The following is a 72,089-nucleotide window of genomic DNA, read 5'->3' as shown; positions in this document are numbered from 1 at the left end:
GAAAGTTAGAGCACATCTTCTCTAGGAGAGATTATTAATATGTCAACTCCTCTTCCCTGCCGAGTAGAGAAGTCATCCATATAAATTTCCCAAGTCCCGTATAATTCCTGGTCAAGAACTTCTATTAGAAAATCTGCCAGGTCATGAGCTTTAATGACTATCCACGATTGATATTAGATATCATATTCATTGGGCTTTGTAGTCTATTTGATCAATATCATAGAGGTTTGGGGATTAGTTAGCACCTTGCTCAAACCACTATTGGTAAAAATTATAATCATGTGAAAGAGGAAGTGCAACCTTAGTCAACAGGTAGTAAGTGCCAATTCGAAAGTTAATTTTTCCAAATTAGTGTATATGCTTTCGACATCCTTCAATAAGTGACCTAAAAAAATATACAGAGTAATATATACCATCTTCCTATCAAAGCAGGACGACAACTACTCCCTCAGATGTTGATAGATATACCCATAGCATTTTTCCTACTACTGGTTTAGAGAGTAAGGGTAATCAGGATAAATATTCTTCAATTCAGCAAAACCTTTATTGCATTTTGCATCCCATTCAAATTTGGAGGCTTTCCTCAATATCTGGAAAAAGGGAAGACTCTGATCAGCCGAGCGAGAGATGAATCGCAAAAGTGTTGTAATGCGTCCGATCAATTGTTGTACTTCATTAAAATCATTGGGAGGGGCATGTTTTGGAGTGTCTGGATCTTCTCAGGATTTACCTCAATTGCTCATTCGGTCACAATGTATCTAATATTTTTTTCGCTTTTGATCTCAAATAAGCATTTATAGGGTTGAGTCTAAGTCTGCATGACTGGAGCATATGACATGTCTCCTCGACATTTGAGATCAAGGCCTTAGATTGGACAGGCATGGTTAAAATATAATCAACATGCACCTTAATGTTTCTCTCAATTTGATGCTTATTGGAGAAATAACCTTATAAAATTTTCTAGGAATTTTAAAAAAAATATTAGGATTTAAACGAAGCCTGTATGACACATTTAAGGGGATGAATCAATTAGGCTTGAGAAAGTCTCTTGATTAACTTGATTAATCCAAGTGGATTTAATTAAACTTAGGTATAAAAGCAAGACCTAAGTTTATTCGCCCTTTCTCCCGATTCTTCGTCGCTGACTCATCTTTTCTCCTCTTGATCCTTCGTTGCCACCACTTGATCACCAACATTGGCTGCTTTAGCACCGACGGTCAAAGCACAACATGAAGATCAGCCGACGACGCAGTAGTCATCAACCGACATGAGAACCACAGAGCCTTCTCTTTTGACACCTCCCCACCCGCACTAGCGAGTGTGTACTCCCTTGCCGGACACTCATCGACCGACCACAACCATTAACATCGCACCCCTTACCTCCCTCGATACTGTCACCTAGTGGCATCTCTACCATGACCGCGCGACCTCTTAGTCGTGACTACATCTACGCAACGACGACCACCTTTCTTCAGCACAAGCGAGAAGTTTCATCTCCTTATCGCCATCTTCCCATGGGGCATGCCCTAGTTGTAGATCCACTACCAGTGCCTCACAACACAGTCAATCCCTCTTCTCCCTTGACATTGGTCTGAGTAGAAGGCTTGCTGTGCGACCTCCCAGTTGTTGCGGCCCTTTTTAATCATTGCTTCTTCTGATGAGCTACTACCGCTAGTTCTCCATCGCCCATCGATCCGCTGTTGGAGCAATGATTGACCACTGAGGGCAGGGAGCTCCACTTCCCCACTACTTGATCCGAGTTCTTCATTGAACAGCTGGGATTCTGAACTTGGGTAAGATGTGTTTGGAATTATGTTGATTCTAGGTTGGTTAACAATTAATTGGGATTATGATTAGTATGTTTGATTAAAGGGGACAACAATTTTATCTTCTTCGACAGTGAGTTATTCCAGTTGTGAGTCATTGGTTGAGCCATCAACTCCGGTGAGCGGTTGACATTGATCTATGTTTAGTTTAAACTATTGGATTATGGAATGATTAGGGTTATTTAATGCAATGTAGAATATGATCGATGATTAATGGATTGTAGAATATGATTGGAAATATTAAAGGATTTATGAATGAGAGTAATTGAAGTTAATCATTAATTAAAATTAATTAATGATCATTCGATTAGGGTTTCCCCTAATTGGGTTGGGTTTTCGATTTAGCTAAGTGTTGCGTATGTGATTAGCTAAATTGTACATTATGCTATTTACATGACTCTGATTTTCGAGATGAGTGTTTCGATGTGGGATTGTTTAACACGATCGACAGATAAAGGTAGGTACTTCTTACCTTAATTCTTTAGTTCTTTGGCCTTAGTGCATGGGCTATATTTGGATAGTAATTGTATTTACCTTGACTCCACTCATATTTATCCTGAGCTTGATACTTACCTGCTTGATCTTTAAGATGATCGGATTAATGTTTATACAATCTCTCGTTGCCATCCATGATATTTAGCAGATACTAGATACCATGTTTACTTGTTTTGATTGCTGCTTATTCATGTACCTTATTGAGCATGCTGGTTTTATTGTAGCATAGCTGATTGTTATTTATATATGTGATGACTATTGCATCTTGCTCATCATGTCATTACATGCATGCCAACGACAAATTCTCCCTTGTGGTAGAGAGAGTCGCTGACCACAACCGCACACTCGCCCACTCATGGGTAGTGGTAGCTGGAGTACATATCGCTCGTCCTGTTGTGCTCCTACTCGGTCACTCATGGGTAGTGATAGCTGAAGTTGCAAGCAGCAGAGACCTCCTTGCTATGTAGCTAGTTAGCTACTATGCAAACTATCCACTTGGTCACTTGAGAGTAGTGGCAGCTGAAGTGTTGTACAATTATCATTGTCCCGGTCTCTCGACCATACAGGGTCGTGGTGTAGAGGGGTAGGCGAAGGTAACCATTCGTACATACGCTTTTGATATTATGTTTGCTTATGTTGTTGTTCTTATTGTATCCATATAACATGATATGTTTACACATGTTTGAGATATATACCTATTGCATGTGCTTCGACTATGACTTACTTATTGGTAGTATGTATATACCTCATATGTTACCCTTGTAGTTATAAGTAGTATTATTAAAGATTCTCACTACACCTAACTATCTATTACTTGCTTAATATATGAGTTCAGCTATGGATATTATTATAATATCACTGTAAATCTTATTAGCGTTCCCTGTAGGACTCTATACCTTTGGATCTCTAGTTATATATTTGTTCATGCATTATCCATCTATTACCCGCTCAGTCATTAGCACTCACCACCTCGTGAACTGATTTTTCTTTTGCCAGGGATCAGGTAGAGGATTTATGGAGTCATCTGGAGATCCTGTCTGCCAACCCCATGTCACATCGAGCAGTTTCTTTTGTTATTGCTTCCTCTCACATTGCTGGTTTTGTTTTTATACTTGTAATATGTATCCTCTATGTGGATTTTTGGCTTGTGGTGTTCTTTTATTTGGTTATGCACTTGTTGTGCCAAGTCGGGTCGGCTCACAGTCAATTGTGTTATTTTGTATGTTTTGCTTATGTCTTCCACTGTGTTTTTAGTACAGTTGTGTGAGCTGCTTATTATACAACTACGTGGTTATGTTCTTTTTGTTCTAGTCGTGTGAGCTGTTGATAGCTTGTGAGGAGCCTTGTGGCATTGTATACATATTTCATTTGTCACTACTACATGGGAGGTTGTTGGACCGCTGGTGACCAGCAAGAGAAGGGTGAAATGCCTATTAATAAAAATAATACCCTGTTGGAGCAATCTAGGTGCCCTAAGTTTTGATGTTTGGGCAAAGGTTTAAGTTAGGTTTATTGTTGTATTTGATATGAATTGTGAGTGTACAGGATACAGGTACAACAAGGAAAGTCCAAGTGTGATCTTGGCAAATGAGGAAAGTCCAAGAATGAGTCTTGGCGGTGTAAGTCCAAGCATGTAGTCTTGGCAACGTAAGTCCAAGTGTGACTTGGCAATGGATGAAGTCCCGGAAGTGAGGAGCCTCTTGGCAAAGGAAGACCCGACAATATGGACAAGGCCGAAGGAAGCTCCAGAAGGCAAGACGTGAAGGATGGGGAGACATCCGAGGGACGCGAGGCTGATGGAGGAGGCTAGAAGGCTAGGTCTAGGTTGGTCGGGCGAGGACGAGTACTGAGTGATTGTACTTAGGTCAAAATTCTATGTGTTTTTAGGATTTACTGTAGCGACACTGTAGCAGTACTGTAGCGACACTATAGCAGTACTATTGCGATATGTAGCAGTACTATTGTGACACTGTAGCAGTACTGCTGTGACACTGTAGCAGTCGACTGGTTACTGTAGCAGTCGACCGGTACACTGTAGCAGTCGACTGGTAGCCGAACGTTGGGTAACGGTCGGCTTCACTTAAAGGACCAGTCGACTGGTGCATACACCAGTCGACTGGTAGCGGGAAAACAGCTTAGTGTTTTCCTCTCGAGCTCTATTTAATAGAGCTCGAGGTGCTTGGGCATGGTTGACGAAATAGACTTGGTTAAAGCCTATTAGAGTCTCCCAAGCCTTCGAGTGATCGGTGTGCTTGTATTCAAATGTTTGTGGCAAGGTTTCTCCACCAACAAGGAGCTTAAGCTAGCCGGAGGTTTTCCGGGGAATCATCCACCGACGGATCGGGATCGTCCACCTTACGGACAACCGTGGAGTAGGAGCTTTATCTCCGAACCACGTTAAATCAACGTGTTAGGTTTGCTTTCTCTTGTTAGTATTTGTTTTTGTATTTCCACTGTGAACTAACATTATAGGAAGCAATCGATTTGGGTGAGACGCTATTCACCCCCCTCTAGCGGGCGTCAAGGTCCCAACATACCCTTCCCGTTCTTTCAACTCTAATTAAAAGCAACAATAATAGTAAATTAAATTAACAACTATAAAGATGAGGCACAAGATTTATTTGGTTACAACCTAGGTGGTTGTTAATCTAAGGACAATGAAAAAACTCTAAATGATCTCCTTTAGTGAAGGCAGAGAAGCCTCTTATATTTGTTAATTACTCAAACAGTTGGCTAGGAAATAAATACTGGAGTTGATATTTATTTTCTAGGTCCATGGGTCTTTTTATAGCCCCTAGAAAATCTTATTTGAGGCTGGAAGGCGCCTCCAACAGGCTGGAAGGCACCTCTAGCGAGGCGCCAAAGGATGAAGCTTTATCCTTTGGCAACGACAATATTTATCTGGTCGAAGGCGCCTTCAAGTGGTTGAAGGCTCCCTCTATGGTGGGTTGAAGGCGCCTTCCCACTGAAAGGTGTGGAGGCCCCTTTAACTCCTTTGAGGGTGCCTCCAGTAGCTCCGCAACTCCCTTTTGGCTCTCTTACTGCTCTGATCGCTTGGATGATTTCGACTAACCAAAATAGGGCTCACCCGAACCCATTTTCTGGTCTTCTTCTCGACCAGATTTCCTCCTCCGCATCTCGTCCCTCGGACCGCCGCGCGCGCCCTTCTCATCCACCGATGTACTCTTCCGCAGCACCTCGCCCTTTGGATGCACTGAGTCTATCGACTCTCTTCCCGTGCCATCCTTCTCGCTAGCTGCGTTTTCCGCTCGACTTCCTGTGCTCCTAAGCTACTGCACACTTAGACACAGAGATCAAACACTAACAGGACCTAATCTAACTTGGTTGATCACATCAAAACTACCACGGGGTTCCAACAATCTCTCCCTTTTTGATGTGATTAAATCCAACTTAAGTTAGGGTAAACCATAAAAAGAAATAGCTTTAATATTTGTAAAAAAAAAAATTTGCAAGTCAAAAATTTTTCTAATTAAAAATTTGCATGTAAAAAATTTGCAAGTAAAAATTTTCTAAGCTTTGCAAGTACCCTCCCCCTAGACTTGTTATTCACTTCTCCCCCTTTTGATCAAATAAAAAAAAGGTTCATTAAAAAGTCTAAGGAAAAAATTTTAGAAAAATATTAAGGTGTAAGCCCAAAAATTTGAGTCAAAAGAAAATACTTTGAAAAATTTTCTAACTGTTAAAAAAATATAAGTGATGAAATAGTAAAAAAATTTCTAAATAATTTCTGATAGAATTTTTGACAAACATTGAAAGTATTAGTTAATTTAAATGTTTAACAGTTAGTTAATTAAACATTCATTTCATTAATTGACTTTCAGGTTGTGGCGAGACACTAGGCCTTTTTAGTTATTAGAGTAACAACTACTTTCTAGACAAAGTCTCTTAAAGAAATTAAATATTTATTTTTCACTTTGAAAGATCAAAAGAAAATTCAATTCAAATACGATTTTGGAACCCAATATAGGTTCCTTCCTACTAGATTAATTAAAAATTTGGGGGGGGGGTATAAAACTTTTGGAGATTTTTCTAAGTTGCCCACTGTAAAATCATAAATACTAGTTTAGCCTACTGATAGGTTTAACATTCCAATGATTATAGGTATTTGTGTATATAGAATTTTATTTGAGTAATTTTATTTTTCCTTTTAATTTTTTATTTTCTAACTTTAAACTATCAAATAATTCTAATGGGCATGCCTTGGCCAATTGTCTTTTCAAATCAGTATCTTCATTTTCTAATTTGCATAAATTTTTAGAAAATATTTTGATAAATTGGAAAGATTGTTCAGGTGAAAAAGCATGTACCTCACTTACCTCGTGAATTGACGCTCCCCCTTCATCGGATCTTTCCTCTGATAATCCTCCCCCTTCATCAATGCTCATTTCTGAGCTACTTTCATCTTCTTCTTGGCGGTCAGCCAGTAGAGCTAGTCTGGCGTAAGCTTCGATCTTGGACTTAGAGGACGATGATTCATCCTATGTGACTTTCAAATTATAGTGCTTTGGTCTGTTGCCCTTGCCATTCTCCTTTTTCTTTAATTTGGGGCAGTCATCCTTGATATGTCCTTCTTCATTGCAGTTATAACATCAGACATTCTCCTTTTTCTTTAAATTTATTAAATTGAATAAATTTATTAAATTTTTTTACCAATATTGTCGCTTTATTTGTGTTGATGGATGTTTCAGAGTCTGAATATGGTTTGCCCTTTTGATTGACTTTTAGTGCTATATTGTGGGTTGTCTTTTCTCCTTTGTTTTGTAAGTCTGCACATCTTGATTCGTGAAGTTCAAAAATAGAAAAAAAAAACTTTCTAATTAACTAACTTCGAGGTCTTTAGATATGTAAAATGAATCGAATATAGATGTCCACTCGAGTGTCCTAGTAAATGCGTTTAAAGTATACCTTAATGAATCTCGATTCGCTACCTTTTCTCTGAGATTTGCGAGTCTGGTGATGAGTTCTTTGATCCTCGAGTGCAGATGTGCAACTGTTTCGCTTTCTTCCATCCAGAGGTTCATTAGTTGGTTCCAGAGTAGGTCCCATCTCATGAGCTTTGCTTCGGAAGTTCCTTCATGTAGCTATAGGAACTTCTTCAAAAGTTCCTTTGCTGATTCGTAATCTCCGATCCGATTTACTTCCTAGGGTGGAAGTATGCTGAGTAGATGGAACTCAGCTCGTCTGTTTACTACGAAATATGCTTGCTTCTTCTTGGTCCATTGGTACTCTTCTTTTCCATTTCCTTAGGGGGTCTTTAGGAGCTACAAAACTACATTTAATTATTAATAAAATTTCAAAATTAGTTTTAAAAAATATCTCCATACGTTTCTTCCATGACACAAATTCTCCCACGAACTTCGGTGGGAAGATTGTAGGTCTGACCATTGTTTCAGTGCTTTAGTCGGCGGTTAGTCCTTCTGAGATGGTTGGGCTCTGATACCAATTGTTAGGTCGTTGGTGGCCGACAAGAGAGGGGTGAAATACCTATCAACAAAAACAACATCCTTCCTGTTCTTTCATCTTTAATTAAAAGCAACAATAATAGTAAATTAAATTAACAACTAAAAAGACAAGGCACAAGATTTACTTGGTTACAACGTAGGTGGTTATTAATCAAAGGATAACAAAAAAGCTATAAAAGATCTCCTTCGGTGAAGGTAGAGAAGCCTCTTACACTCGTTAAGTGCTCAGACAGTTGGCTAGCAAATGAATACTGGAGTTGATATTTATTTCCTAGGTCCAGGGGTCTTTTTATAACTCCTCGAAAATCTTATCTGGGGCTGGAAGGCGCTTCTAGCGAGGTGCCAAAGGATAAAGGTTTGTCCTTTGGCAACGATAATATTTGCCTGTTCGAAGGCGCCTTCCATGATGGGTTGAAAGTGCCTTCCCAGTTAAAGGTGCGGAGGAGCCTTTAACTCCTTTGAGAGCGCCTTCAGCAGCTCCGCAGCTCCCTTTTGGCTCTCTTGCTGCTCCGATCGCTTGGATGATTTCGGCCAACCGAAATAGGGTTCACCCAAACCTATTTTCTGGCCTTCTCCTCGAGCAGACTTTCTCCCCGACTTCTCGTCCCTCAGACTGCCGCACTCGTCCTTCTCATCCACCGGTGTACTCTTCCACAACACCTTATCCCTCGGATGCATCGAGCTCGTCGACTCTCTTCCCGTGCTATCCTTCTTGCTAGCTGCATCTTCTGCTCGACTTCCTATGCTCCTAAGCTCCTGCACACTTAGACACAGAGATCAAATACTAATAGGACCTAACCTGACTTGGGATACTTTTAATATGACTTTGGAAAAGCTAAATTTAAAGTCTAAGGGGAAAAATATGAAAGGTTAAGTTAAAAACTTTGGTTTTACAAACAAAATTCCTCTCTTTTTTTTCTTTTTTAATTAACAAGGGTTGAATAGAAAAAAATTCACAAAAAGTTGAGTCTTAGGCAAAATTTAAAAATTTGCATTTTGATAACTAGTTCATAGAAAATTTTCTAACAAAAAATTTTTTTTTTAAATTGTTTAGATTAAAGTTTCACAAAAAAATAACTTAAATAAATTTTAATAATCTGACTTTTTCTAATAGAAATTTGAACAAACAATTTAAAGCATTAGTTAAAAGCTTCACGGTAAGTTAATTAAATATTTATTTCAATAATTGATTTTCAGGTTGTGGCCAGGATTAGACCTTCTTGGTTATTGGAACAACAACCACTTTCTAGATAAAGCCTTTTAAAGAAATTAAATATTTAATTTTCTCTCTGAAGGCACATAGTTCAAAAAAAATAATCAATCTAAATATGATTTTGGAACCCACAATAGATTCCTTCCTACAGGATTAATCATGAATTTTTTAAGAATATATTTCTATGATATTTTCATAATTTGACCCTTATGATATTTAAGATACCAGTTAAGTCCTGAAAATTTTTTAAAATTAGAAGTAATAAAAGTTGAGCATGCATTACTTTTCAAATTTTCCATTTGCTTTTTCAATTTTCAATTTTTAATTTTACTTTGTCAAAATTTTCTAATCGATAAGAAATTTTTACTTTGTCGAAATTTTCTAATCGATAAGAACCAACTAAGGCTGATTTTAACTCCGTATTTTATTTTTTCTAACTTACAACAATTTTTCGATAATAGTTTTATAAACTGAAATGACTTGTCAGGAGAAAGAGACTGTACCTGACTTACCTTGTCGATCTTGCAATCTGAAGCTCCCCCTAAAGTGCTGCTTTCTTCTGATGTCACTCCTTCATCGATGCTCATTTTGGATGAGCTTGCTTCATCTTCATTTTCTTGGTGACATGTCATTGTGCGATTCCAGCATAGGCCTCAATTTATGATTCTGATGAGGTTGTTGATAGTTCTAGAGCTGAAAAATACATAAATACAAAACTATAAAACTCACAGTAATCTCCCATAGTAGATCTTGATCTTGGTTTTTCTTACAAAATGAAAAACTCACAGTGATGCTTGAAGAAAAAGATCGGAGAAGATATCGAAGAATAACATGCTGTCGGAAGAACGATTATGAACAAATTGGAAAGCTCTTCAAGATTCCACGAGCCAACTCTAATGGATGTTCTCCTCTTATAATCTTGTGCACACAGACAAACCTTGCACAGAGACCTTTCACATAGTCCATTTGACTCAAATTTCATTGGTGGTCCTACAGCCTCAAGACAACCATTTATTTCACAAGTATATCCTAAAGTTCTTTCGTCTATGCCTACTTGTGGTAAAACCCCAGAGTTTTCATCTACTGATTGGTATATTGACACTGGAGCAACTCATCATGTCACATCAGATTATAATATCCTTACAGGTGTAATGCCATATTATGGCTCAAATACGGTGCAAGTAAGCGATGGTTCAGGTTTACAAATTGCTAATCTTGGAAACACATATGTTCATTTATCTAATTGAACTTTTCACATGCGCAATGTCTTTCATGTTCCATCTATCACTAAAAATTTACTTTCTACACGTCAATTTTGTCTTGATAATAATGTCATTTTTGAGTTTCATCATAATCATTATTTTATAAAGGATAGAGGAACAAATACTATTGTGTTTTATGGGAGAATCAAAAATGGCCTCTATTGTCTTCAGAGTTCTTCAATCAAAGCTTTTGTTGGTGAATGCACAAATAAACCAGCTTGGCATGCTTGACTTGGTCATCCTTCCCTTCGTATTGTTCAATTAATCATCAATAGGTATGGTTTACCTACTTCTATTACCTCCTCTCCATCTCATGCATTCATGTAGGGTCTGCATGGAATCTAAAAGTCATAAGCTACCTTTCTCTTCATCCGATCATGTTTCTAATTTTTCACTTGAAATAATCCATTCTGATGTTTGGGGCCCTGCACTTATTTTGTCTAATCAAGGTTTCCAATATTATGTTACATTCATTGATCATTTTAGTAAATATACTTGGCTCTATCCTATGAGAAAGAAATCTGATTTATTTGATATATTCTGTAATTTTTAAATTCAAGTTGAACGATCTTTTAATCGTAAAATACTCCAAACCATGCTGAGAGAAAACATGACGATCTTTTATCAAGCTCTCCATCGTCATCTTGTCTCTTGTGAAATTGTTCATCGAGTTTCTTGTCCTCACACTCCAAAACAAAATGGCTCTGCTGAGAGAAAACATAGGCATATAGTTGAAACTGCCTTAGCTCTTCTTCATCATGCATCGGTTCCGCGTAAATTTTGGGATGAAGTTGTTAGCACTGCAGTATATCTCATAAATTGACTTCCTACTCCATTGCTCAATCATAAATGTCCTTTTGAAAAACTTTATAATCAAACCCCTTATTACACTTTTTTTTAAATTTTTGATTGCGCATGTTATCCATGGTTACGCCCCTATTCTAAACACAAACTTGACTCTCGTTCACTACAATGTATTTTCCTTGGTTATAGCAATTTGCACCATGGTTATCGTTGCTTGCATATACCAACAGGATGAATTTATATTTCACGACATGTTACTTTTGATAAGTCTATATTCCCATTTTCGGTAGTTTCTTCAATCTCTCCTCCAGATATAAGTGACACCTTCTTAATGTCACATAATATTATCAGAAGTGATGGCATCCTAGGTCCTGCTCCGGAGCTCTCTAATAACTCTCATATATCATCAGAATCACCTCAGGTTGCTTCTCTAGTCTTAGAAGCATCGTCGATCGAAGATAATATGCTCTCTGGTTCCTCGGATAATGCAAGTCCGTCATCTACATCACCATGTCAGCCTACTTCCTCATCGTCATCAACAAGTGATTCAGATGATAATGTCCTCGTCACATGCTTCCCATTTGTGATATTTATGAGCGTTGCCCACCAAATGCAACTCGATATCCCCTTCCACGAGACTAGTGGTCTCTTCAAAATCTATTGAACCAACCTGTTTTACACAAGCAAATAAGGATCCAAACTGGCGTAGTGCAATGGCTACAGAATTTGATGCACTTCTTCATAATAGAACATGGACTCTAGTTCCGCGCACTCCCTCAATGAATGTTGTGGGCTCTAAATGGGTATTCTATCTTAAGCATCAAGCTGATGGTTCTCTTGAAAGATACAAACCTCAACTTGTAGCTAAAGGATTTAGTCAACAACCAGGTATTGATTTTAATGACACTTTTAGCCCAGTCATCAAAATTACATGTGTCATACTATTATTATCAATAGTTGTTAGTTCTAATTGGCTTGTACGACAATTGGACATTTCAAATGCATTTCTCCATGGTCATCTTGAGGAAACTGTATTTATGGAGAAACCACCTGGGTTCATTCATCCACAATTTCCATCTCATGTTTGCCAACTCAAGAAATCCTTATATGGTCTTCGACAAGCTCCTCGTGCATGATTTCATCGACTATCTAATTGGTTACAAGCTCAAGGATTTTGTAGATCAAAGACTGATTCGTCTCTATTTCACAAATATAATAATGGAAATATGATATTTTTTCTTATTTATGTGGATGACATTCTGATAACCGACATTGATCACAAGGGTATCACAACTTTATTAAGTATTCTCAATCAAGAATTTCCTACTCGAGATTTGGGTATTGCTCATTTTTTTCTTGATATTGAGCTTATTCCACATGAGGATGACTATCTTCTCTCTTAGAGCAAATACATTACTGGACTTCTTCAAAGAGCCAAAATGGATGGAGCACGTCCAGTCTCTACACCAATTGCTATAAACAACACTCCAACTTCATCCTCTCCTGCTCTATCTGATCCACAGATTTATCAAAGTATTGTTGGGACCTTACAATATGTCACTATCACACGCCTGATATTACTTTTGCGGTAAATCATGCTTGTCAATTCATGCATGCTCCAACTGAACAAAATTGGGATAATGTAAAAAGAATACTTCGTTATCTCAAAGGTACTATTTTACATGGTCTTCTTTTATATCACCAATCGTCTCGAGATTTACATGCATATAATGATACCGATTGGGCAAGTTCTCCTGAAGATAGATACTCTACTAGTGGATATACAATATTTCTTGGACGAAATCTTATCTCATGGAATTCGAAAAAGCAACCTACGGTATCTCGTTCAAGCACTGAGGCAGAATATAAAGCTATAGCAAATACAACGTCAGAAATTATTTGACTTAAATCACTTCTCTCTGAACTTTATCTTGCATCAAATATTGCACCAAAAATTTGGTGTGATAATATTGGAGCAACATATCTTACAACAAATCCAATCTTTCATGCTCGTACAAAACATGTGGAAATTGATTTTCATTTTGTTCGTGAGCGTGTGAAAACTCAGCAGTTATCTGTCTCTTATATTTCTGCTGAAGATCAAATCGCTGACATCTTTACTAAGCCACTATCTAGACAATGTTTCAATAAGTTAGCAAGCAAACTCAACATTAGAGATCTCCCATTGAGTTTATCGGAGGGTAAAAGAGATAAAATAGAATTATCAAAATTGACTGGATCAAATTACCAAATCAAATCATATTAGTATTTGGATTATTCTAATAATTCTGTTATAATTATTCTCAGAATTATTTTTAGAATAATTCTATTATTTATTAATTAGTTAATTGACCAAGTACTTTTTGAACATTTTATATTGTATTGTTCTTAGGGAAAATATCAATGAACAATAGATTTTATTACTCTCATATTATTTCTTGCTCTCTCCCTATTTTCTTCTTATACGGATAATGCTCGACGCTCAGGTGCGGGCACCGGTGTTGGTGCAGGGGCGTCTTTCCTCTGGGCGGCTTGCGTCTCTTCAACATTGATATATTCGATCGATCGATCCAGCAGATGATTGAAATTGCTTGAGGTTTTCCTGACCAAAAAATTGAAGAAATCATTATTGACAAGCCCTTGGGAGAATGCGCTCATCAAGATCTCGGTAGTAGCGGAAGGAACGTCCATAGCCACTTAATTGAATTTTTTTAATATAAGACCTCAGTGACTCCTTAGGCCCCTGTTTCAATGAGAAAAAACTCAGAGGAGTCTTTTGATAGCATTGAATACTTCCAAAGTAGTGAACGAAAACCTTGCGAAAATCTTTGAAACGACGAATAGATTCAATAGGCAACCGCTTAAACCACCTTTGTACAGAACCACCAAAGGTGGTGAGGAACACCCGACACTTCACCTTATCGGTAAATTGGTGAAGGAGGGCAACATGCTCAAATTTGACAAGATGATCCTCATGGTCAATCGACCTTGAGTATTCCCCTATGACCAAGTTTTGATAATGCTTCGATAGCTTATTTTCTAACACCTTTGGAGCAAACGGGGTGTTAACTTCTTTAGGGGAGTCATATCATGCAAGAGCCTTTCCCCTTCGTATTTCTTATACAGGTGCTTCCTCATAGGATTCTCGGTGGGGTTCCTCTTCGTCTATATGCTCGAGCGGCGTGCGAAAAAGAGCTCGATGTCGGGGAGCCAGTGAGTGAGACACACATTCCAAATGAACTGGGCCTTCCTCCCTAGCCACTTTCTCCCTCTGATGAGCCATTATAGATGTAACTAGATTGGGTGGTGGCAGAGTACCACCGGTGGCTCCTTGTTGTTGTTGTTGCTGCTTCTACAGCGTCCTTTGGACGCTGGTGTTGATGAGTAGATCTAGTTCCCCTTGCGTCAAAGTAATGATAGTGAGTTTTCTAGCCTCTTCCATCTTCAATTCTTAGATTCAAGCAAAGATTCCCACAGACGGTGCCAAATTTGATCATATCTGAGACCTACAGGGATAATGCACTGGGCACGGTGGATGAATGATTCACTGTCCGAACACTTTCCTCTCCAAAAGAAGCTTCTCCTTTGATCTTGCACACAAGGAGACGATCTAATAAAATATCAGTGCCTTGAAATTAGGGGGGGTCCTTGGTGAAGATCCTCCGATGCTCAAGTCAGTCCTAGTTCGAGTGAATGAAGAACAATCAAAACGTCTGCATGAAAGTAAAGTTATAGATGTCAGTGAGCATACCTTCATTACGGAGAGGACTCCCCTATTATATACCACCTCGCATAACCTCCACAATCATGAGATGATGAAATGTGTTAGAGGTTGTTAGGTAAAAAAGAGTGTACAACCACAATCATCCAAGGAATCTTCTACTAACCCAGATGTACACCCTTTTTGTCATTTATAGTTTCTGTTATCACTGGAGTTACCTAAGGAATATGCTATTATAATTGGTCTGCTAATGGGAGATACGATGGTCTTGAAAAAGGTTCCATAAGGATATTCTCTGGCACATAATTATTATTATACTAGGTTGTTAAGATGTTGTCTGCTGAATATATCTCGATCGGTCATTAAGTCGGCCGCCCTATTGAGATGATACTATCAACTGAATATAATCAGGTTGGTCCTTAAGTCAACCACTTTGTTAGGATGATGTCATCTGCTGAGCATAACCCAATCGATACTTAAGCTGGTCGTCATATTAGGCTGATGTTATCTGTTGAGCATAACCCGGTCGGCCCTTAAGCTGACCGTCCTATTAGCCTGACGTTATATGTTGGGTATAACTTGGTTGGTCCTTAAGTCGGTTGTCCTATTAGGTTGATATTATCTGTTGAGCATAACCCGGCTAGTCCTTAAGTCAACCTTCCTGTTAGATTTTGTGCAGTCCTGAGACATTCATTTGAGAGTGATATAATGTCTTAGTCATGTTGAAAATCTGCTCAAGAAATAATATAGTCCCTTATACTCCTTAGAAGTTCTTCTGATATATGTTTTGCTGCAATCCCACCCGGGTGATAATATGAGGATAGGTACTATAGGCTCGGTCGTCCTTTTTTGGTCTGGGCTTATAATGGGCTACCGAGAGGCAGAACTATGTTCTAAGAAGTTCAATTGGTATATTGAGTTGAACTACATCATGTCATTGCTTGACCAGATTTTTATATAGTCGGGGTATGTATACTTATCCGACTCTAGGGCTGGACGGATGCTCATACACACTATTACTTATGATGGGTATGTTGTGGAGTAAGTCAGTCATCCCGTCTGATATGTAAGGTTGGCCGGCCTTAAGCTTGACCACCTTAAGATCTGGTTGCCCTTGAGACACTAGATTTCCTAGTTCACTCGGCTTAAGGGCTGAACACCTTTATCCGACTGAATTGTAACTCTATCTAGTGGGATCTAAGAAGCTTAGTACTGTGTGGTTTAATCAAAGCTAGATGAGAGGATTTCACTCTTTCTAGAGAGTGACTGTCATCTCATATTGACTTTGACCGTCCCATCGTCTAGACTTTGATCATCATGTTACATTATTATATATATATATATATATATATATATATATATATATATATAATAATTAGAATTATTATTATTAGAAAATAGAGATGGCGTTATCATCCTAGTGATCACTTGTTGGAAGAGGATAAAATTATAGGGAATATTTGTCATAGCGTAGCAGCTATTTACATATGGGAGGCTAGGCCTCCAGTGAAATATTTTGCACTTGCTGAGTATTGATTTCAAAATCTACTTAGAGCAACCATCTATATGTATACAAATCGTGTCAATCTATAAGGACTAGAATTATTTAGCAACCATCCATATAGATACAAATTATGTCAATTCATCATGACTAGAATTATTTATTATTGATACTTGATGACCAAATTTATTTAGGAGTTAAAAGAACGTTTTTAAGAAATATTATGAATTATTTTTTTATTTTAACAGAATAAAATTAAATTACCAAAAATAATAAACCTAATCTTACTCAAGCTATTGTATTGTGGATGTTATCGATTATTTTTTAAATAATTAATAGTTCCTTCCACTATTTAATGTAAAATAAATTATCTTCACTCGAATTCTAATAAAAAAAATAACATATAATCATGATATATAAACTTGCCTGATTTATTTTGGAGAATTGTAAATTTATTTCTATATTCATAATTGAAAGGTAGATATATATAATACTATTTTTATAAATTATATGAGTCATTTGCTTCTAATTATATGATTGATTATTTTATTTGTTACATTTTCTTTTAATTTTATCCCCTTTCTTCACTTTTCTTACCAATATATATATATTCATCTTACAACTAAATTAAACACAAAATATACATACAAATTTCTCTGTGGCTTCCTTAATTTTTATGATTATATCTTATAAAATAATATCCATTTCAAGTTAAACCTTATTATTATTTTTTTAGAATATTATTATTATCAGAGCAATAGAGGTGGAGATCCTAGCGATCCTTTTGGGATAACTTCACACTTCGAGGAAGGGGTAAAATTATAGGAGACATTTATCCCAGTATAATAGTCATTTACATATGGAAGGTCAGGTATCTAGTGAGTTATTTTACACTCGCTTAGTATTGACTTCAAAATCTATTAGAGTGCATTTGGTTCAAGTTATCATGTATAACCTTGGTTATGTGATTATCAAATAATCATATAACTAAGATTATGAGAAATAAAATATAACCAAATGTTGTTTGGTTTAACCTAGGTAATGTAACAAAAATTTATTTATTTGAAAATTTCAATAAATAACCTAGTGTAATATTTTATTATATTACTCTTAGTTATAAAACTAACGATATATATTATTATTATGATTATTATTATTATCATTATTATTATTATTATTATTTTAATTCTACGTCTTTTTTATTTTTTCTTTTATGATGTTTTTCTTTATTTTTATGTGTTTTTTTATTTTTTTATTTGTTTTATTTTCCTTTTTTAATTTTTTCCCCGTTTTTTATTTTTAATTTTTTTTTACTTTTTAAAAAAATTTTATGTTTTTTAATTTTTTTGTATTTTTTTATTTTTTTATATATTTTTTATGTTTTTAATTAATTTTTATGTTTTTTTATTTTTTTACACTTTTCCTATTTTTTATGTTTTTTAAAATTTTTTTTCCTATTTTTTTTTATTTTTAAATTTTTTAATGGTTTTTCTATTTTTTTATTTTTTTACATTTTTTTATTTTTTAAAAGTTTTTTTATCTTATATTATTATTTTTATTATTTTTTTATTTTGTCCTTTACATTTTTCTTTTTTATCATAGTTTTCTTTTATTCGAGGGTATTTTGGATAAAAAAAACTTCGTTAACCCCGGAATCAAGAAAAATCTCAATTTTTCGAGGTTTTCCGATTCCGGGTTGCATGTCCCTTTTACTGACGTGTCGAGCATGGAACATTACTTGGGAATCATCGATTACCTAAACCAAACAAGATTTCTGTTGATAACCTTTAATGAATAATCAAAATTATCAAGGATAATCTCGAATCAAACGCACCCTTAGAGTAATCATTTATATAGATACCAAATATAGATACCAACTATATCAACTAGTAACGACTAGAATTATTTATTATTGATACTTGATGACCAATTTATTTAAGAGATAATTAATATTATCTACAGTTTACTGATAAAAGAATATTTTTAAGAAATATTATGAATTAATTTATTTCATTGTTACTGAACAAAATCAAATTATCAAAAATAATGAACAGCTAATCTTACTAAACTATTATATTGTGGATGTTATTGATTAATTTTTAAATAATTAATAGTCCTTCCCACTATTTAAAGTAAAATAAATTATCTTCACTCGAATTCTAATAAAAAAATAACATATAATCATGATATATAAACTTGCCTGATTTATTTTGGAGAATTGTAAATTTATTTCTTTATATGACTATTCATAATTGAAAGGTATATATATAATATTATTTTTAAAAATTATATGAGCCATTTTCTCTTAATTATATGATTGATTATTTTATTTATTACATTTTCTTTTAAATTTATTCCCTTTCTTCACTTTTCTTACCAATATAAATATTCATCTTACACCCAAGTTAAACACAAAATTACATACAAATTGTAATGGAGAAATTAGCAGTACAATATGTCAAGAGTTATAATTCTCTGTGGTTTCCTTAATTTTTATGATTATATCTTATAGAATTTCATTTCAAGTTAAACCTTAAATAATTGTTTTTTTAGAATTATTATTATTCGAGCACTAGAGTGGAGACATCATCCTAGCAATCCTTTCTGGATAACTTCACACTTTCAGGAACGATAAAATTACAGGGGACATTTGTCCTAGTATAATAGTCATTTACATATGGAATGTCAGGCATCCAATAAGTCATTCATATAGATACCAACAGTATCAATCAGTATTAATACTTGACCAATTTATTTAAGAGATAATTAAATATTATCTACAGTAGCAGTGACAAAAGAATATTTTTAAGAAATATTATGAATTAATTTATTTTATTGTTACTAAACAAAATCAAATTACCAAAAATAATAAGCAGCTAATCTTACTAACGATTAATTTTTAAATAATTAATAGTCCTTCCCACTATTTAAAGTAAAATAAATTATCTTCACTCGAATTCTAATAAAAAAAACATATAATCATGATATATAAACTTGCCTGATTTAGTTTGAAGAATTGTAAATTTATTTCTTTATATGACTATTCATAATTGAAAGGTAGGTATATAATATTATTTTTAAAAATTATATGACTCATTTGCTCTTTAATTATATGATTGATTACTTTATTTGTTACATTTTCTTTTAAATTTATTCCCTTTCTTCACTTTTTTTTCCAATATAAATATTCATCTCACACCGAAGTTAAACACAAAATTTACATACAAATTATAAAACAGAAATTAGTAGTACACCATGTCAAGAGTTGTAATTCTCTGTGTCTTCCTTATTTTTACTACCTTGTGCATTACGAGTAAGTTAATATTATCTTTTATTTATTTTGTTTGTTCATGTTTACTAATATTATGAATTGCGAGAAAGTTAACATTTTCTTTTATTTATCATGTTTACTAATATTGATATTTATATATTTTTGTCTTAAATTGAAGATGTCTCCGATGCCATCAATTGCTGTTGGGATTATAGCCAATGGGGTGATAGTCCACGGACCGGTTGCAAGGGTGATGATGACAATCGTGCCTGCGACGCTTGGTGTGGAACCAAATGCAGAGGAGGAGGATGTTTAGTGCGAGGTCGACTTGAAGTGTGTCACTGTTTCTGTTGATCGTTTTATCAAGATTGAGAATAAATTATGTTATGCATTTTAAATGGTGAAATAAAGTTTATTTTTCATATAGTTCTTTTAATATTCTTAAATTATCTTAAAATCTTTAAAAATAATGAAATAAGATATATAATAAGGTGATATTTGGTTCTCTCCTAGGAATCAGAATAGAAATGGATATCATAGTATTGTGGAATGGGAATGGGTATGAGCTTGGGTATCATTTTTAAAAATAATGTTTTGTTAGTTGAATATTTTCAATCGGAATGAATCTAAATTTTCTTTTTTACCCTTAGGAAAAAATAAGAGAAAAAATTAAATAGAAGAGAAAGTTGAATGTGAGAGAAATATATGATGAGAAAGAAAGTGTGATGAGAGAGAAAGTGTGATGGGGAAAATGAAAAGAGCGAAAGTGTGATGAGAGAAAGTGAGGAGAGAGAGCGTGATAGGAGAGATTGAGAAGAGAAAAGTATGATAAGAGAGAAAGTGTGCTTATAGACAAAGAGTGATGGAAAAAAATAAAGAGAGAGAAAATGTGATGAGAGAAAATGAGAGATTGAGAAGAGAAAGTATGATGAGAAAATATGATGAGAGAGAAAATGTGATGGGAAAAAATGAAGAGAGGGAAAGTGTGACGAGAGAAAATGAGGAGAGGGAGTGCGATGGAAGAGAATGAAGAGAGAGAAAGTTTAATGAGAGAAAATATGGAGAGAGAGAGTCTAGTAAGAGAGATTAAGGAGAGAGAAAATATGATAAAAGAGAAAGTATGATGAAAAAATGAGGAGAGAATGAAGAGAGAGAAAATAATGAGAGAGAGTGTATGATGAGAGAGAATACAGAAAGAAAATGGTAGAGAATGTGCGACAAGTGAGAATGAGGAGAGGGAAAATATGTTGAGAGAGAAAGTGTGATGATAGAATAAGGAGAGAGAAAGTATAATGAAATAGAACAAGGAGAAAGAGTGAAATAAAAGAAAAATTGAACAAACATATTAAGGGTATTTTCGTCCAAAACTTAATTCTCATTCCATCAAAACCCAAGGGAGGGGGTGGGATTCATCTATACCCAAATTTTTGGGTTTCATTCTAAATCTTGATTCCATTCCCATTAACCAAACATAAAGTTTGGGAATAAATCCATTCCCTTATTCTTAAATCTCTAAACCAAATACCACCTAAATGTTGGTCATTTTATTCTCATTTTTATTATTTTGTATTATATGATTATTTGAGAGACTTGTTTTCATGATTTTTAAAAAGCATTTTATTATTTTTCTATATATCCATATATGTCAAATAATATAATATCTCTTCCATTGCCTTTATCTAATTTAATCAAATTTATTATTTAAAGAAGATTTAAATTTAAAAAACGATCTTAATTATAAATATTGTATTACCATGCCTTCTTCCAATTACTTCCGGCCCTTTCTATTAGGTTGATCTAGTATTTGATGCATGTAAATCGTATTTATATATGAGTCAACTTGATTCAATAAAATTTAAACCTTGCATTTACTCTCTCTATGCACCCACGCGTGAAAAAAGAACCTCTCCTTATTCAATTGTTCACAACATATATACTTGTTTAACAATATAAACAAACAACCTTGCCATAAAACTTTTAATGAGTGACTAAGCCATACACAATGAAATTCTTATCATCCACCTCTTTATTTTTATTCACATTTTCAATATTTTTGAAACTCTCCTGACACTACAAAAAATCAGTCATTTAGGGACAAATTTTGTAACGAATTTCAGAAAAAAAATTCATTGCAAAATGCATTTGTAACGAAATTTACGACGAAAAAAATTTCGTCACAAACCAGTTGTCCCTAAATTTTGCAACGAAAAACTAAAAATTCGTTGTAAATTTTGCAACGAATATCTTATTCGTTGCAAAATTCGTCGTTGATTTTGCGACAAAAAAATTTTTTCATCGCAAACCACTCCACAACCGAAAATCTAATTTTTGCAACAAAATTTTGAATTCGTTGCAATTTGCAACAAATATCAAAATTCATCACAATTTGTAATGCATTCTGAATTCATCGCAATTTACAATGAATTTTGATATTCATTGCAAATTGCAACGAACTTAGAATTTCATTGCAAATTTAAGGAAAATTCTAAATCCGTTACAGAATCGTTACATATTGCGACAAATTTTAATTTTTGTTGCAAAATTTTGATAAAACAGTATATTACGATAGATTTGTAACAAATCATTTTTCATCGCAAAATTCATCGCGAAAGTAAAAAAAAATTACCAATAATTTTTCTTTTTCGGCATGTACCATATATATAAATTAAATACAACAAAATTGAACACAAATACAACAAAAATAAATACAAACACAATAACATAAACCAAAATATTCATCATCACAAATATATCCAAACATGTTTAATATCTCCAAATACAACTAACAAACAATATGTTTCATCAACCAAGTTTCAATATAATATACAACTAATAATTAACTAAATTCGAATAGGCAATAATACAATAACAAAAATAAATAGAACCAAGTTACAACAAATATAATATCCAATAATCTCATAGCACAATATCTCAAAACCAGAGGAAGATAAAATAGAAGAAAAAATATATACAATATCCAAGAAAGAGACTAAGAAAATGGTGAATGAAGCAAAGAATGAATCTTTTAAACAATTATATCAAAAATTAGATACAAAAGAAGCAGAAAGAGATATTTATAGAATAGTTAAAGTGAGAGAAATGGATATAAGAGTTCTTATCCAAATAAAATATATTAAAGATGAATGTAATATGGTACTAGATGATGGAAAATTAAAAGAGCGGTGGGAGATATATTTTTATCAATTTTTTAATAAAGGTCTTGAAGACCAACTTAACTTAGGTAATTTAAGTAAATTAAATTAGTATAGAAATTAAAAATTTTATTATAAAATTTAAATTTCAGAAGTAGATAAGCTTTAAATGGGATGTACAATGGGAAATCTATTGGACCAGATGATATTCCGATGGAGATATAAAAGTGTCCATGGAAACAAAGTATTAAATAATTTATAAAATTATTTAACATGATATTAAAAATAAAAAAAATATATATGATCAATGGAGGGTAAGTACTCTAGTTTCTTTATATAATAACACGAGAAACATACACAATTATGCAAACTATAGGGGTATTAAACTAATGAGTCATATCTTAAAATTTTGGAAAAGAGTAATTGAAAAAATATTATGGAAGGAGACATCAATGATTAAAAATCAATTTGGATTTATACTGGAAGGTCTATAACAGAAGCTATACATCTTCCTACACAACTAATTAAAAAATATCAGGAGAAAAAATAAATTTACACATTATATTCATTAAATTAGAAAAAACTTATGATAGAATCTCAAAAGAAATTATATGGAGAATTCTAGAAAAAAGAAGTATTAGCGTAACATATTTTGAACTAATTAAGGATATGTATGAGGATATAATAACCGGTGTAAAAACTTCAGGCAGGGTGATTGAAGCATTTCCAATAAAGATAGGGTTATATCAAGGATCGGCTGTAAGTCCTTATCTTTTAACATTAATTATGGATGAATTCACTGCACACATTTCAAGATACAATACTATGGTCTATATTTTTTGTAGATAATATTATTTTGGTAGATGAAATATATGAAGGAGTAAATGCTAAACTGAAATTTTGGTGGAAAACACTTTCCAAAATGTTTTATGCTTAAGGGCAGCCCGGTGCACGAAGCTCCCGCTATGCGAGGTCCCGGGGAAGGATCCATTATACGCAGCCTTACCCTGCTTTTTGTAAGAGGATGTTTCTAAGATTCAAACCCGTGACCTTTTGGTCACAAAACAATAACTTTACTATTGCGCCAAGGCTCCCCTTCTCGTTTTATGCTTAGTAGAATAAAAATAAAATATATAGAATTTAAGTTTAGTAATATTAGACGTAATGAGATAATTGTTAAGATAGGAAATGACAAGTTACCTAGAATTGAGAGCTTTAAATATTTAGGATCATTTTTTAAAACGATGGAAGGATTGAGAGAGATGTCTTACATAGAATACAAGCAAGATGGTTGAAATGGAGGAGAACATCGAGTGTTTTATGTAATCGTAAAGTACCTCAAGACTTAAAGGAAAGTTCTACAAAATCTTAGTTAGACTGGTTATGTTATATAGAGCAGAATGTTGGCTTATGACTTGTGCACATGAGCAGAAAATGAGAGTTGTAAAGATCATGATGTTAAGATAAATGTGTAGACATATTGAGAAAGGACAGGATGAAAAATGAGAGCATTAGAGAGAAAGTCGAAATTATATTTATTGAGGAAAAACTCCAAGAGATTCATTTAAGATGGTATGGACATGTGCTTAAACAATCAATAAATACTCTAGTTAGACGTTGGAAACTATGACAAACATACATCAAACAAGGAAGACTAAGGGGGCGTTTGGTTTAGGGGAATAGGAGTGGAGAATGGAAATGGAAATCATTGATTGTCATTGTTAATGTTTGGATTATAGGAATAAGAATAAAAATAAGGGAATAAATCCTTGAAATTGGGTAATAACTCATTCCCATGTACCTCCCCTTCAATGAGCCATTACCCTATTTTCATCAATCAAAATATTCCCTTATTCCAAAAATACCCTTGACCTAAAACTAAAATTTTCTCCCTTAATATCAAATATCAAAATATATTTATTTATTTATACTTTCATATCACTTCTCTCTCCTTGTTCTCTCTCATCATATTTTATCTCTCATCATTTTATCACACACTTTCTCTCTCCTTAATATCTCCTATCATACTCTCTTTCCTCTTTTTTTCTTATTACAATTTCTCTCTCATCATACTTTCTCTCTCCTCAATCTCTTCCATCGCACTCTCTTCCTTCTTTTTTTTCATCATACTTTCTCTCTCATTATACTTTCTCTCTCCTCAATCTCTCCCATCATACTCTCTTTTATCTTTTTTTCTCATCACACTTTCGCTCTCATCACACTTTCTCTTACCTCAATCTCTCTTATCACACTCCTTCTTTTTTTTCCTCAACACACTTTCTCTCTCATCATACTTTCTCCCTTATCATTTTTTCTCATTACATTTTCTCTCTCTTCATCCTCTCTCATCATACTTTCTCTCACATCATATTTTCTCTCTCATCTTCTCTCATCATGCTCTCCCCTATCACACTTTTTTTTTCTCATTTTCTCTCATCACACTTTCTCTCTCTTCATTCTCTCTCATCATTCTCTTTCATCATATTTTTCTCTCATATTAATTTTCTCTCACATCTATTTTTTTTCTCTTATTTTCTTTTAAGGGTAAAAAAGAAAATTTTGATTTATTCCGATAGAAAATATACAACTAACCAAGCATTGCTTTTAATAGTGATATCCATGCTCATAATCATTCTCATTCCACAATACAATGATTTCCATTCCGATTCCTATTCTTAGGAAAGAACTAAACACCCCCTTAGTTAATAATAATAAAATAAGATAAAATTTATTAAGTATAGATGATAGATATAATAGGGGATAAAGTCTAATAGTAGAAAAAGATTTTTATAGTCGATCCTATCTAATGGGATAAGATTTAGTAGTTATTATAGTAGTAATAGTATATGATTATTTGACAGACTTATTTTCCTTATTTTTTTAAAAAATATTTTATAATTTTTCTATATATCCATATATGTCATATATGTTAAATAATATAATATCTCTTCCTTGCTTTATCTATTTTAATCAAATTTATTATTTAAAGAATATTTAAATTTAAAAAAAATATCTTAATTGTAAGTATTGTAATCCCATGTCTTGTTCCAATTGTTTCCTGCTCCTTTTCACCCTTATCATTTACCATTCCTTGCGCCCGACGGCACTAGGTAAGTGGCTGCAGTGTGAAACGCCCGTCGCAGAGGAATCAAAGACCTTGTTGAATGACGCGTGGCGATCTCCAATTGCTCCTTCTCTCGGCCCCACTCAAGTTCAAAAATAAAATGAGACGGTGGTCAACACTGGTGTGCCCTCTCTCCCCACGACCCGAAGCGCCAGAGTAGCCTCGAGCTCCGGTGATCGATCTATTTGGATTGGGACCCCGGCGATGGCGAAGCAGCTCTGTGCTCCCTCTTCCTCCTTCGGCCTCTTCCCCGCCGACTCCCAGCGAGCGGCGCTGCCTTACGCCGCCGCGGCTTCTAACCTTCCCTCCCCTCGCCTCCGCTGCTCCTTCCCCTCCTTCCGATCCTCTCCCTTTCTCGGTTCTGCTCCTTCCCCACTTCGTTTTCAGGTATGCTCTCTTACTTCTGAGCTCCGATCGCAAGGAATAGGAACGGTGTTTTGATTTTCGAGTTATGTGCCGTCGATCTGATGTATTTTCCAGAGGTCAGCGATCAACTCACACCGGGGTACGTCGGTCGTTTGCGCGGCTTCATATCCGGATCAACTGAGGGCCGCTAGGGAGGACATTAAGGAGCTTCTCAAGACAACCTTTTGTCATCCTATTCTGGTATTCTAGTTCGTTATATTGTAGTACTCTGTATTGTTTGTTAGATCCGGCTTCCAAGTTTTTGCGATGTGTTTTGAAGATAAGTGCTAAACACCTAAATATAAAATTAAAACATGATCATACCCATTAAGTCCCGTGAATTAGGTTGCAATTTCTGAAGTCAAAGTGAGGTTGGAATCCAGGAAGTGGATCCTTGAGATAGTTCACTGAGCAAACAGAGACTTCTGAAGGCAAGACGGAATCCATATGTCAGATGGCAAATAGAATATCTAGAGGCTCTACGTTACTGTCTTAGAGGTTAGGAGTGGCAATTTGTTGTATCATGTTAGTTTAGTTAAGTTATATGACAAAGTTATTAATATTTTTTAAAATAATTTATATCCACAACCAAGTTAATTCATATAAATTGTTTATATATTTGGATTGTGTCATGTCATTTTGGGTTGTCTTTGTTATTGCGTTGAGTTGGATTGCATTATCAGGTCATGTCTAAGATTACTAGTTCTAACTGTTCTTTTGGCGTCTTGAGAATGATGACCCATTAATATAAACTGAAGCAAAGAATAGTCTTTAGTTCAAACTTTTGTCATTATAAAATGCAGTCAGGCAGAAATGACAGTTACCATGGCATGGAGTATTGGATTCTTAGAAGCATAACTTTTAGTAATCAACGGTCCTCTTGGAATTTATCTAATCTAGTTGTAATTAAAAAATCATATTTTCTTCTTTCACCTCCATTTGTTTTGATGGTTGCTTTATGTTGTGAAAATATGAAAGAAGTCTTGGTGCTATGAAATATGATAGATGTGTGAACAATTTCTCTTATTATTAAAGTTTTCATTAACAATACTAATACAGTTGCTTTTCCATCTAATTTACAATTTTTAAGGTAATATATTGTGTGTTTCTGTAGGCAAATGCACGCTAGCCTGAAAATGTAACAACAAATTACTACAAGAAAAGTGTATATTAATAAAAAGAAACCCCCAATATTTAAGAATTTGCCACTAGAAATTTTGATGACAGTAATTTTATTATTAGATTTGTTGGTCTACCTCCTGTGGCTAAAACTATTAATGATAGTTTTAATTTGATTCATTATTGAATGTGACATTAGTCACTTTTCTATCATTAATAACAATCTATTTAGTATAATCACTAAATGATATAATAGTGTCAACATTTTATGATAAATTTTTCCATCATGTAAAAATAATCATTTTTCACTGGTTTGTTACTGAATGGTTTTAGTGACAATGTTTTTAATAGTATCTGTGGTTAGAACCTCATGCGTCAATGGTGCATTGTTCTTTATTATGGTAGATGCATTCGGCTGAATCAAGGTACAATGCCATGATTTTATGGTCTACAGGTACGTCTAGGATGGCATGATGCTGGCACATATGACAAGAACATTGAGGAGTGGCCACAATGTGGGGGGGCTAATGGTAGCTTGCGGTTTGAAATAGAGTTGAAGCATTCTGCCAATGCTGGTACTGAAGTTATTAAACAAAAATTCTAGATCTTTGTTGAATATGATGGTTACTGACTTCGTACTGCAGGTCTTGTAAATGCTCTAAAGCTTCTTCAGCCTATCAAGGAAAAGTATCTAGGCATTACATTTGCAGATTTGTTTCAATTAGCCAGTGCTACAGCCGTTGAGGTTGGTCTTTTTTATTTTCTGACTTAGTTCCTCCAAAACTTAGAATTCTTTTACAACCAACTTGTGTTTTATACTTTTTGCTGGAGAACTATTAGAACTAATATTGATTGACTCTTTGATTCTCAGGAGTCTGGTGGTCCTCATATCCCTATGAAGTATGGAAGGGTTGATGTCTCTGGACCTGAACAATGCCCTGACGAAGGAAGACTTCCTGGTTAGAGACCCATGCAAACTTGCTGATAGCAAGCAACTTATTTCTCAATTGATCTTTGCATATAATACTCACCATGACAAGATTTTGAGTGAAATATTATCTTCTTTTTGTGTGTTGAAATGTGTTTTTTTTGTTCATATGCACAAAAGTAGTTATCACTCCCATGTTCTAAAACAACAAAAAAGAGAAAATATTCTTAAACAAATAAGGTCTCAGATGTTTTGAAATGTTTCATTTTTTATTCATGCAATATATGACATTATTCTCTGAGTTTGCTTATGATAAAACATCTATAGAATTGAACACTTGAACATTTGATGTTTTGAAGTGTTTAGAAGTTTTTATATATGCAATATTTGACTTTATCAAAGGAGATTTATAGGGAATGATAATAATTGGAATTGATTTAGAAAAATTTCAAATTCATATTGAAATGATCGATGTATGGGTGGGATACAAAATTACAAGAATGTTAGCTTGTTTAAAATGATATTGGTGTTTTCTTCAATGAATTCTGAAAAATTAGCATACACCTACACCAGTTAGAGTTAGAATTTTATTATCAATTGTTATGTCAAAAGGATATTTACACATCTCTACAATGACATGATATTGTCCACTCTAGGCCTAAACCCTCATGGAGCAATGAGATAAAAAAAACCGCAACCTCTAACGCAAAAAAAGAGAAAGAGAGAAAGAAATCACATGGAGCAATGAGACAAAAACGCACAAAAAGGAGCAAACACGAGGAAGCAGAAGAAGAGGGAGAAGAGTTACCGTGGTTCGGCGGTGCGCCTACTCCAAAAAATAACCGAAGTTTTATTAGAATTCTTTCTACAGAAGAGAATCATATTCAATGATTCTCATAATCCAATAGGTTTACAATGATCCTCGTAAACAGTGCCTAACCCCAGACCAAATAAAATCGTAATAGAATTCTGTTATAAAAACCGCAGCAGAATTCTGTTATGAAAAACCGCAACAGAATTCTGTTATGAAAAACCGCAACAGAATTCTATTATGAAAAACCGCAACAGAATTCTGTTATGAAAAACCGCAACAGAATTCTGTTATGAAAAACCGCAACAGAATTCTATTATGAAAAACCGCAACAGAATTCTATTATGAAAAACCGCAACAGAATTTTGTTATGAAAAATTGTAATAGAATTCTATTACGGAAAAACCTTAACAGATTTTTCTTTGATGACACTATTGCATTGGCCTTCATCTAAATATGAGTCACCCGTCAACAATTTCCACCTTGGTGAATATTCATCCCTTTGAAGAACACGAGTATCTGAACAAAACTCCATTTGGATCTCTGGGTCTGGGCTTCCTTTCTTTAGCATCTAGAGATATGGATCAAGTTCAAGCAATACTTGAACTTCTCTGTGGTCACTGGCTTTGTCAGCATGTTTGCAGTGTGAACCTTCTCAAGTTGAATTTCCTCGAAAGCAATCAACTCTCTGATCTTGTGAAACATCACATCAATATGCTTGGTTCTCCCATAATACACCTGATTTTTCGTTAAATAGATATCACTCTGACTATCACATAATAATTTGACTCCATCTTGCTGAACGCCTAATTCTCTGACCAACCCTGTAAGCCATAAATAAAGCTTCCTTCGCTGCCTCTGCTGTTGCCATGTACTCCGACTCCGTAGTAGGCAATGCAACAATAGATTGTATCATAGATTTCCAACAGATAGGTCCTCTTGTCATAGTGAACATGTATCCTGTAGTAGACATCCTGTCATCTAAATCTCCTGCATAGTCTGTATCTACATACCCAGCAACTGAAGGATCTTCCGGTTGTCTACTGAACATGATGTCATAATCAGTTGTATTTCTCAAGTATCTTAAAATCCACTTCATTGCATCTCAATGTGGCCGACTAGGATTTGAGAGAAATTTGCTCTGGTCTTGTGTAAATTATGGCATACATCAGACAACCAATTGCACCGTCATAAGGAACCTTTAACATCTCTTAGATCTCGTCATCCGTCTTTGGACAATATGTACTGAATAACTTGGCGCACTCACCAACTTTGTATTTTTCATGTTAAACCTATTCAACACCTTCTCTACATAGCTACGTTGAGACAACCATAATCTCCCTGCAGCTGTGAATCTCCATTCCAAGAATCTTTTTGGCCTCTCCCAAATCTTTCATGTCAAATTCCTTGCTCAGTAGCTTCTTCAATTTATCGACCTCTTTCATCTTTTTCGCAATAATGAACATGTCATCTACGTATAGTAGTAAGAAAATCAGTGGTTCATCTTCAAGACTCTTCACATATATGCAGCAATCATACTCACATCTCCTATATCCGTTTTGAATTATGTATGAATCAAAACATTTGTACTATTGCCTAAGAGATTGTTTCAATTCATAGAGTTATTTCTTCAACTTGCAAACCAACTGCTCTTGTCTGGACTGACTAAATCCCTCATGTTGTAACATAAAAATCTGCTCCTCAAAATTTCCATGAAAAAATGTCTTCACATCCATTTGCTCTAGCTGCAAATCGTGATGCAATATCAAAGCCAACACCGCTCTAATTGATGTATGTCTTACTACTGGAGAGAAAATTTCTTCATAGTCAATTCCCTTTCTCTGTGAATACCCCTTTGCTACCAATTGAGCCTTGAACTTCACTTCTTGTCACTCTCACATTGTTTCTTTCTTCTTGAATATATAGCTCTCTTTCCTTCAGGAAGTTCTACTAGATCCCACGTTTGATTCTTCTCAACAAAATTTCTCCTCCGACATAGCACCCGTCCACTTGTCCTTTTCAGAGATGTGTATCGCTTCCTGGAAAGATGTAGAGTTTCCTCTACTAGTGATAAGCACATAAGATACCAAGTTTTCGAATCCGTATATGGTGGTGGTTTTACGACTCATCTCGATCTACCATCCGCTATAGTGCGATGCTCTGTGTGCTCTGAGAGTTAGAATCATTGGAGTCATGAGTCTCTAGTTCCACCTGCACAACATCTTTCTCCATGTTGCTTTGTTATATTTCCTTTCCTTCTTCTTGAGTATATCCTTTTCATCAAACACCACATCTCTTAATCAAAGTCTCACGTTGGAAAGGTTTGGAAAAGATCATGCATTTAAAAGGATGTAAGATATCTCCATTGGCATGAGACCTTTTGCGTAGAGTCCAAGAGTAAAATCATGAGGGCTTAGGTCTAGAGTGGATAATATCTTGTCATTGTGGAGATATGTGAACATCTTTTGGACACAACAAATGGTATCAGTCATGGTCCAGACCAGATGTCATGTGGGGTGACTTTGAACAAAATTGCGGGAGCCCAGAGCAAGTCAAGAATGACCGAATGCTCGCGGGGAGATCCGGAGCATGTCAAGAGTGATCGGATGCTCGCAGGGAGACCCAGAGCGGGTCATGGTGATCGGATGCTTACGGGGAAGGCCCGGAGCAGTTCAAGAGTGATCGGATGCTCGCGGGGAGGTCCAAACTATGAGAATAATGATGGTCTTTCGTTTGAGGGAAAGATTGTTGGGATTCAATCAAAGTCTCACATTGGAAAGATTTGAAAAAAAATCATGGGTTTAAAAGAATATAAGATATCTCCATTGATATGAGGCCTTTTGGATAGAGCCTAAGAGCAAAATCACGAGGGCTTAGGCTTAGAGTGGATAATATCATGTCATTGTGGAGATATGTAAACATTCTTTGGACACAACACCAATCTTATAGTTGATGTTTAGATGTTTCGGGGTGGTTTGGTTTGGTTTGGTTTACCTAGTTGTTCAACACACTTGACTAAAGTATTGAGACTAAAGTGATGTGGTTCGATTGCCACTCGACCTATAGAATCAATAGTAGGTAGGGAACTAGTGATAGCACTCAGCGGTCAAATGAAACTGACTAGAAAGCTTAGACATGTATTAGAGACATTACTTTTGGCTTGATATGTTACTTGGCTGCTTATAGTGAATATGGCCTCACTTCTTCCTCTTTAGAGGTTGTGGCCAAACCCATAACTTGGTGTACAGGTAGGGATACAACGTTGCACTCCTTTGACAAGAGCATTTAATGCAACAATGTGGATCATATTAAATAAGAGGGTAGTTCTATGAGGGTAGGACATAATTTTTATTGAAGCCCTAGCCATCGAGGGTTGTTCATGATTTGTGAATGATACGTTCATTGTTCATCCTCTGCTTCACTAGGTTCTATATTAGTAGTGACTCAGTGAGACCCTCCTAGCACCAATGTTAATGGTTTAGTTTGAGGAGTGTTTTGGTTTGTTTGGTCTTAGTAATTTGATGAGAAAGCAGTTCAGTTGAGTTGCAAATCAATTGAAAGGATTGCATTTGAGAGGATGTGATCCAACTCCCTCTTTACCCACAAAATCAATTGTGGGTGAGGGCCTAATGATGGCATTCTATAGCTAATGTCAACCATGTAGGGAGGTAAGGAATCTTAGTCATGTGCAGTAGAGACATTACCTCGGACTGGAATTTTGCTTGCTTTTTCATAGGATCTGATGGTTTGGCTTCATTGCTCTCTCTTCGGATGGCTGGCATAGCAAGTCTCATGGCACGACATGTGAAGAAACACCACTTCATCCTTGTTTAGCCATGGCATTTGATGTAACTCAATAGATCACACTAAATGTGAGGTTGTCCATCATATTTATGTGTTCTGCACCAGGAGATCTCTCTCCTTAGTGGGTGCCCACTAGTCATGGATCTTGTTGGTCAAAGGGCCACTTGCCCACGAAGGTTCCATTAGCTAATGCCCCTAGAAGGTGCCGATTGCTTTGCCATTGAAAGGAGAGTTGAGTGTTGTAGTGTTGGTTGCTACTCGGAAAACCTAGAAGTTCCACTGTACAAAAATTTTGTACAAAGGTCTGAACCTTTTCCTAGCTACCATGTGTTCTTTTAAATTAAATTTTGGATCGCCTGCGGAACTTAACACGTTCGTTCTTTTAGGTTTTGACTTGGGTCTCCTGCGGAACTTAACACGTTCGACCCAAATCACCTTAAGTTATTAATTCCATTAAATATTAATTTCCATAATTGGTTCCCAGTACTGACGTGGCGAGGCACATGACCTTCTTGGATATGGGAGCAACCACCACCGACTAGACAAAACCTTTTATGAAAAACTAATATTTAATTTCCTAAAATAACTTTAGGTTAACCGAAAAGAACAATCAAATCACAAGGGGAAAAAAACAAAAGAACACAACATCGAAAAACATATTCGAAATACTAGAATCGCATGCCTCTTGTATTTGGTATTATTTCCAAAAATAACTAGTATGATGCGGAAAGAAAAATTACTAGTTATACCTTTTAGAAAGACCTCTTGATCTTCTACCGTATTCCTCTTCTAACCTCGGACGTTGTGTGGGCAACGATCTTCCGAGATGAGAAACCACCAAAACACCTTCTTTTCCTTTCTTCAAATTTCGGCCAAGCACAAAGCTTCCAAAAGATGAAGATCTTTTCCACCAACCAAGCTCCAAGGGATGTAAGCTTTCTCTCCTTCTTCCTCAAGCTAGATCCGGCCACCTAAAACTCCATGAGCATGAAGAGGTTCGGCCACAAAGAGAAGAAGAAGAGAAGAAGAAAGCCACACCACCAAGGAAAAGAGAGAAAATAGAATAGAGTCCTTAGCCTTGAAGCCTCCTCACCCCCTCTTTTATAATCCTTGGTCTCGCAAATAAGGAAAATTTAATAAAACTTCCTTAATTCTTTTGCTGAAAAGGAAAAATTTATTTAATTAAAATAATTTTCTTCTCCAATTTATTTGACTATAAAATTTCCAAGCAAATAAAATTTTAAACACAAATTAAAACTTCCTTATTTGCTTAAAATTTATAAAATTTTTCCAATAATTTTATCCTTTCATGGTTGGTTTATAAAAGGAAATTTAATAAATTAAAATCTTTCTTTAAACATGTGGATAAAAGAAAGTTATCTCTAAAATTAAAATCTCTTTTAATCTACAAATAAGGAAAGATATCAAATCTTTTCTTAATCTTTTATAGAAACTTATAAAAGAGAATATTTAATTTTAAACTCTATTTTAAATCATGAACATGGTTAAAAGGAAAGTTTTCTTAAAATTTAAAATCCTCCTTTAATCAACAAATAAGGAAAGATTTCAAATTTTAAACTCTCTTTAAACATGTAGATGATTTACAAATAAAGAAAGTTTTACCAAAATTAAAACCATCCTTTTAAACTACAATAAGGAAAGAGATTAATCTCTTCTCTTAATCTTTGTAGAAAGTTATAAAAGGAAATTTTAATTTTAAACTCTCTTTAAAATCATGATATCCACATAAGAAATAATTTTAATAAAAATCCTTTTAATATTCAGTGGTAGGCCACCCAAGCTTGGGACCGACTTTGGCCACCTACACGACTCATCCATTGATCTTGGCCGCTTGGGTTCCAAGCTGGCTTGGCGGACGGGTAAGAAGGTGGGTATCGGTGGGTATAAATCTCTATATACTAGAGGCTACGATAGGGACCGAGAGGAGGAATTGGTTTTGGTCTCCAGTAAATTAAGCATCCCGTGTTCGCCAACACACAACTTAATTTCATCAATAATAATTCATTCCACTAAAGAACTATTATCGAACTACCGCACCAATCTCAAATTACATTTGGGCTCCTTCTTATTATGAGTGTGTTAGTCTCCTGTGTTTAAGATAACAATGTCCACTAATTAAGTAAGTTCCGACAACTCACTTAATTAATATCTAGCTCCAAAAGTAGTACCACTCAACTTCAGACTAAGTCCACTGCGGGGTTTAATATGACAATCCTTATGAGCTCCTATTGGGGACATTCTCAACCAAGATCACTAGGAGATAGTTTCCTATAATCAACAACACACACTATAAGTGATATCATTTCCCAACTTATCGCTTATTGATTTATCGAAATAAGTCTCACCCATCGATAAATTAAAGAAATAAATATCAAATATATGTGCTTGTTATTATATTAGGATTAAGAGCACTTCCATAATAATCGAGGTCTTTGTTCCTTATAAAGTCAAGATAAAAGGAACGACCTCAAATGGTCCTACTCAATACACTCAATACATCTTAGTGTAATTATATAGTTAAGATAAACTAATAACTAATTACACTACGACCTTCCAAATGGTTTGTTCCTTTCCATCTCGGTCGTGAGCCACTGCTTATAATTTATAAGGAACCGATAACACGATCTTCATGTGACACCACACACCACGTTATCTGACAATATAAATTAATTGAGCAACTACATTTATCATAAATGTAGACATTTGACCGATGTGATTCTTATTTCTAGATAAATGTTTATACAAAAGCTAGGCTTTTAGTATACACTCTAACAATTTCCCACTTATACTAAAAGACTGTACTGCCATAAACATCTGATTCCCAACCTTTCAAAAGCTCTTGCCTTAAGGACCTTAGGTTATCATCTGAAGCAATCTGGTGACAACTTCTCCTCGTTATACGATTTCTCGTATTGGGTAGTACTTGCGCTATCAGTGTTTACTTGCCTTATAGACTTATGGTTTCTTCGAGTTTGTTCTTGCACCATTATTATTACAATAAATTGTAATAATCTTTGACAAACTAGAAATCATATCTAAGTCTATCTTGAGGTAATTAAGTCATTCAACTTTTATGGCTACCTCAGAGGCTTGCCATATACTTCTATGGTAGAGTCCAGAAAAACACCTATGCTTATCACTCTTCCATAGTTATGACTTTTCCTCTAAAGTAAACCAAAACCCCGAGGTCGACTTATTATCATTCCTATCCGATTGAAGTCAAAATCACAGAACCCAGGGGACCAAATTAATCGCTTGTAAGCTAGCATATAATCTCTGGCGCCTCTAAGGTACTTTAATATATGTTTTATCGCAATGTCCTTGTCAGGGTTACTTTGATATCTGCTAACTATGCCTTGCAAAACAGATTCGATCTCGTGCATAGATACATTAGGTTATCTAGCCAAGCATAAAGAATCGCCTCGTGTCCTCAATCTCCTTTGATGTCGTGGAGACATCTCTTTAGATAAAGACACTCCACGCTTAAAAGGTAAAAAACCTTCGAGGAGTTTTGCATGCTTAAAGCGAGCAAGGATTTTCCGATGTATCAAGCTTGGGATAAGTAAAATATATTTTTCTTCGATCCCTTATTACTTTGATCTAAAAATATATACATTCTCCCAAGTCCTTTATATCGAATTATTTGGACAACCATACCCACTTTTGACAACATTTTGATATTGTTTCCAACTACTAAAAATGTTATCTACGTATAATAGAAATACCACCACGTTTCCATCACACCTTTTGTGTACAGAGACTTATCCGTTTACTCAATAAATCCATAGTCCGGATTACTTTGATAAACCGGATATTCCAAGACTGAAGCTTTGCCTCAGTCCGTCGATTGAGCTTACAAGACGCTCTTTGCGATGAACCCTTCGGTTGCTTTATATGGATGCTTTCATCAAGACTTCCATTAAGGAATCTTGTCTTGACATCCAGCAATAGATAAAAAATCCGGATAGACTTAAGCATACCAGTGAAAAGTTTCCTTTTCATCAAGCCTTACTTGAAAGTTACTACCTTCCTTTCTATCCCTCTTTTCCTATTATAGACCTTTTTACACCCAAAGGCTTTTACACCATTGGTGGTTCTACAAGCTTCCAGATTTTATTAGAATACATATATTCTAATTACATTATTCATTACTCTTTGCCAAGATATTGCATCTTTATCTTGGAGTGTTTCATTATATGTCCGGAGATCGGGTTCATGTCCTCAGGGATCGAGTCCAAAACTCTCCCAAAACATGAATCTTTTAGGTCGCTTAACAACCTCCCAGCGACAAGGCACTTTCTTCATTGTGTATCATTTGTGATACGTGTTGCAGATTTCCTTGTGGTATCTCATCTTATACGGTTATATTAGACGTGCCTTTATTACTTCCTTAAGAACAAATTTTCTTATGGGCACGTGGTTTATTACATAGTCCTTTTCTAAAAATCGGTCGTTGATGCTGACCTTCGATTTTAAGACTATAAACCTACTTTCATTTCACTAGATAACCCACAAACAAGTGAATTCTCGTCCAACTTATCATTGTCTGCTGGACTACCTGAATCCGAATATGCTTCGAAATAGGCTTACGCCTATTCAGCAATTCTATATGAGTAGAGAGTTCTGACTATAGAAGGTACTATATTCACTCCCGTTTCCCGAGTATATCCTTGAAATGATTTTGATATTATTCTTAATAACTCATCAATCTACTTATTTCCATAAGAGTCCTATACCTTCCTTTTCCTACACCATTCTGTTGGGGTGTACCAGGTGCAGTTAGTTGGGATTGAATCCCTACTTCTGATAAATGACTCCTAAATTCTCCCAAGAGATACTTGCCACTACGATCTTACCGTAGTGTCTTGATACTTTTACTTTGTCGTTTCTCCACATCAGCCTCGTACTCTTTGAACTAATCAAAGCATTTAGACTTGCGGCACATCAAGTAAATATATCCGTATCTCAAATAGTTGTCTATAAAATAGATGAAATATTTGAAATAACCTCTTGCCTGGATGCTCATAGGATCACATAAATTAGAATGAACCAATTCCAATATATCTTTGACTCCATACCCCTTAGACTTAAAAGCTTCTTGGTTATTTTTCCTTCCAAGTAAGACTCATAGGTTGGAAAGATTTCCACTACTAATGAACCCAAAAGTTCATCAGCTACCAATGAATCCTACTCAAGTTAATATAACCTAGCCTTAGAAGCCAAAGATATAATTGGTTCATTTTCGAAGGTTACTTTCTCTTTAGAAGATGTGTTACTAATTTCCATTTGTTGCATCGTGAGATTTATTGGATTTATAAATTGTCATCCAACGTACCAGAACAGATAACTTCCCTCTTTTTCTTAATAACAACTTTGTTATTTAAAAGAGGCAGAATATCAAGTTCTTTGAATAGTTTAGAAACTGAAAACTAGTTCTTTCTAAACTTGGTGCACAAAGACAATTACTCAAAAATCCATGTTTTATTCTTATCAAAAGATAAACATCTCTCATCGCAATGACTACCATTTTACAAGAATGTAGGCGGTGTCTTAATTTTCATTTAGTTACGGGTTTCCGGAACCCTGAATGAATTGCGGACGTGATTAATGGCATCTGTATCTACACCAGGTTCGGTAGATAACACCACTAAACATGTTTGACTAATGAATTAAATACACCTATATTGTTCTTGGTTCAAAAGACATCTACCTTAATGTCCAAGTCCTATTTCCAATCATTACAATTGGGATTACTAAGTCTTTCTTATAGTATGACTACTTGGGGATCGAACATTTTAAATCCTAAGAATCACAAAAATACTTGGTCGAAGATCAACTCCTTAAAATCCCATGAATTTTGTATGCCATGATAGTGTGGACGATACAAAATCGAAGAGGAGATTTTATTCATTAATTTTATTATCTCGTCAACTTTACTTTATGATGAATAAAATTAATAGTTGATCCGTCTTTGATCAAATATTTGGTCAAAACTTTGAATTTAAAAAATATTGATTCCTCAAACAATATTATTTAAATTCACCTCAAACACCGTGAATTTTGCATGCCACGTTAGTGTGGACGATACAAATTCAACATTTGTAAAAGGAGGGTTTTAACCCATTAATTTTATTATCTTGTCAACCTAACTTTTGTGAAAATAAAATTAATAGTTCAGTATCATTCGTCACACAAATAATAGCGATGACTTCGATGGGAGGATACTATTAGATGTATGCAAGTGTATACCATTACTTGACACTAAGTCCATTAATAAGATTGTGCCCTTCGTTGGGGAAGATCACACGCCTAATTAACTTCCTATAGTCATCCAAAATGGAAGTCTGTTCCAGTGATCCACAAACAAGCTCATCCGTTATGGAGGAAGGCACTCGAGCCAACGCAAGCTTGTTTGCATCACTTACAAACCAGTAATGGAGACCATGGGATTTACTTAAAAATCCCTCTCCCACTTAGTTATTTATAAATGAGGAATTTTAACTATGCTAGCCTACTAAATATGTAAACTAACATGCACACACAGCACAATATAAAAGCAATAAATAGAAAATCTAATTTTCAACTATTATGGCTTTTATCTCTTGTTTTCCTCCGTGTGTTGTCATCCCAAGCTGCTGCCATATTTGGCCACCGCCACCGGGTTTAGCTGTCGCATCCATCTTGCTCCTAGTTCCGTTCCGCCACATGGTTGCTACTCGGAAAACCTAGAGGTTCTACTGTACAAAAATTTTGTACAAAGGTCTGAACCTTTTCCTAGCTACCATATGTTCTTTTAAATTAAATTTTGGATCGCCTGCGGAACTTAACACGTTTGATCCAAAACTTAATCTATTCGTTCTTTTAGGTTTTGACTTGAGTCTCCTGCGGAACTTAACACGTTCGACCCAAATCACCTTAAGTTATTAATTCCATTAAATATTAATTTCCATAATTGGTTCTCAGTACTGACGTGGCGAGGCACATGACCTTCTTGGATATGGGAGCAACCACCACCGACTAGGCAAAACCTTTTATGGAAAGCTATTATTTAATTTCCTAAAATAACTTTAGGTTAACCGAAAAGAACAATTAAATCACAAGGGAAAAAAAACAAAAGAACACAACATCGAAAAACATATTCGAAATACTAGAATCACATGCCTCTTGTATTTGGTCTAGTATGATGCGGAAAGAAAAATTACTAGTTATACCTTTTAGAAAGACCTCTTGATCTTCTACCGTATTCCTCTTCTAACCTCGGACGTTGTGTGGGCAACGATCTTCCGAGATGAGAAACCACCAAAACACCTTCTTTTCCTTTCTTCAAATTTCGGCCAAGCACAAAGCTTCCAAAAGATGAAGATCTTTTCCACCAACCAAGCTCCAAGGGATGTAAGCTTTCTCTCCTTCTTCCTCAAGCTAGATCCGGCCACCAATTAAAACTCCATGAGCATGAAGAGGTTCGGCCACAAAGAGAAGAAGAAGAGAAGAAGAAAGGGCCGGCCACACCACCAAGGAAAAGAGAGAGAAAAATAGAATAGAGTCCTTAGCAAATAAGGAAAATTTAATAAAACTTTCTTAATTCTTTTGCCATTGAAAAGGAAAATTTATTTAATTAAAAATAATTTTCTTCTCAATTTATTGGCCGGCCACTAATAAAATTTCCAAGCAAATAAAATTTTAAACACAAATTAAAACTTCCTTATTTGCTTCCGAAAATTTATAAAATTTCTCCAATAATTTTTATCCCTTCATGGTTGGTTTATAAAAAGGAAATTTAATAAATTAAAATCTTTCTTTTAAACATGTGAATAAAAAGAAAGTTATCTCTAAAAATTAAAATCTCTTTTAATCTACAAATAAGGAAAGATATCAAATCTTTTCTTAATCTTTTGTAGAAACTTATAAAAGAGAATATTTAATTTTAAACTCTATTTTAAATCATGAACATGGTTAAAAAAGAAAAGTTTTCTTAAAATTTAAAATCCTCCTTTAATCAACAAATAAGGAAAGATTTCAAATTTTAAACTCTCTTTTAAACATGTAGATGATTTACAAATAAGGAAAGTTTTTACCAAAAATTAAAACCATCCTTTTAAACTACAAATAAGGAAAGAGATTAATCTCTTCTCTTAATCTTGTGTAGAAAGTTATAAAAGGAAATTTTTAATTTTTAAACTCTCTTTTAAAATCATGATATCCACATAAGAAATAATTTTAATAAAAATCCTTTTTAATATTCTAGTGGCCGACCACCTAAGCTTGGGACCCAAGCTTTGGCCACCCACCAACTTGACTCATCCACTTGATCTTGGCCAGCCCTAGCTTCCAAGCTAGCTTGGCCGGCCCCATTGGACGGGTAAGAAGGTGGGTATGCGGTGGGTATAAATCTCTATATACTAGAGGCTACGATAGGGACCGAGAGGAGGAATTGGTTTTGGTCTCCCGATGAAATTAAGCATCCCGTGTTCGCCCGAACACACAACTTAATTTCATAATAATTCATTCCACTAAAGAACTATTATTGAACTACCGCACCAATCTCAAATTACATTTGGGCTCCTTCTTATTATGAGTGTGTTAGTCTCCTGTGTTTAAGATAACAATGTCCACTAATTAAGTAAGTTCGACAACTCACTTAATTAATATCTAGCTCCAAAGTAGTACCACTCAACTTCATCGGCATGTCCACTTGCAGGGTTTAATATGACAATCCTTATGAGCTCCTATTGGGGACATTCTCAGCCTAGATCACTAGGACATAGTTTCCTTCTATAATCAACAACACACACTATAAGTGATATCATTTCCCAACTTATCGGGCTTATTGATTTATCGAAATAAGTCTCACCCATTGATAAATTAAAGAAATAAATATCAAATATATGTGCTTGTTATTATATTAGGATTAAGTGCACACACTTCCATAATAACTGAGGTCTTTGTTCCTTCATAAAGTCAGTATAAAAGGAACGACCTCAAATGGTCCTACTCAATACACTCTAAGTGTACTAGTGTAATTATATAGTTAAGATAAACTAATAACTAATTACACTACGACCTTCCAATGGTTTGTTCCTTTCCATCTTGGTCGTGAGCTACTGTTTATAATTTATAAGGAACCGATAACATGATCTTCTGTGTGTGACACCACACACCATGTTATCTACAATATAAATTAATTGAGCAACTACATTTATCATAAATGTAGACATTTGACCAATATGATTCTTATTTCTAGATAAATGTTTATACCAAAAGCTAGGCTTTTAGTATACACTCTAACATGTAGGTCCAACCAGGAGTTGGCTCCTCTAAACTGAGGTCACTTGGAGTGAGATCATTAGTTTTCTTTTAGCGCAATCACTTTGCATAAATTGATAATGACATATTTGATTTTCCATAGGTGCTTTCAAATAAGACTGGCATGTCTCCTCGTCTGTGAAAATTTGTATTACAATCCTTCTATGTCCCTGTTGGATATTTGTTTTCTCACTTATTCCACTTCTATTTTTTTTATCAGATGCTGGTCCTCCTTCACCTGCTGATCATTTACGGAGTGTATTCTACAGAATGGGCTTGGATGATAAGGTTTTGTCATAATGTTTTCAACTAAATATGATTTCATAGTTAATATAACTTTGCCTAAAATCCTCTGTTTCCTTGATTTAGGAGATTGTTGCCTTGTCCGGTGCACATACGCTTGGTAGATCCAGACCAGAACGCAGTGGCTGGGGAAAAGCAGAAACTAAGTATACAGTAAGTCATCTGTTTGTTTCATATCATTAAACCATATAAATAAAACATTAAATTTTCTAGAGTAGAATACCCTTTCTTTTCCAACTCAAGCTCCAATTAAACTATATATAAGGCTAATAAATGTTGAGAATTTGAACATTTTCTCAATTCAAATCACTTTATGATACCTAATAAAAATATATTATCTTGCATAAACAAGTTGCCTGTTGCCCTGTTTTTTTAACTAATCAAGAAAAATGAAAAGAAAAAACTGAGTGTTGAAGCTAGTCTTCATAGCATCCTGATATCAACTCATTGGCTATTTTTGTCTAGGCAGTTCCAAAAATTGCAAACTAAGTCAAAAAATAAATTATCATGTAACTTTGTGTTATGAAACTCTTATTTTTGCAAATTTGAGATGGTATGTGGAAATTTTAAAATGTCAGGTACACTTTGTTGTGTTGTTTTTATTACCAAAGGCTTGACTCTCTAGTTTAAGCTTGTCGGCTATCTTGTTCTTTTGAAAAAGTAATTAATTTGCAAGAAAACATACATTGTAATTTCTTCAAGCTCTTTAATCGACCCATTCTTTTTTACATAAAAAATGGTATATGCTCTTTTTATTATTATTATTTTTTGCTTAGTTTAATTTATGTGATTGTAACTGTTCTTGGTATCTTATCTATTTTTCTGAAAAAAAAAATATCTGAATTAGTTTTGTGTTCTCTCTTTTTTTAACTTTTCTAAAATAAGATATATAGTAAGATAAAAAAGAGGGATCCGTTAATAATGATAAAATAAGATAAAATTTATTTAAATATAGATGATGATATAGTAGTGGATAAGTCAAATGGCATAGAGGGATTCATGTAGCCTACCCATCTAGTGGAATAAAATTTAGTTGGTGTTGATCTCAGGTGTCCAAATTTAATTGCACAATTTTCAGAATTTTTTCCCAAACAATCCAGCTTTATTTCTTGCCTTGCTATGTGATATATGTAGTGTCAACTGGACTTCCTATGTAGCCGCTAAGTAATGTTGCCAAGACACTAATTTTACAAATTTGAAAATGTTCAAATTTCTGGTTTAATTTTGTTTAAAAATTTACGGATATTTTAGGCAGTGTTCTTGTCTCAACTTGTGTATCGATAGTGCATTTTTTCTGTAATTGTCTTCATATTTTTTATGAAAACATTTCTTTCCCGTTCTACCTCTCTTCTACAAGTGTCACGATCTTTCTGTTCGCTCTACCTTGTGACTGAAAGCATAACATTTTCTTTCCATTACCATACATGGTGTCATATCTCCATGTTGAGATCATGGAGATATATAGTAAATGTGATTTAATTTTTTCAATTATGGTATATTGCGTTGCTTGCAGAAAGCTGGACCTGGTGCACCTGGTGGACAATCATGGACAGTACTGTGGTTAAAATTCGACAATAGTTACTTCAAAGTAAGTTCATTTTCTATTCCTTCTTAGTAGCTATAATATATTAAACAGAGTTTTACTTGGAAAATCCTTATAGGACATCAAAAAACGAAAAAATGAAGATCTGTTGGTCCTACCCACAGATGCTGCTCTATTTGAAGACCCACAGTTTAAGGTAAACAAATTAAGATGTTATTTCCACTCTAAAACGATCCAGAACAACCCAACCTTACGATACACACAATCACAGGTCTACGCTGAGAATTATGCAGAGGATCAAGATGTTTTTTTCAAAGATTATGCTGCAGCCCATGCAAAACTGAGCAACTTAGGTGCCAAATTTGACCCTCCAGAGGTAACATTTTGCCCTATTAAAGGTTTTCATCTAAATACACACTTGTCACTATAAAATGCCATACTACATGTGTCCTAAATCCATAATTTATGTTATTTTCACTATCTCTGTCAATTTAAAATTAGATGATTATATTTGTTTTAAGTTAGTTGTGCACCTAGAATATCGTTATCCTTGACAAACCCAGGTCACCTCAAGTAACAAAGAAATATAATACATCAAAACGAAGTATAGTCATAGATCCAAGTTACAGGAACATTTAAAGTGAAATTTAATGATCAACTAAATTAAGATTCAAGGTGACATTTATGCAAAGTGAATGTAGATCAGTAGATGTATATACATGTATATAGCACTTGTAATTAGATAAACTTTCATTTCAGGGGATCATAATTGACGATGACTCAAATGTAGCACCAGAGCATTTTGCTGCAGCGGAGCATTCTCCTAGTGAATAATAGGTGCTCAGCTGCAAAATTCATCAAGTGACAGTTTTTAGACGTCTACAACTGTTGGAGAAATAAATTGCATTCGATCACCAACTGAATTATGTATGAGTTTCCGAAACGTTGGCGTAATTTAATATTTTCTGCGCACGTCGGGATAATCTTTATTGATAGCTCCAGCCTCAGGCTAACAATGAAGAAAACGTGGAAGCGAAAAAAATATCATTTTTAAAAAATGATTCATTCTATTAATTATTTAGAATCTTATTAAAAATTCAATTTAAAGTTAATGATATGCAAATTTATCAAAACTCAATTGAATCCTAAAATGGAAATGTGTAATTATCTTAATAAATATTAAAAATACTAAAATTTAAAATTAATTTTTAATAGATTTAATATAAATCTAGAATATTATTATTCACAGGCATTTAGGCTTAGCAATATCATTATTTTTTAACAATAAAAAAACATTAATTATTATTAGTCAATTTATGCTCACTTTTTTACAGTATGAAATATGTTATATAATTCTTAAATATCCTAAGTAAAACAAAATACATTTTTTTCAGAATTTTATTTAAATCGACTAAATTTTAATTTCGATCGAAACTTCATTGAATATCAAAATATATTGTATAATTCTTTAGAATTATATTGGTATTTATAAATTGTACTAATTTTTTCTTAACAAAAATTAAACACTAAACTAATTATATAACTACCGGATTATTATATATAGATGAAAGATACCACCTTTTATTCTACGCATAAATCACCCTCCGTTTTGACATTCTCCTATTCATGCATTTTTACTATTTTTTTTTTCTTTTTTGCTCGAACCATAACACCTATAGTGATTGTTCCTCCATACTTAAATTCTTGGATCCACCATTACAAACAACCATTAATAACTCCAGAAACATTTTAAAAAAAAAAATCCAGCATTGTCGCTAATGATTTCCGATTCATATACCACGTGAATTGCTCGCAACGAATGTTAAGTGCAAAGATGAAACAGAGTTCATAGATAAAAGATTGAATGGCATTTAGGAAAAACCAGATTGAAACATTCAAATCACGTAGTTACTAGAACTAATACGCAAGGTGAGGTTGGCTTTCCAGTTCCGATCAAGCCTTCTTGAAAAGACATAATAAATTACAAGCAATTGTTGAAAAAGAACTCTACTTCGACGTGGACGTAATGGTACCAGAATTAGGAGCTGCCATCTGTTGGTACCACTTGTAGCGATTTTACTACGGGATGGCCCTTCTTTTACATAATTACACTGATATACGTAAAGAAGATGTGTCAGTTGTATTTTCAATATTATACTCGTAAGCTAAAAAAACATAAAGGAAAAAAAAAAAAGACTAGCACATCCTTCTTCATGTAGTCAACAATCCAGAACTCAGCATGAAGTTCCACTATTTCAAAATTTGGATAGTATATGCTGTCTGTCTGCATGTCGCTAGTCACATTTAATGTTTCTGTAGATTCTTCGCACAAACAGAGTGGAGCCAAGATAGCCAACAGCACCTGAAATTTGGAAGTAGTCAATAGAATTTAATGCTGTGAAAATAGATTTGATGATCCTCCTCAGAAACAGAATATAAAACATGGAGTTTACAAAGATTAGAAAATAGGTGGAACTCACCACAAAGTATTCCTAAACCCAAACAGAACATTAGAGTATAGCCAAAGTAGAAACTAGTCTGGAAAAAGCCAGACATTTTGGTCTTCTTGTAGTAGTAGTATATGGAGTAAAGGTACACGTAGATGGCAGTTGATGCAGCAGAAAAGAAAGAAGTCCATTGCCAGTGATAGTTCTCAGCATTTAACAAGAAATATGTGCCCACTATGGTCACACAAATGGCAACAATGACAAGGATCAAGAACACTAGCAGCATGAATCCATACACATAATATACCTGTCCAAGCAAGGCAATCAAAATGATTAATCCAAGACTTAGAATTTGGTATGTCTCGTCAAGTATCTGAACTGGACAAAATGCCAATTCTAAATTTACATTTCAAAGTAGGAATAAAGGGCAGCCCAGCACATGAAGCTCCCGCCAATGCAAAGATCCTAGAAAAGAGTCTATTGTATGCAACCTTACCAAACTTTGCAAGAGGCTGTTTTCGAAAGTCAACCTGTGACCTCTAGATCACACGGCAATAACTTTATAGTTGCACTAAGGCTCCCCTTCACATTTCAAACTAGGAATACATGAAAATAAATATTGCCTGTGGCAAAATATTACTTGACATACCAGTGGGGAATATTGCCATTAACCGATAATAATGATTTCAACTACTAAAACAAGAGGAATTTTAAACATTATTGTGTGTAAAGTTACAAGCAAATACATACTTTACCTTATAATTCCAAAATGATGTGAAAACAAAATACATCTCAATGAAGATACTGCCAAACGGAAGCAATCCTCCCATAAGCGAGATGACAGATGGCGTTAGATACCATTTCTTCTCAGGAATAGGACGTGGGATAGTTTTCACACGGCATGGATTGTTTGGCAAACCACTCCAGTTTCTGCCAACAACAGTGCCTAAAAGTGCAAGAGGAAATGAAATGAAAGCCCATAGGATGAACACAACCACCATTGTCCCAAATGGAATAGCTGCCAACGATCCATAAAATATAGCAATTGTGTTAAGTATAAAACTAATCCCAAAGCATATGATGGGAAACAATGATGCCGTGAGAATCATTGCTTTTATCCAGTGTTTACCTGCAAAAAGAAACAGATGTAATATTCAGAAACAATTATATAGTGAAAGTCTTTTCTCTAAAGAGAGTAGCTTCCATGTGTTTGTGAAAGTCTAGATTTGTTAATATGACATGGTAGTAACTTTTCTCGGAATAAATCCTATTAATAGGCATAAAATGCGTATTCAAAAGAAAAGGAGAGGATCTCAAAGCAAATCGTACCACCATTGCGCGAGTAAAGTCCACCACTAACATAGCCAGAGATGAATGAAGTAAGGGCATAGCACACAATGAATGTAGTTATGATAGCACCTCGCCTAGTTTAAATTCAAAAAACATTTTTGAGTAGGATGAAATAATCACAATTAACATGCAAAAGACTAGAGGAGAAAATAACACAGTAAATATCAAATTAAAACCAGAACTCATATTGAGCAACCATAATCATTCTATTTTATACTGAATTACTGATCCGCATTGATGAAAGACAGAATTCAGATATATCCATACCCAATAACCTAGTCCGAATTATTTCAGTCAGAGTATTAACAATGTACATACAATAAGTTATCTAATATTAATATAGTAACTATCACAATTCTGGTCAATAAACCAACAGAATCAGCAGAGTCAGGAATAATCAACTTGGAAGTTATAGGTTAATGGAATATGACACTTCATGTATTTCAATACATAGTTGTCTGGTAAGCAATAATCCAAATATATTGATCTTAAAAGAAATGTAAACGACCTTGCTTTGCTCCAAAATTCACCACCAAAGAAAAGTATGAATATAACTAAAAGATGAGAAAAATGTAATGGTCGTAAATTGTCATGTTGTCATGATGGAATTGTCTACATAACCAAACATGACATACAGAAAGGAAATACAATCCAAAAAGAAGGCACAAAACAGGCATTCTCACCAATCTTGAACACTAAAAAACTGTCACCTGAATGATGAGTACAACCATATAATCATACTAACAAAAGAGTTAAATCAGATCAATTATCATTCTCTTATAAAATATTAATTGATAAGAATAAATTAAAGTCAAATGGAATTAAACAGGTATGAAAGAACAAAATAAACTAGTTGAACTTCAAATAACCTCTGGTGAAGTGCTATTTTAAGTATCTCATGGAAATAAAATCACAATCAAGCTACTCATTTTCTTTGCATTAACTCCATTTAGCATATAAAAAAACAATGAAACCATGTGTACCCAATATATAGTGTCCCAATAATGGCCAGCAAAATAACTAGAAGAACAAGTGTCGCCAACTGGGCACCAATACCAACAAGAGCAGACATAAGAGCCAAATTCTGAGTAGGCCGAAAGACATCCCCATGAACTAATTTCCACCCAGATTCTTCACTAACGTCTCTTTCCTGAGAGTGACCAAAAATCAATTCGTAGAAAAATCCAAGTTGGCTATAGAACCATGACTTCGACCCATCACAATATCGACTATGAGTGGCTAATTTGAAATCTGCATGTCAAACAAACACAGCCTTACCAGACTTTCAAGATCATCATCTTCCCGAGCATATTTTGCATAATCATTTCTGAGAGTTCTCATCAATATCATAGATACGAGGCCAGTGAGGAAAATAACCATCATGAAAGAATTGAAGATAGAGAACCAGTGAATCTGTGGAATCAGCAATTTTTTGTTATCTCAACTCAAAGAGGGCACAAATTTTTGGATAAAAAATATCAATGGTTATCACTAAAAAGGCTTTAATGCAAATATATATACTGTCAGATTACTGGAACAAGATAGCTTGTATAACATTCTTTTCAATATGATCAGCAGAAAACTTAAGAGGCTCTAATATAATGCATTGACGTCCAGAAAAGATCCATTTGTAAGGTAGCAAAAGAGCATATGATACATAACCAAGCAATAACTGAATTACCTTGTGCTCAAAAAATGGGTAATCTTGAACAATAAAGGTTGCATAACAGATTTCAAAACCATGATCACCAGGAGACTTAAGATGTTTCTCTAATATTATACATGGATATAAGGAAAGACACATTGTGAGCTAGTACAAGAATATATGATATATAGACAAGCAAATAACTACATTACCTGGTGTTCAAAAAATGGGTAATCCAAGTAAACCTCAAATCGGCGGGCAAATGTTACATTTATAGGCTCCCATTTGACAGAATATGTCATGTCAAACTTTTTCCCTGGTTCCAAAAGTTTAGGATTTTCTTGAGTGAGATTAACATGAATAATCTGCAACAAAAAAGACCATGAAACAATTGGAACCAAACTTGTCTCTTAGGAAGAAAAACTTTTACTGATCTCTTAGAGACAGCCGATGGTTGACTTACTTGATTTGTGTTGTGTTGGATGAGAATGTTTTTATGTGTGTACAGGTAATGTTTATCTTTGTTGTTCTTGTCAGTCTCTCCAACAAACCCTGAAAGTACAAATTTATATATCAACGAAAATTTAGATTAATGAAAGATAAAAAAAAAACATATAAAATGCATTAACAATTGACAGGAGCTTACCCCAAAAAGGTAAGTCATCTAGAATGCAGCTCCAAGTGGGAATGAGAGAGAAGAAATAAATTAAGGATAAGTAACAAAACAAAAAGAAAATAATTCCAGATGAACAAATGAACACACAGGAAGAAAATAAAACATGGTATCCCATATTTGTTGAAGTATCAGATAGGTGAAACCGTGTCAATACCTATGAAAAATTCAAACCAATAAGAGTTCTCTATAGCATCTGCAAATTTCTTAACTTTTGTGGCATCAAGTTCAATCGTACAAATGGTGCCCTTTCCAATATTTCCTGCACATCAATTTTCAAATTGAAGAAATAAATCGTTAACTTTGCACCCCATCTCATAGCCTGTATTTTCAGCCCCATCATGAAATTGAAAAAAGAGGAAGGAATTGTGTGGAAAAACTACATACTTTCAAACTTGATAGGGATCTGGCTGTCTATTAGTTCATTTCCACCTAGGACCTCTCCTAGCCCACCCCACTTATGAGCAGGGTTCTCAGATGGATGGCAAAATGGAAGAGTATAATAGTTGTATGTCTCTTGGGGGTTGTTATATGGCCCAACCTTGTTTACCCATAGTGTAACTAGGTCTTCTGCTTGGTACTGCAAATAAATTGGCAGTGCATATGAAAATTGCAATAAAAATAAAGACTTGTTGAAAGATACTTAAATTAGCAGAAAAAGTGGCAATATATACTTATTGAAAGAATATCGATAACAATAGCAAAATACTGAAGAAATCTCAATGACAAAAAATAATATTTCTTATATCTATGGTATATAAAAACAATATCGACAAAACAAAAATGTAATCAGTTCTAAAAACAAATTGAAATCAGAGTTGTGCCGTCTATGCAATAGAAGTGATTTGTATGCATTATCCCCTCAAGCTAGTAATCTCACATTGAATACAATTGAGCTATGGAAGGAATTAATTTGATTTGGTGAATTAAGATCCAGTCCTGGTTTAAAGTAAGACAAGCAAGCACATGCGGAGTTGAAGGTGATCGATAAAGTCAAACTTGCCCCACGAAGTGGATCTTAAACTTACTGAGTAGACAAAACCACTCTTTCCAAATTCAGGAAATCAGATACTATGAACTTATAAAAGCTTCATGGAGTACCAATTTTTCACCTCGGTTCCATTGCTTGAAACTTCATTCAGATTGACCCCCATGTAGAAGACCACCACTGGTATCTGACTGAACTACTACAGCTTGGAAAAAAAACCACCATAGATCGCCAAAACGAGGCTAAATCCAAACAAAAAAATAAACCCAAAGCCATATTGAGCCTTAATCAAGAAGTCTCGGTAAACAATCCAGGTTCAGATCCATACGTAGACCAAAAGAACAATCAACACCGAACGGATACCAAAATACGCGATCACCACAGAAAAGGTTTTTCACATCAAATGATGGTGGATACAAAATATAAACGAAAGATATCGCCAAACGTGCCAGAAATCTGAATCATGATACGGCGGACTGGTAATCCAGCAGTAAGGAAAACGGCGTACCTTATGGTCGGACTCCGAGGCGGAGACAGTGGCGGCTATCAAGAAGAGGAGAACGAAGGCGGATGAGGCGAAGGGAGGGAGGAGAGATCGGTCGGCGAGAGGCATCGCCGAAAGCTGGATCTGAGACGGCGGTGGACACGAAGAAGAAGGGCCGTTTGAAGTCTTTTTAATTTGAGGAAGAGGATTACTTCTATTAATGAGCGCCGGGCTAGGAAAGCAGCCTATCGGGTCGGGTTTGATCAATCGGTTATGGTCTCGAATCAGGTCTACTCTAGCTTGGTTAACCAGACCCGGATCCGCCTAACTGTTTAATGTTGTTAATTGGATATGGTATCGAGCGCCTCGCAGCAAAAAATCGAAGCTGTTCCTGGGAAGCGTATATCTAACTTATGCTATTGATTTTGAGGATGACTAACTCGATCCAAATTTTGTAATGGGGATAAATGGAGAAGCGTTTCTAACTGGTAGCTCATTAACCTTTTACCTACTTCTTATTTGTTTTTAGTTAACATCGTATCCTCAACTTATATTGATTAATCCTAGAAAGATCATTTTGGTTCTATGAAATTTTTTTTACCGATTATTAGAATAAATCGAAAAATACTCACAATGGATGATTTATCAATCTGACATTCTTAAATCAACAAATCATTAAAAGAAATTCATTCGTTAATTTATCGAAATTAGGATTTGATATTTAAATATTTGAAAATTTAAGAAAATATTCTACCGTTAATCCAGGACTATCTACTTCTTATATTGTAGTAGTAGCTGATTATACTTATCTCAAGTGCTCTTCATAGTTCGTCCTCAGATTATGTAAAGAAAAGTAAATCACGATGTTAACTTATAATCGACCATCAAATAGTTAGAAGATGAAAGAATTTATTTTTTCTTCTGAAAATATATGTCCATTTAAAATTAATCTCTTATTCTATAGTAATAAAATTATCACTCTCTTATTTACTAACCTATAAAATTATGCATATCTGGTTAACTCTTATTAACTAACCTATAAAATTATGCATATCTGGATAACTGAATCGACAAGGGCTATTTTTTACATGTTCATATGGATTATGGACTAGAGAATATGGTTCGCTAATTAAATTGGTGTCTCCTGGGTTTACAGAAGATGAGTTAGGGGGTGTTTGGTTTAGGGGAATAAGAGTGGGAAATGAGAATAACAATCATTGATTGTCATTGTTAATGTTTGAATTATATGAATGGAAATACAAATAAGGGAATGAATCCTTATAATTATGTAATGACTCATTCTCATGTCTCCTTCTTTCAATTCAATGAGTCATTACTCTATTTTCAACAATCAAAATATTCCCTTATTCCAAAAATACCTTTAACCTAAAACTAAAATTTTTCCCTTAATATCAAATATCAAAATATATTTATTTAATTTTTCTTTCATATCACTTTCTCTCTCCTTATTCTCTCTCATCATATTTTCTCTCTCTTTATTTTATCACACACTTTCTCTCTCCTCAATCTCTTCAATCACACTCTCTTCTATTTTTTTTCTCATTACACTTTCTCTCTCATCATATTTTCTCTCCCCTCAATTTCTCCCATCACACTCTCTTTTCTCTTTTTTTTCTCATAGCACTTTCTCTCTCATCACACACTCTCTCTCCTCAATCTATCCTATCACACTCACTCCCTTTTTTTCTTAACACTTTCTCTTTCATCAAGTTTTTTCTCTCATCATACTTTCTCTTTCATCAATATCTCCCATCACACTCGCTTCCTTTTTTTTTTCTCATCACACTTTTCTCTCATCACATTTTCTCTCTCATCATACTTTCTCTCTCCTCAATCTTTTCCATCACACACTCTCTCTTCTCATTTTTTTCTCATTATACTTTCTCTCTCTTTATCCTCTCTCATCTTCTCTTGTCATGCTTTCTCCATTACACTCTCTTTCCTAATTTTCTCTCATCACACTTGCTCTTTTCATTCTTTCCCATCACACTTTCTCTCTCATCATACTTTCTCTCTATCACCAATTACACTCTCTTTCCTAATTTTCTCTCATCACACTTTCCTTCTCTTCATTCTCTCTCATCATACTTTCTCTTTCATCATATTTTTTATTCACATCTAATTTTTTCTCTTATTTTCCTTTAAGGATAAAAAAGAAAATTTTAATTTATTTTGATAGAAAATATTCAACTAATAAAATATTACTTTTAAAAATAATATTCATATTTATACTCATTCCTATTTCATAATATTATGATTTTTATTTTTATTCATATTCTTAAGAAAGAATCAAATGTCCTTTCATAATATTATAATTTTCATTTTTATTCATATTCTTAAGAAAGAACCAAATATCCCCTTAATCGGATCAGTTTGGTAAGGAATAAAAAGGGTTTATGGATAGCTATCGGAGCAAAGATAAAAACAGTTCAAATCTCCTGTCCCGAAACTCCCACTGTCCCTCTGTCCCACGCAGAAAACGACAACCGACTCGTGAAAAACACGTGACGAAGGAGGAAACCAAAAGGATCGGTCTGTGGACTATAGCCTGATCGGTCCACAGACCGATCAGAGCCTTCCTGGACCGATCAGGCTATGGCCTGATCGATCCAAAAAAAAAGCTGTGGATCGGTCTGCTGACCGATCCATAGTCTGCTGACCGATCCAAAAAAAAAGGTGTGGATCGGTCAACAGACCGATCCAAAAAAGATGAAGATAAATCAACATCTTCTCCCTGCCATTTGCTTCCCACCTTGACATTGCCTTTCATATTCATAACAAGCTCGGCAAACTAGGAAGGCACACTCATTACAACCAACAAATAGATACCCTGCGGCTGAAATAATGTGTAAGGGTTCATCGTTGTGAACATGGTGAAAATAAATAGCCATTTTAGGCCTTTATGCCCAACCTCAAAAAGAAAACATGATCAACCAAAAGGACAAAGAAAATAAAAAAAACACCACAATGTTAGCTGATAAAGTGGCTAGATGTTAGCTGATAATAACACCACAAAAGCAAGATCAAGTATCATGATCTTCAAGTTTCAAATACATACAAAAGCAAGATCGAGTAGCATTTTGCATTCGTCAAATTTCTTAAGCTGATAACTATAGAAAGAGAGTTCTTAAGCAAGAGACATTTTTCCTAGAACCCTATACCTGAAAAGCGGAGACGAAGCAGGATGTTCGTCGAGGGACGGCGGAGACGAAGCAGGGACAGAAGCCTGCAATTCGTGCACGCCTACTTGGTCGACAAAGAGCTCCGGCGGGCTGCGTCGTCGACGAAGCTGGAGACGAAGCAGGATGTTCGTCGAGGGACGGCGGAGACGAAGCAGGATGTTCCCGTCGAAGGTGGGAAGGGGTCGCGTCGAAGGTGGGAAGGAGACGCCGGATGTTCGTCTGGTTGTCGGGACAGAAGAGAGGGCTAGGGCAACGAGAGAAGGCTGTTGAACTCGTTTCTCGCAGTGAGCAGGCAACAGGCGACGAACTCTTTTGGTTTCCTCCTTCGTCACGTGTTTTTCACGAGTCGGTTGTCGTTTTCTGCGTGGTACAGAGGGACAGGGGGAGTTTCAGGACAGGAGATTTGAACTGATCTAAAAGGGATTGAGGGCAGCTCAAATCTTCTGTCCCGAGAATGTGCCTGTCCCTCTGTCCCACGCAGAAAACGACAAGGTTGTCTCGTGAGAAACACGTGACGCAGAGAAAAATTAACTTTTGCCCCGAAAACCTCTTCGGCGAAAACCTCTTCGCGACTTTTCCCTCTGCCCTAACCTTCCTGTGCCCTAACCTTCCTCACGAGACAACCTTCCGCCTCCCGACAACCTTCCGCTGTCCCTCCGAAGCCCCGCCGGTGCGAAATCCCGACGTCTTCCAAGTGTCGACGGCAACAGGCAGCACCCTCGAGGCCAGTCCATCTCTGTGCCTGCCCCCTTCCTCACTCCCACGGCTCCCCTGTCCCTCCGAAGCCTCTCCTTCCAACCTTCGACGCGAATCCTTCCCACCTTCGACAGACAGGTGCAGGCAACACTCCGCCGGACCAGTTCGAAGATCCTGCTAAGTTGCCTTTCAGGTATAAAGGTTCTAGCAAATTCAAATGCATTGCTTCAGTTCTTTACCCGATTTATGGCACGGTAATGCTAGAATCTGTGTTCTTTATTTGTGCTGTGTTTTTGTATCTGTTTCTTGTGCCAATTACTTCCTTCATATGTTGATCGTATAAAAACTAAGGGATCACTTGTGAATTTTCAAGATTTAAAACCATTTATCTTTACCCGATTCATATCACATATTTATCTTCCTTGAACCTAAGAAAACCATTTAACAATTATTCTTTTGTTAGTTATTTCTCTATGGATATTTTTTGGACTCTTTCTTGAAAACCATTTAACCGTTTAAGCTTCTTATCACTTATGTTGGAATCTTGTATTCAATTGTTAATTGTGCACATTTGCTTTGCTTTGAAGCTAGTCACAATTCATTCTGTTCTTTTGATTTTATTATTGATAGTGAACTTTCTCGTGCAAGTTTCAAGATTGGTACAATGCAAATTCAAGTTGAAGAACACTTGAGCTTTGATGTTGCTATCAAGTAGATTGTGACATAGTTATCTCTTGATAATATTATGAGAGATCTACTCCTACACACTTTTAAATGATAGTTGAAGACATCAATCTATATAAATAGATACTATCTTAAACTTGAGTTTGGAGTAGACACGCCTTAATGGACTTCCAGCTGCTAGTTGGCTGGTAGTGAGAGTTGGACTCCATTGATCATTGAGTATGTCCAAGCAAATGTTGTTATTGCTGTTGATGTTTGGATGGAAGACCTTTGTCTTAAATGCTACCTTCAGATAAACCAACAAACTCACAGATTCATCTCTGAATTAGGATTCTAAAATATATGTTTTTTTTTATAACAGTAGAAGGGACATAATTTGTGTAGCATGCTTATCATAATGAGGTATATCATTATAAGTTGCACATAAATTAGATGATGCTTTTTCCTTTACTTTGAAGATTCAATTTGTCTCATTTCAGACTCTGAAAGGGTTCTTTTAATTAGCTCAAATTTTGTTCAATTTTATTTTTTAGGTTGCTGTTGAATGACATCATCAAGTAACAGCAGTATCGACCATACCAAATTTGAAAATGTACAATGCAGGTACTGCGGACTAAGAGCATTAGTGCTAGTATCTAGATCAATGAACAACCCAGGAAGACTATATTATGGATGTAAACAGCATGGATGGTTAAAATGGGTGAGGTCTGATACTAGACTAAATGAAGATACCAGTGCTGTACATTCAAGGATGTTGCCAAGACTGGAGCCTAGGGTAGGAAGTGAATACATTGCGTATCCTAGACACAATATGAGAAATTGGAATGTACCGCTTATCGTTTGGATATTAGTACTGACAGTGGACTTATTTCTTTTGGCTGTATATTTGTTTTGTTTGTTAGTTGGTCTAGTTTAGTAATAATGTGATAAAGAAATATAATTATGGATGATGTTGACATGTGCTTTTATTGTTTATGGATGGATATTAGTTATGTATTCTTCAATTAACTTCGTATGTCAACAAATGATGTTATGATATTATCTTTGTTTATCTATGTCTAAGCTATCTTTAGCACGTATTGTCGATATTGCTTCCCACTTTGAATTGTTCTTTGTTAATCTCAAATAATGAACATAATTTTGACCCAGATTTTTTGCTAATTTATGACCAAATTAGATTGATAGTCATTTGTTAAGTAGATTGATGAGTTAGCCTCATGTCATTTAGATCGATGAGGAAAAAATATACTGAGCATTTAAAAGGCAATGGATTAAATAGAATTCTTTGTTAGGATCTTAGGATGTACGACATGTTGTGGATCGGTCAACAGACCGATCCATAGATCTCTGGACCGATCAGGACTTATCCTGATCGGTCTGGAAGGAGTCTGATCGGTCTGTGGACCGATCAGCCTATGGGTGGATCGGTCCACAAACCGATCCTCCCTCTCGCTTTGAGTCCCAGCGTCTTCTGATCACTTCTTGCTGATCGGTCTGTAGACCGATCAGATAACCCACAGAATGCTTCTGTGTGATTACTGATCGGTCCCCAGACCGATCAGATAACCTACAGAGACTTTCTGTGTGGCCACTGATCGGTCACGAGACCGATCAGGTGACTACCGTATCATTGGATCGGTCGGGTCACTGATCGGTCACGAGACCGATCAAGTGACTACCGTATCACTGGATCGGTCTGCCGACCGATCCAGATAACCAGAGTATCACTGGATCGGTCAACAGACCGATCCAATGACCTTGTGTTAGTTTTGGATCAAGGTTTATGCAGTTATCAGGCATTAACTGGACTCAAAACTCTCCTAATTGTTGGCCAAAGTTCATAGCAAAATCAACGCATTTGATGTGTAAAATTTCTTCCACTTGATTACATTTAAGAAGAATCACATATTCTATCCCTAGCTTGACCTGAATCTTGATTTTACCTGCTTCACTTTTGCTGGCTTCAGACTAAGAAAATTGTATATGAATTTTGTGAAGCAAGGCATGAATTTTGGTGCGTAGATTTCGGACAGTGAACTTTATTTTTTGTTTTTTATCTAAAGCCCAATTTAAATTCACCAAACCCATACAACAATAATGATTTTTAAAAAAAATAAATCATAAAATAAATTATTTTAACAGCTCTTCAAAATTAAGAAAAAAATCAGTCCACATTTTCTCATGAAAAGAAAGACAAAAGAAATAAATTTTCTCATTGCAATAAATTTTCTGATGCTATTTAAAGACAAAAGATCAGTCCACATTGCAATAAATCTGCCAGGCAGCGGCTTATGAAATCTCCATTTGATGATCACACACTAGATCAGTCCACCAAAGCCTAACTAAGCAAACCTCGCCATGGCTGGATCAGGTTACCAAGAATCTAGAGTTAGCTAACAGCTACAGAAGTTGATCTGTATAATCATACACTTTTAATAAGTTAACCATACCAAAGACTTACCCCAAAATTGTGTAAAGATCCGAGTAAAAAAACTCAAATTCCTGGAGACGTTATATTGCATAGCAAGAGGAAGAGGTTTCACAATTGTATCTATGCTGAAAACCCGCTGTAGAAACTGCAATGCAAGGGAAAAGAGTTAGATACCAACAATACTTTAGTTATATTAGTGATATCAAGATTCTGGTATGTTCAAAGATACAAAGATTCTGGTATAGTTAACAGCACTAAAGCCTGAGATAGTTTCCAAAAAGATTCTGGTACAAAGATACAAATATCCATTATAAGAGTTAGTTTCTTACCATCATTCTGAGTCATTTGTTTGAAAATAACCAATATCAAAGTTAACCTGAGATAGTTGCGTTGACAAAAGTGGTTGAAATTGAGTTTCGGTCATACTCAAACCTTCAACACTAGGCATGCAACTTGTACTTTCATAATGATCTTCTCTAGCCTGGTATACAAAAATATAATGATTTAATTCTATATATTTTTTCAAATGAAATGACAACAAATAAACAACACTTTAATAAGAAAAGAGGTGAAACCTTAAGAATTGTTGAAGTTTGATTATTTTTCCTCGCCGCTTTTCTTTTCTTTGAAATCTTATCTAAGCCACTTTTCAATCTCTTACCTGAAACCGGTTTCTTCTTTGTTTTAATTCCTTTGACTCCAAGAGAGTTTCCTTCGCCACTTTCAAACTCTCTTTCAATAGAGTGTTGGGAAGTTGGTTCATTAACTTGTAACCTCTCATCCACCATCTGAAACATACTCAACAAATCATCTTTAACAACCTTGTAAGTATCTTCCCTCTCTGCTGCCTTGGTAACCAGTTGAACATATAATCCACTCAATTCTTTATATCGCATACTGTTGCAAGTTTTTGGATCCAAACTACCTTTGTCTGCAACAAGTTCAATAACTCCAGAGTATCCATCTTTTGCTTTCCGTGTCCACCTTTTCAATACATACTCACTTGGGTTTTTCATGATATTTTTCATCGTAAATACTTTCAAAATATGAGAACACAAAATCCCAGCAAAATCATATTTTCTACAGCTACACTCGATCTTTTGACCCCATGAATAAAGTGTAACTATATGATGGTAACTCTTTTTGTGAAAAGTAACTTTGTATTTTGTATGTGATCCAACATCCTCATAAATGTGTATAATAGAATCATGAGATTTGTACCACTCTTGTTCAAAACACTTATATGCCTCAGGAGTATAAATAGAACATGCATACTTTAAAATTTCAATTGGATACAATAGACATGGAACACTTGTATGTGATCTAAAATCAGCTTTTAACTCCTCATATCGACGATCATCAAGCAACCTTTGGAAGTGATTGAAAAAGTCTAAAAACTTGTGTTGATAAGAGACATATCTTTTCAGAATACTATTCATGCTCTCACTTCTTTGGGTTGTAGTCATATCTGCACAAAACATATGTCGTCCATATACTAATGCCCATTTTTCTTTTATGCAAAACATACGTCTCAACCAATCATTGTCTTCAAGTGCATACTTAGTCAACATCATGTTCCAAGCTAAAATAAAATCTTCTTCTTCATCAAAATCATATATACACGAGGCAAAATCTTTAGTAAACTCTTTGAACTCAGAAAAAACTTCACTCAAATGTATTGCCGCATTCTGATAAATGTGCCAAATACACAAACGATGATGTGTTTCAGGCCATTTGGAAGTCAAAGCCTTTGCCATTGCTACATCTTGATCTGTAAGAATAGTTATTGGTTTTTTTTCACACATAGCTTTAGTAAATGTATCAAACAACCACTCGAATGTCAAAGATATTTCATCATATAATAAAGCTGCACCAAAAATTATGGACTGCTTATGATGATTAACACCCACAAACAACGCAATTGGACGACCTTCATTGTTCTTCCTGTATGTTGTGTCAAAGCAAACAACATCTCCAAAATTGCCATAATCAGCTCTTATCTTAGCATCACACCAAAAAATATTAGTTATCAAATCATCTTCATCAACTTGAATAGCATAAAAAAAATTAGGATCATCAAATTGCATTTTCTGCAAATATTCCAATACACCTCCTGTATCACCAACTCTAATATTTCTTGTTCTTTTGGATCGCAAGTAGTTGTTGTAATCTTGCGGAATAAAACCTAAATTATCCCTCCCACCAACTTGTTTCACCATAAGATCATGAGATGTTTTTGGGGGGATTCCCACATCACTTGCCATCTTAATTTGTATTGCAGCAGAAGAAGAAATATTTCTATGACTTCTGTAGAGATGAGTTTTGTTTGGACTTGAAAGATAATGATTATGCTCTTTAACAAATTGCTCCACACTCAATTTGCCATTTTTTCGACAACTAATCTTCATTTTAGCCTCACAACCAAACCTTGTTTCAGGACGATGAGATTTCACATAAACATCTCGTTTGTCTTTTCCCCTTTTTCCTTGTGTACAACAACAAAAAAATCCTGTCAATTAATTTACCCGATTTATCATTGTGGCTTTTACTCCTTCTTATGCCAAATCCAACTTGTTTAACATATTTCAAATAAAATTGATAGGCATCCTCTTCCGTCTTAAATTCCATACCGATTTTTGGCATCAATTCTTCTATGATAGATGTGTCAGAATTCATCAATAACATGGTAGAGTCTGTACCCTCATCAATAACATCAAACTCATTATCCCGACAATCTTCGTTTACATCAAAATTTAACCTACGACAACTCGTAGATTCAACCAACGACAAGTCCATGATAATTACTTTAATCCTAAACAAAAAAAAAACAATCAAGAGATGTATATATTTTTTTACACATATCACAATACAAATTCTACAATGTGATGACAAAATGGTTATAGATAATGGTTACACATATCATATTGTAGGGCCATCATGTCAAGAAAACACTGGCTAGAACCAATCATATTTCTGTGCAAATTGGCACAAAAATTACAGATCATATTTCTGTGCAAATTGGCACAGAAATTGGCAACTCAGAAGCATATGATCTCCTACGGATCATATTTTTTGACCAAGGAATTAGCACAAGTGCAAATTGGCACAATAAACAAAAACAGCAAGATTAAGTGCAAATTGAATTCCTTAAACAGAAACAAAAAGCTATTTCGTTTTGCACTTAAATCTTGAAAATTCACAAGTGATCCCTTAGTCTTTATTAAGAAATGGATGCACTGGATATGTGATATGAGAGAAACTGTTGCATTAATGCCAGAGAACTTGAAACTGCCTTATACGATCAGCATATGAAGGAAGTAATTGGCACAAGAAACAGATACAGAAACACAGCACAAATAAAGAACACAGATTCCAGCATTAACGTGCCATAAATCAGGTAAAGAACTGAAGCAATGCATTTGAATTTGCTAGAACCTTTATACCTGAAAGGCGACTTAGCAGGATCTTCGAACTGGTTCGGCAGGGTGTTGCCTGCACCTGTCTGTCGAAGGTGGGAAGGATTTGCGTCGAAGGTTGGAAGGAGAAGGGCGGCGCCTCGTTGGGATCACTGTTGCCGTCGATAGTTGGAAGACGCCGGGATTTCGCACCGGCGGGGCTTCGGAGGGACAGGGGAGCCGTGGGAGTGAGGAAGGGGGCAGGCACAGAGATGGACTGGCCTCGAGGGTGCTGCCTGTTGCCGTCGACACTTGGAAGACGTCGGGATTTCGCGCCGGCGGGGCTTCGGAGGGACAGCGGAAGGTTGTCGGGAGGCGGAAGGTTGTCTCGTGAGGAAGGTTAGGGCACAGGAAGATTAGGGCAGAGGGAAAAGTCTACGAAGAGGTTTTCCCCGAAGAGGTTTTCGGGGCAAAAGTTAATTTTTCTCTGCGTCACGTGTTTCTCACGAGACAACCTTGTCATTTTCTGCGTGGGACAAAGGGACAGGCACATTCTCGGGACAGAAGATTTGAGCTGGATTGAGGGATAGTTATGTTTATATCCTGTTGTCACATCATGATACTTTGATTTACTTTTAAAAAGATAATGGCTTATAATTTAATGCAGACAAAAGCCTAAGACCTTGTCGATTACACTCGTGTATTGATATATGGACTGTGGGCTCCACTCTTGAGTACGAATGTACGATCCTACCTAACAATTATAAGTTGACTCGTGAGTTCTACCCACCCGACCTTTGGTTGCCGAGTAAGGCTAGTCGATTAAAAAAGGTCCATCGGCTATTCGTGCTATTCACTATGAAAAATTTAAGGCAAAATATCTAATAGTTTTTTATCATTTAAAAAATAACATTTAACCTTTTATCAAAAAAAAATTATAGGTGAGAAATTTTATAAAATTAATCGTGTCTTTATTTTTTGTCATTTTTAGACAATAATCATAAAAAGAAAAAAATGATATTAAATTGATCATTATATTATTCAATAAAATTTTTTACAAAATTTATACATAAATCTATATAAACAATACGAAAAAACAATTTTGAAAGAGATAATCAACTAAAAACTCATTCTGTCATCTTCACCCAATAAAAAAAAAATAGAATTCTAAATTGATAAACCAAAATCAAATGAAAATAAAATAAAATTCATCATTAAAATATCCTCTCATTATAAATGTAACAAAAAATAAATAAAAAACAATTGTACTCCTTTTTATCATTTTTTTGATAATAATCTCAAAAAGATAAAAAAAAATCTATTAAATTAATCATTATATCCTTTAACAAAAAATTCTCATAAAATTCATATATGAAACTGTATAAACAATAGAAAATCAATAACTCTGAAACGAATAATTAGTCAAAGACTCCACCCCTCACCAAATTTAGAAAAAAAAAAACAGAATTATAAATTGATGAATCAAAATTATTCATACTTATTGTATACCACATTTGATGAGAAAAGAGAAATTTTTAATAATAAATTTCATTTCATCTCTATTTAATTTATTAATTTAGAATTCAGGTTCTTTTTGAATTTGACGAGGATGGTGAAATAAGTTTTTGGTTGACTATTTTTTAGAGTTATTTTTTTTTCTATTATTTATGTTTGTGTATATAAATTTTATAAAAATTTTTACTAAAGAGTATAATAGTCAACTCAATGTTTTTAGTATTATTATTGAAAATGATTAAAAAAATAGAAGTCTAATTATCTTTTACAAGATCTTTCGCATGTGACTTTTGGTAAAAAAGATTAAATGTTGACTTTTGGTAAAAAACTTAAATATTATTTTTTAAATACAGAATAAAATAATACAGGATAAAAAACATATGTGCTAAAGGTATTGATCCTATCCGAACCAGAGTCAACGGACACTGGGGATGTGACGCTCCCTGCTAGATCCTCGAATGCTCCGGCGAACCTGCAACAAAACCGAGCCGGGAGGGGTGTCCCGGCGACGGCCCTCCGACGCTCAAGTCAGGCGAGGAATAACAAAGAGGTGGCTTCAGAGATTCAGCTCCGCGTACCTCCGGTGAAGAAATGGAGACCTTATATAGACCTCTCGAAGGAGTCTGGGCGCGTCAATCAAAGCAATCACCTGCTTTCGACCATGCCCAGGTATGAGTCTGTTAGAAGGGCATCCATAAGGTCATACCGCTACTGTATCAACCAGGGACGGATCTAGGATTTATAAATGGACTAGGCTATGAATATGAAATAATTATGAATTAAGTATCAAAATAAAATAAATAAAAATAAATTAATTATTTTTCTTTAATGTTAAATTACAATTATAAAATACCTATCTATTTTTCTAAAACAATAAGATAGATTGCATGGGTAATATGCATTTTATACACGGTAATAAGTATAAAATCTTTTTCTCAATATACAATATATACAAATACGGCGTCTCAAACGTATTGCGACCTATTTATTTTAATACATATGATTATTTCGATCTATTAAATCTTTCTTATTATTTTTTTATATTCTCTTGTGAGATAAAATGATATTATTTTATCTATATTTTACATTTATTAAAAATTATTTTTGACAAATTTAATTTAGATTGGTTGTCTAAATGTAATTAAAAATAAATGGGTTTATAATATATGATTGATTCAAAATATTAATTTATTTATGTATTAATAAAATATTAATTTAAAAAACATCATTTTTTAACAATGATAGTATTTTAAATTAAAAAATAAATAAATAATAATTACATATGATACCTATATTCAAACGAAAATAAAAATAGAAATATTAAAAATGTGATAAGATATCTTTCTAATTCACAATTGAATAATTAATATAAGATATTTTATATGGTTCACAAAATCTCATGCACTATTTGAAGCAGAGGTAATGAATGAAGATTTTTCGTATGGCAATTTGAAGCAAGTGATTTAGGGATTAGGATTGTCGATTTGTTATACGTGGGGCTACCGAATTGGAAGGGAATCGACCATCACAGCTGTTGCTTGATTTGGGAAGATTGTTGTCTCCGTCGCCTTGAGGGGAAGGAGATTTAGGAGAGATCGACTCTTACAGCTAAGTCTTCCTCCATCGGTTCATGAGGAAGAGCAAGTTTGTTCTTCCATTTGCATCCTTCCTTTGCTAGCCATGAGTTCTGAGAATCCATATTTGGTAGTGAGATCGTTGTTTCTATTTGGGTTATTTCTAATATTGGTCAACCTCCTCAGTCCTTACCAGGCTTGAGACTGTGAAAGAAGATAATCTTCTTGCTCTGATAAACTTCAATTCTAAATAGATATTGTTCAGAAACTTGATGTTCTTTCCTTCCTCATTGTGGTAGCTTGATAGTTTTTCTTTTTGAGGGGTGGGCTACAGCCCAGGAGAGCCCCAACATAGATCCGTCTCTGGTATCAACCTTTCCATGATGTGACGGCAAGACCCTCTATCGTGAAATCTTGTATACGGCATAATCATCAGACATGCCTTTGCTGACATCCCATATCCCGAGCCGAACGAATAGGCCGCTCGGCTAACCTTTGTATCCTCGCCCTTATCCTGGCCGAACGGACCACCCGCTCGGCCCTTCGGTTCCAGCCGGGCAGACACCCGCTCGGCCATTCAGTCCTCCCGCCTTGGCGTCGGAAACCCAAGCCTATGGCTGGGTTATCTCTAGCTCCGCTCGGACCTGCTCAACTGCTTGACGCGGCCATTACCCGCTTAGTCAGCCCTCCATCCGTCCTCAGGCTGGGACCCTTCAGGAAGTGGGTCCCCCATTCTTACCGCCGGATCACTTGCCTCCCCTTCAAGTCTAGTCGAAGGAGGCAGTGAGTCCGACTGACTGGACTATGTGTCCGAGCGGGCGGTCGTCGCCTTACCGTCGCTTATAATATCCCTTGAGCCGCTCGGCTCTTCGTTTTGGATGTCTTGGCGCTCAACGTGGATGTTTGCTTGTCTAAATCTTCTCGAAAATCATGCAAATCCTTTTCATTAAGTCGAAGCATGCGCGGTATGGGCGCATTAATTGCGCCTGGTGACAGAGCGCCACGTGGCTCTTCTCGCGTGGCGGTGATGATCCGTACGATGGGACGCCGATTGTTTTGAAATGGACGGTTAGATGATGACCTCGTCTCTCGTGACCTGCATCCGACGGACGAGGCCGACCAGCCTCGTTCGCATAAAGCCTTCGTCTTCGCCCTTACGCTGCATTCTCTGTTTCATTGCGCGTCCTCCGTCGAAGGTGCCCGCGGCTGCATCGTTCCGGCTGTCCTAGTTCTTGCCTCTTGGTGGTTTTCGGCTCGGTGATCCTCTCCGCTCATCTTCCCTCAATAAGCTTCTCCCTTCCTTTCGGCCTTTCCCTTTCGCGGGGAACTCCTTTCGTCCCCTTGCTTGCGAACTTTTATCTGTCCTCCGTTTCCGAGTTTCTTTCGGCTTCCTTCTTTCTTTTTCTTGGTACTTTAGTCATGGCGAGCACTTCCGTACCCGCTGTTGATGTTCATGGTCCCTGGTATATGACCATGGAGAGTAAATTTGACGAGGAGGGCGCTCGGCGTCTTGTTCGGACGTACGGGATCCCGGACGACCATGAAATAGTTGTAGCCGACCCGACCGACCGGCCCCATAACCCGCCGAGCGGTACCATTTGTTTTTTTCTGGACCAATTCTAGGGCGGCCTTAGATTTCCTACCCATCATTTTGTTTTTGAAGTTTGTAATTATTTTCGCATCCCGCTCGGCCAACTTGTGCCGAATTCCTTTAGGCTGCTGAGCGGGGTGGTCGTCCTCTTTAAGCTGCACAGTATCCCACTCGACCCCAAAATATTCCACTACTTCTTCTACCCCAAACAATCCGAGTTGGGTACTTTTATTTTCCAAAGTAGAATAGGCTTCAAATTTTTTGAGAATATGCCGACCTCCAACAAGCACTGGAAGGAGTTCTTCTTCTATATACGACTTCCCGAGCGGCCAGCATTCAGAACCAAATGGCAGACCGCTGTGCCGACCCAGCCGGAGCTCGGCAAATTCAGAAGCAATCCAGCCTACCTTCATGCGGCAAACTGGTTGTCCGGTCAGCGGTACAAAATCGACCAGTTGCTTCTCAAGGGGGTGTTGTACATTTTTGGATTATCTCCCGTTCGGGCCAATCTTCCCTACCGCATGGGTAAGGACTCTTTACTCACTTCGCCTTTTTTGTCTAACTGATTTTAATTTTTTTCTACTGCAGCTGAAGTCATGTGGCGCTCCAAGGCTACTGATCATCTGAAATTGAAAGCCGTGGAAATTGAGGCGGCTACCAAAAAAGAACTCGCCGAGCGGGGTCTTATCCCCAGCCGCCCGGCAGATGCAGGCGAGGGGGGGACGCAGTCCGCCCCTGAAATAGAAGTTACCCAATCCGCTTCAACGGAGGTTGAGGCGGATCCTGTTTCCTCTGCTCCAGCCGAGCTGGGAGTCCCCCAAGCGGAAACGTCGAAGGGACTCCAGCCTTCCGCCGACCCCAGAGGGCGAACCACAGGCGCCGATCGAGATATCTTCGCCAGATCGCACGCCGTCGCAGATCAGGACCCCCGTGGCCTCGCCCACTGCACAGCCCTCTGGCTCTCCTCCACAGACTCGTCGTCGCTTACGACGGTTGGGCGAGACTTCAACCATAGGGGAGTCCTCGGGCTAGGCGACTGCGACTGAGGAAGTGCCGGCCGGCCACCCGACCATCAAGACTACCCTTCGATTCCCATCGGAGGAATATTTATTGTCTGCCGATCGGCCATCAAGCCCCGTTCATGAAATAACCTTGACGGGCCCGCTCGCCAAACTTTTCGAGGACGCCCAGATTCGGGTGGCCCTTATGACGCCCAAGCAGCTCGGCGATAACCACATGCAGCAGGCCACTCAGGTAGGTTCATTTTTCTTCCTGCGCCATGCTACTGTTTGGTTTCTGATTTTATTATTTCACTTACAGCATTGGGCGGAGCAAATCGCCACTAGCCATCGGCTGGCCGAGCTGGAGGATCTCATGGAAAAACTCCAAGTCTCGGGGGGTCCATCGGCCGAGCGGGAGAAACAAGCCCGCGAGGCCGAACAGAAGAAGGCCGCCGACCTGGCTACAGAGGTGGCTCGACTTGAAGGCTTGGTGAAGAAACGCGACGCAGACGTGAAGCGCGCCAGTAGCCGGAAGAGGCGGGCGATCGCTGATCTAGACAAGATGAAAGTTGAAGTCCGAGCCCTAGATCAGCAATCTAAGGACCTGGAAGCCCAATTAACTGCCGAACGGGATGGGCGCTCAGCTGAACGCACTAAAGCGGAGGTGGACCAAAAAGTTCTCCAAGATTCACTAATTGCCTCCCGAGCGGCGCTCAGAAAGTACAAGGAGGGGGAGCCGAGTCGCCTAGCAGCAGCGCGCCAAGAATACCTCCGCTCGGAGCGGTTCGGCGAAAAGTTCGGTGGCAACGTCTCCTCAACTTTCGCCAAGGCAGTCAAGGTCACCATGGCGTACTTGAAGAAGGGTGGCCACCTCCCGGCGAAAATGCACATTTCCGCCTCCGATCTGGCGGCCATGATAGACGACATTCCGGACGGTTTCTTTAACTTCGAAGACCCCGAGTGAAGAGTGTTCCTCGTCTCTATCTTGTTTTTACGTTTCTTACGCCCAGCGCAACCTTTTGTACTTGCCGTTCGGCATGCTTTCCCTTTAATGCAATTATGTCTCTGCTTGTGTCTTCCTGATCATTATCCATAATATTCTTCTGTTTGCTGAACATTTATGCTTAGAGTCATTCATGCTCTAAGTGTTCTCCGTCACGCGGCCGATCAACTTAACCCATTAAACAAAGTCCGAGCGGGAGGGCCTACTCGCTCTGCACGTATCTAGCCTGTGTAAAGTCAACAAACGCCAAGTATCGAAGGACCAGCGTCCGAGCGGGCCTAAATGTTTTAATATTTGTGGTTTCCGCGGTTTCTTATTCCCTGATATTCATTCGTCCGCCCGGGGTATTTATAGTCGCCGGACCGACTCGATTTTTAACGACGGTGATCGTCGGTTTTCCGCTCGGTTTTTATAGACGCCAGCTCGTCTCCCGGTTTCCCGGCCGGAGGGTTTATAGACGTCGGACCGTCTCTCGATCTTTAACGTCGGAGCTCGACGGCGCGGATATTTATAGCTGGTCGGCGAGGCTCTCGATCTTTAACGACGGAGCTCGACGGCGCGGATATTTATAGCCGGTCGGCGCGGCTCTCGATCTTTAACGATGGAGCTCGTCGGCGTGGATATTTATAGCCGGTCGGCACACCTCTCGATCTTTAACGACGAAACTCGTCGGCGCGGATATTTATAGCCGGTCGGCGCGGCTCTCGATCTTTAACGATGGGGCTCGTCGGTCTTCGGCTCGGGGATTTATAGACGCCGGCTTGTCTCCCGGTTTCCCGGTCGGAGGGTTTATAGACGCCGGACCATCTCTCGATCTTTAACGTCGGAGCTCGACGGCGCGGATATTTATAGCCGGTCGGCGCGGCTCTCGATCTTTAACGACGGAGCTCGTCGGCGCGGATATTTATAGTCGGTCGGCGCGGTTCTCGATCTTTAACGACGGAGCTCGTCGGCGCGGCTCTCGATCTTTAACGACGGAGCTCGTCGGCGTGGATATTTATAGCCGGTCAGCGCGGCTCTCGATCTTTAACGACGGAGCTCGTCGGTCTTCGGCTCGGGGATTTATAGACGCCGGCTTGTCTCCCGGTTTCCCGGCCGGAGGGTTTATAGACGCCGGACCGTCTCTCGATCTTTAACGTCGGAGCTCGACGGCGCGGATATTTATAGCCGGTCGGCGCGGCTCTCGATCTTTAACGACGGAGCTTGTCGGCGCGGATATTTATAGCCGGTCGGCGCGGCTCTCGATCTTTAACAACGGAGCTCGTCGGCGCGGATATTTATAGCCGGCGGATCTTTATCGACGGAGCTCGTCGGCGCGGATATTTATAGCCGGCGCGGCTCTCGATCTTTAACGACGGAGCTCGTCGGGCGGATATTTATAGCCGGCGGCTCTCGATCTTTAACGACGAGCTCGTCGGTCTTGCTCTGGGATTTATAGACGCCAGCTCGCCGCTCCGAGGGTTTATAGACGCCGGACCGCCTCGATCTTTAATGACGGAGCTCGTCGGCGGATATTTATAGCGGTCGGCTCTCGATCTTTAACGACGGAGCTCGTCGGTACGGATGATTATGGTCGGCGCGGCTCTCAATCTTTAACGACGGAGTTTGTCGGCGCGAATATTTATAGCCGGTCGGCGGCTCTCGATCTTTAACGACGGAGCTCGTCGGCGGATATTTATAGCCGGCGGCTCTCGATCTTTAACGACGGAGCTCGTCGGCGGATATTTATAGCCGGTCGGCGCTCTCGATCTTTAACGACGGAGCTCGTCGGTAGCGGATAGCCGATCGGCGCTGCTCTCGATCTTTAACGACGAGCTCGTCGGTCTTGGCTCGGGATTTATAGACGGCTCGTCTCCGGTTTCCGAGGGTTTATAGATGCCGGACCGTCTTCGATCTTTAACGACGAGCTCGTCGGCGGATATTTATAGCGGTCGGCACGGCTCTCGATCTTTAACGACGAGCTCGTCGGGCTTTTAAGCCTAATTTGGACGATGACCGGCACAGGGTCTTGGAATCGAGCCTTTGGCTCGCACAATATACCTCCGGCTGAGCAGCTCGGGGCCTTCGTCGTCCTTCCGAACGGCACGGGGCCTTCAAGAACTAACCGTTCGGCTATGAACACGTAATGCCTTGGGAATAATTTGTTTCTTGCGATAAAGTACAACTATTTTGAATTTACACAAAATAGAGCAAAAGTGCACCTCTCACCCACTCTATATGGTGAAGGTGATTTGCACTCCATGGCCGATCCAAAGATCCGACCTTCCGCATCCTTGAGGTAATAAGCGCGAGCTTCTCGACCACTTCAAAGGGTCCCGCCAGGGAGCTTCCAACTTGCCGACATCTCCGATCGGCTTGACTTTCTTCCAAACTAGGTCGCCTACTTGAAAGGCTCTGGGATCACGCCGGTTGTAGTTCTGTTTCATACGTTGCCGGTACGCCATCAGCCGGACGGACGCTTTAGCTCTTTCCTCTTCGACGAAGTCTAGCTCCATGTTCCTCCGTTCGGCGTTATTTTCATCATAATTTTGTACCCGAACGGACTCCACCCCAACTTCAATCGGGATGACTGCTTCGCCTCCATATACCAAGTGAAATGGAGTGACGCCCGTTCCCTCCTTTGGTGTCGTGCGGAGAGCCCATAGGACGCCCGGCAGCTCGTCTACCCAGCTGCCTCCTTCATGGTCGAGCCGAGCCCATAAAATCTGAGAATCTCTCGGTTGGTTACTTCGGCTTGACCGTTACTTTGAGGGTATGCCACCGATGTGAAGTGCTGCTCGATGCCATAACTTTCGCACCACTTCCCGAGCAGCTTCCCAGTGAATTGACGTCCGTTGTCGGAGACGAGTCGTCTTGGGATGCCAAAGCGGCAGATGATATTTTGCCATATGAACTTTTTAACCATCTGCTCGGATATTTTTGCAAGTGGCTCAGCTTCTACCCATTTCGAGAAGTAGTCGACCGCCACCAATAAGAACTTCCGTTGCCCGGTAGCCATGGGGAAAGGTCCCACGATGTCTATCCCCCATTGGTCGAACGGGCAGGCCACAGTTGATGCTTTCATCTCATCTGCCGGTCGGTGGGACATGCTGTGATACTTCTGACAGGATAGACAATTTGCAACGGTCCGAGCAGCATCCTTTTGAAGGGTTGGCCAAAAATACCCGGCTAGCAAAATCTTCCTGGTTAACGACCGTCCGCCTGGATGCCCACCGCACGAACCTTGGTGCACTTCTCGAAGGATGTACTCGGCATCTTCCTAGCTGACGCATTTTAGGAGCGGACGGGAGAAGGCCTTCTTGTAGAGTTGATCTCCCACG

At 36.6% G+C, this 72,089-nt stretch overlaps 2 protein-coding genes across 2 annotated transcripts; one reads left to right on the top strand and one right to left on the bottom strand.

The window, feature by feature from the left end:
- Nucleotides 1-25,975: 25,975 nt before the first annotated feature.
- Nucleotides 25,976-45,061, top strand: LOC122021044 (probable L-ascorbate peroxidase 6, chloroplastic/mitochondrial). The gene is made up of 11 exons (XM_042579113.1): nt 25,976-26,239; nt 26,333-26,458; nt 27,831-27,951; nt 28,021-28,121; nt 28,248-28,335; nt 42,464-42,531; nt 42,613-42,699; nt 44,060-44,134; nt 44,208-44,285; nt 44,361-44,465; nt 44,849-45,061. The coding sequence occupies exons 1-11, from the start codon at nt 26,057-26,059 to the stop codon at nt 44,921-44,923; spliced, it is 1,107 nt and encodes a 368-aa protein (XP_042435047.1). The 5' UTR covers nt 25,976-26,056; the 3' UTR covers nt 44,924-45,061.
- An 877-nt stretch (nt 45,062-45,938) lies between these two features.
- On the bottom strand, nt 45,939-51,882 carry LOC122020222 (transmembrane 9 superfamily member 1-like). Its single transcript, XM_042578051.1, has 12 exons — nt 51,701-51,882; nt 50,592-50,784; nt 50,362-50,466; nt 50,178-50,195; nt 49,995-50,083; nt 49,744-49,896; nt 49,165-49,299; nt 48,870-49,036; nt 47,866-47,960; nt 47,292-47,665; nt 46,570-46,843; nt 45,939-46,451 (listed from the first exon to the last, which is right to left on the bottom strand). Exons 1-12 carry the CDS (start codon nt 51,803-51,805, stop codon nt 46,384-46,386), a joined length of 1,776 nt encoding a protein of 591 aa, XP_042433985.1. The 5' UTR covers nt 51,806-51,882; the 3' UTR covers nt 45,939-46,383.
- Between the last annotated feature and the right edge of the window lie 20,207 nt (nt 51,883-72,089).

This window comes from Zingiber officinale, chromosome 9A, assembly GCF_018446385.1.
Source record: "Zingiber officinale cultivar Zhangliang chromosome 9A, Zo_v1.1, whole genome shotgun sequence".
In the NCBI taxonomy this organism is placed as follows: domain Eukaryota; kingdom Viridiplantae; phylum Streptophyta; class Magnoliopsida; order Zingiberales; family Zingiberaceae; genus Zingiber; species Zingiber officinale.
Note: the sequence above shows the minus strand (reverse complement) of the source record. Positions and strands in the feature narration are given on the sequence as shown.

Bases quoted from the DNA above. Each gene is read 5' to 3' on its own strand.
- LOC122020222 (XM_042578051.1), bottom strand. From the start codon at position 51,805: ATGCCTCTCGCCGACCGATCTCTCCTCCCTCCCTTCGCCTCATCCGCC. The intron at 47,961-48,869 runs GTACACATGGTT...AATTTAAACTAG, and splicing joins ATTGGGACACTATATATTGG to GCGAGGTGCTATCATAACTA. The intron at 47,666-47,865 runs GTACGATTTGCT...TTCTTTTTGCAG, and splicing joins ACTTTACTCGCGCAATGGTG to GTAAACACTGGATAAAAGCA.
- LOC122021044 (XM_042579113.1), top strand. From the start codon at position 26,057: ATGGCGAAGCAGCTCTGTGCTCCCTCTTCCTCCTTCGGCCTCTTCCCC. The intron at 26,459-27,830 runs GTATTCTAGTTC...TATGGTCTACAG, and splicing joins CCTTTTGTCATCCTATTCTG to GTACGTCTAGGATGGCATGA. The intron at 42,700-44,059 runs GTAAGTCATCTG...CGTTGCTTGCAG, and splicing joins AAGCAGAAACTAAGTATACA to AAAGCTGGACCTGGTGCACC.